General features: G+C 38.1%; 1 protein-coding gene across 2 annotated transcripts; it reads left to right on the forward strand.

The window, feature by feature from the left end:
• Positions 1-6841: 6841 nt before the first annotated feature.
• Positions 6842-49279, forward strand: LOC124286143 (protocadherin beta-17-like). Of its 2 annotated transcripts, XM_046722840.1 has the most exons (5): positions 6842-7103; positions 35239-35380; positions 43787-46560; positions 46716-46914; positions 47069-49279. In XM_046722840.1, the coding sequence occupies exons 3-5, from the start codon at positions 43861-43863 to the stop codon at positions 47662-47664; spliced, it is 3495 nt and encodes a 1164-aa protein (XP_046578796.1). In that variant the 5' UTR covers positions 6842-7103; positions 35239-35380; positions 43787-43860; the 3' UTR covers positions 47665-49279. The 2 variants fall into 2 exon arrangements, with proteins under 2 accessions (XP_046578796.1, XP_046579502.1); XM_046723546.1 differs by lacking the exons at positions 6842-7103; positions 35239-35380 and adding an exon at positions 41794-41946.
• The last annotated feature ends 22810 nt before the right edge of the window (positions 49280-72089 follow it).

Consider the following 72089-nt stretch of genomic DNA (forward strand, 5'->3'; position numbering starts at 1 on the left):
CACGACCGGGGACAACAGAAATGGGCTTCACACATTGCACCCATGTGGGAAATCGAACCCGGGTCTTTGGCATGACGAGCGAACGCTTTAACCACTAGGCCTTATGTGTGCAGAATTGAATGAACCCTTGCAACTATTTATAGTATAACTGGTATTTTTTTCTGATTTGAAATCATTTCAAAAACGGACTGAAATCTTCATGAAAACACTTGATACTGATTCACATAAATTAGATATATAACATATTTTTACTGAAAAACATCTTTTTCTTAAAATTGGAAAAATCATTAACTTAGGCTCCTTGTAGTGAGTGAGTTTAGTTTTACGCCGCACTCAGCAATATTCCAACTATGGCGGCGGTCTGTAAATAATCAAGTCTGGACCAGACAATCCAGTGATCAACAGCATGAGCATCGATCTACGCAAATGGGATACGATGACACGTGTCAACCAAGTCAGCGAGCCTGACCATCTGATTCCGTTAGTCGCCTCTTACGACAAGCATGGGTTGCTGAAGATCAATTCTAAACTGGATCTTCACGGGTGCTAGGCTACTTGATCAAAGTTCTAGGAAGGTTTTGAAAACACAACCAGTATTGTCCTTTTTACAGCTAGTGGGAAATGTAATAATATTGGTATTTTTGAAACTGAAATAACTAATTGACAAATACTTTAAGTATTTCAAATACATAAATAGTAGGTGGTGCATGCTTGTTTATCAACCATCTTTAAATTTTGCCCAGGAAACGAAAAGATCTCTGACTGACACAGGGATGACTATATATCCCATGGTATGACAGGTCGATGGGGGTAACTGTCATGAAATCTTGTACAATTTGATGTACCGGTAAGTGGAAAACTATTGCAAGCACCGTTGAACCAAATCACCCAACCACAAGTTAGCCTGAACACAACCCTTCAAATTATTGGACTTCCTTTACTCAGAATATCTTCTGTTACTGTTAAGTTTTGCTTGGATTTGGATTAGCATTGTCACCAAGCACGATACTCAAAATTAATTCAAATATACACACTATGAGACCAAGGGTATCTCTGTCAAGCCCTTGGTGTTCAGGGTCACCATCTCTATAGTTCAAGCCAACCGATGTGTTAATTAATATCTTGTTCATTATTACAACCTCTAGTTACAGAAGAAGGAGCTAAGTGCAACGCTTCCGAAAATGGGTGTACACAGGGTCAGTTCATTCAATTTGCAACAGATAATGTAGATCAATCTGAGAACATGGATTAACGCATACCGATGACGTTTTTACCAATTAGGTGACTGTTTGCCAAGAATGCTCAGATGTTGATGCGCTATAAGGGATGGGTTCATATGTCCTGAGTTCATATGTTACGGAGATGCTGAATCAAAATTGCTTGATGTCTTGAACAATTCGTGTAGAATATAAAATGAATCACTAGATTGTATTATTCTTCTGTATTGGGTTATGTCACTTTCGTGCCTATGATCAACCTGAATCCCAGACTCAAAGCTGTATTTGCTCAACTTACGTGTTTGTGAGTGGTCAAGACAAAGACGTACAATGTCGGTACACATTTCGACAAGCCACATATATTAGGTTAACCAGAGTCAAGTAATCTACACAGATTCACATTCACGTGGAAGTCAGCTGGTTGTAATCGACAGATACTATCTCACATAGGAAACTATAATGGATTTACTGTGAGAATTTGTCACCCATATGTTGACATGGAAGTTCCATCATGCATGATCTGGTCCCCTGTACTTCAATCGGTTCCATGGGGTTACAGCAGAAACATATTTATGTGGATTTCAGTCTTTAGCAATAAATACACTCTTCTTATAGTAAACCTAGTGTCATGGACAAATACCTGGAGAGCAAAGGCACCACTTAGTTTCTTAATTGAACTCATATTGGCTTTGGATATAGCTGTTGAAAGTATACTACCATGCACAAAGTCAAACGTATTGCCAAGGAAACAATAAATACACATTTCAACATCTTAAAATAGCACAGGGCTCAAGTTCATAATTGATCTCCCTCTCTGTTCAAAGTTTATGAATGAATATGTGTAAGTTTTAGAGATATAACAGCTTCTCCATATTGATAGAGGAGTTCCCTTTCAGATTAATCATAACTTTGATGAGGCAAAAAGAGGAACTAAATTGCATGTTCCTGAATTTGTGTTTAATTTACCCTTGAAAATACTGAGTCAAAAAAGAAACTTCACATTCTTTCTTCAGGGCACTATAAAAGAACAAGAGATGGTAAGGTGGTTAAATTGTTATTATTTCATTGCTGAGATCTGTGTGATGTACTCGATACACTGACAGTGCCATAATCAGTTCCATTAGGCTAAACCACCGTTCCAAAACATGGGTATACAGAATGTCAAGTCACAAGAATAAAAATGCGAAATTTCTCAGTTCAATATCGTGTATGGCCGCCCCGCGCATTCACCACTGCCAAATACCGTCTCCTCATCGACTGCCTAATGCTTGTGAACACATGGTTGGGGATTCTGCGCCATTGCTCTTGCAAGGCAGCGCCAAGTTCCTGCAAATTCTGAGGCTGGTTCCTAAGACCACGAAGCCTTCTCCCAAGTGCATCCCAAACGTGCTCTATTGGATTAAGGTCAGGGGACCTCGATGGCCAGTCCATGACGTTGATTCCAGCGTTTTGAAGGAAATTTCGTGTCAACATCGCGGTATGCGGCCGAGCATTATCATGCTGGAACTGTAGACCTAGGCCATGAAAGGAACGAGTTCAGGGGGTGAGCACCTGGTCGCGGTAAGCAGCAGCTGTGAGGTTTCCACGGATGACCAGAAGTCGGGAACGGTTGTTCCAACAGAAAGCACCCCACACCATGCAACTTCCGCCCCCGAATCTGTCGACTTCCTGTACACAACATTGGGCATACCGTTCACGACGTCGTCTCCAGACTCTATGCCTGCCGTCCGCGAATCTGAGGGTAAACCTGGATTCATCGCTAAAGACGACTCGATTCCAGTCTCTCTGGGTCCATCGGAGGTGACGTTGGGCCCACAGCAGACGTTGACGTTGATGAAACGGCGTCAATATTGACCCACGATATGAACGTCGAGAATGGAGATTGGCAGCCCGCAACCGATTTCGAATGGTCTGTGAGGACAGTCGACCTCTAAACATCTCAGCCCTGGTTCGTGTAGCCGGCAGAAATCTGTCACGTAGGTGACGTAGGACGATTTGACGATCTTCTGCTCGTGACGTCACACGTGGACGACCCGACCTTGGGCAATCAGTAGTGGTGCCAGTTTGTTGTAGTCGACCTCGCAAGTCATACACAGTACGACGGCTGCATCCCATTGCTCTTGCGACGTCAATAACTGATCTTCCCGCTTGCAACATGCCAACGGCACGTTCACGTTGCACATTTGACAATCGTGGCATTTCAAGTACCGTTAGAACTGTGGTTTAAAAGTGTTTTTTCAATTCTTGAGGCCAATGCAAACACGTGCATATGAAGAAAACTTCGATGCGAAGATCACGTGATCGACTGCACGTGCAAAACATGATTTGGCACTAACGTCATTTGCACGACGAATGGATGGGTTTGCGTGGGTTTTGCTAACGTTTTTCTAGAGTCGAAAGATAGGGATCCCATTTCGGATACATAGATGTATCATCAGATAAAAATTATTCATTATTTTTCAAATTACATTTTGTGAACATTCATTTTTGACTCAGTATATATGCTCTGAAAAGCCTTTTATCTATGGTTTTATTTAAATTACGACTTTTCCAGTCCATGTATTAGTAGTTCCATGTGTCCTCTTTGAAAATATGCATATAAAAGTAAACTTGGGTCTCAGTATGAGATTTTAAAAAATTATTCTCTGAAAATTTGAACTTTTTACCCCATAATAGGATTTAGCATACATCTATTTGACTTTTATAACCCATGTATTAGTAATACTTTGTGTTCTCTTTGAAAATATCCATAAAAAGTACATTTGTGTCTCAATATAAATTTTTTTAAATTATTCTCCAAAGATTTTAAGTTTTTTTTACCTTTTCACCCCAAAATAGGACTTCGGATAACATTTATTTGACTTTTCTAATTCAATTTTGGTAGTACCTTGTGTACTCTTTGAAAATATATATAAAAAGGTAAATCTGTGTCTCAATATGAGATTTTAAAATTTATTTACTGTAGATTTCAATTTTTTTAAACTTTTCACCCAAAAGAATAGGACTTAGCATCATATTTCAAGGGAGGACTTTTTAATACTCATTAGTTATAACTTAAACATGTTGAAAACACTCAAATAATTTCTGTACCAATTATTTGGAGGTTTCGTCACATTTTGACTGGACTGTACTATGGCAGTCGTGTTTGTGAAGCCATTCGAAATAGGAACGGAAGCCTGACTCGGTTTTGTGTTTTCATCACAACTCACTCACTCATCACAGGGGACACAGCTGCTTTCCATGGGGTGGCGCCATGATCAAGCCAAGAAAAGATTGCTTGAAATAACAACAGTTGAAGCTAGGCTTTGAAATAATCTAGTGGACAACCTTGTCTTGGGAAGACATACCATAGCATGTTTGTCCATTGAATTACACAGCAGTAAGTATGGTGCCATGTCGCTTTTAGCAATACTCCAGTAATATCACGACTGAGGGACACCAGAAATAGGCCCATGTGCAGAATCGAACCCGGGGCTTCGGGGTGACAAGTGAACCACTAGGCTACCCCTACCGTATCCACAACAGCGTCACAGTGGATGGCCATGTAGTGAAAGCGTTGACAGGCGATCCCAACATTTAGGTTCGATTCCCTACGTGGGTACAATGCTTAAAGTCCATTTGTGGTGTCCCTCGCCGACATTGCTGATACGTCCTGCAAAAGCGGCGTAAAACCATACTCACTCACTTACTAGAAGATTCTCACGTTGAATTATGATCATACTTGTGAGTGAGTGAGTTTGGTTTTATGCCACTTTTAGCAAGATTCCTGCAATATCACGGCAGGGGGACACCAGAAATGGGCTCCACAGATTGTACCCATGTGGGGAATCGAACCCGGGTCTTCAGCGTGACGCTTTAACCACTAGGCTACCCCGCCGCCCCGATCGTCCTTGTGATAAACACATGTCTGCAGATTTATTTTCATCAAGATAAGATACTGGTAACAATAAACTTTTACACTATACATTTGTACAGTAAGAGGCGACTAACGGGATCGGGGCAGTCAGGCTCGCTGACTTGGTTGACTGACTGACTGACTGAGTTTGGTTTTACGCCGCTTTTAGTAATATTCCAGCAACATCACGGCGGGGGACACCAGAAATGGGCTTCACACATTGTGCCCATGTGGGGATTCGAACCCGGGTCTTCGGCTTGACGAGCGGACGCTTTAACCATTAGGCTACCCCACCGCCCCCTTGGTTGACACATGTCATCGTATCCCAATTGCGTAGATCGATGCTCATGCTGTTGATCACTGGATTGTCTGGTCCAGGCTCGATTATTTACAGACCGCCGTCATATAGCTGGAATATTGCTGAGTGCGGCGTAAAACAACAAACAAACAACATGTACAGTACTTTTGAGGCCAGTGCATGTGTTTATGCGTCCGAAACAAGCAGTGATGAAAGACAAAGTTTGCGGTCGATTAATCGATTTATGGATATATAAAACAGGTATTGCGCTGTATAATTGTTTTGTCATATAATGTTAAGACAAATACTGAACTGGTTCAGGCTAGATTAACTTTAATGCTGTAGAGAGGTTCAAACATGAAAAAATAACCCACCAAACTTCTCGATCTGTAATGATTATGAAAATGAACTTTTAAATTAAGAGTGAGTGAATGAGTTAGCCTTTACGCCGCTTTTAGCAATATTCCAGCAATATCACGGTGGGGACACCAGAAATGGGCTTCACACATTGTACCCATGTGGGGAAACGAACTCGGGCCTTCAGCGTGACAAGCGAACGCTATAACCGTTAGGCTACCCCACCGCCCTGTTAAATTAAGTGAGTGAGTCTAGTTTTACGCCACACTCAGCAATATCCAAGCTATATAGCTGCAGACAATCCAGGGATCAACAGCATGAGCATTGATTTACGCAATTGGGATACGATGACATGTGTCAACCAAGTCAATGAGCCTGACCACCCGATCCCGTGAATCGCCTCTTACGACAAGCATGGTTTATCAATTCTAACCCGGATCTTCCATTTTGTCTTGCAACTTTCCAGAAATGTTTGATAGGTTGTTAAACATTTTTCATAAAATATCAACTCGTCATGTCACGTAATTGTTATTTATAACTGTGTCGACTAATTGTAAATGACTTGACATTCTAAACAGGAACCAGTGTCATGTCATTATACCCCTGACACTATCATATGACCAGGGATTTCCTTGTGACTGAAATAAAACTCCAAAGTAATGTTTAACATTAACCAATAACATTATACAAATGCACTTCACATAAGGACCGGGTTCCGTTTTGATGGGCAGGTGATATGTACACGGAACAATGTGTACTAGTTGAACAAGGAAATATTAGGTTTGTTACATCATTGTGACAAAGTTGCAATTGTTGAGTGAATCACAATAACATAAATAGTATTGTGCATATGACAGGTATACCGTACTATATTGAGACCAGTCGATAGCATTTGTCAGTCAAGGGAATCTATTTCTGTGCAGTTGGGTACATGGAGCACGGCGCTCTACCGCAAACCCACAAAGCTTGTAACGGAAAGCGGGAACGTGATTGGCTGAGGGGCGGAGCAACGACGGATGATTGACGTCCCAATGAGATAGGCGTGAGGTGGTCTTATCCCCAAACAGTCGGAAGCGGCGAGGACTGACTCTGCGTCAAATCCGATCAGCGTGGTACGGATACAGGATCGAACGTAGTGTAGTAGGATATTGTGCTGTGTCTCTTATGGGATTAGACTTTATCGAGGCTGGACGCTACGGAGTGACACTATCAGTGGAATACATTGCATAGTGACAGTGACAGTTGCACGTGTGGACAGTGTCGCCGACTTGTACATTTCAGCACTTGGGAGTACCTGCAGGACTTCCCAGTGACAGTTTGGTTGAGAGTGTGAACGGTAAGTTGATAGTGGCGACAAATTAGGATTAAATCCTACCGCGCTAATTGGAGTGCGGCGGTTGCATTTTGACACTTGATCGCTAATCAGGGTTTTGTTTTTATACTTAATTAACTAGATGATAAGATTAGTTAGATAACTTTAAGGAAACTATACTCAATTCGGATGTGAGAAATATCCGAAGGTTTTGATAGCCACTTTTCAAAACCCACCAGGAAAAGTTATCGATCCAGCGTCAATGAATGTACAAGGGGTTAGAATAAGACAATTTTGATAAAAGGGATCCATATAGATATATAATATGCAATTTCTTCGGAAGAATACATATGTAATCCATTTTAACCGTCGCTTGTGAGAGCCAAATACAAAGTACTTGTTTTCCTTATCCAAAGTTGTCGTATTCAACGCAACCGCTTTATCAACATAACGTTTATGTAACAACGGTTAATTGTTGATTTCAATCAGAAATCGTGGTTGTCGTTTTTACCACTTGTTTACTTTAAAAGATATGATCTGAACTTCGTTCTAAAGAAAGATATACCACTGGTATGGTAACTGAACTCTCAATGGATCCTTTGACTGGTGTCTTATCAGAGGCAACTTTCTACACAGAGCAGCAATTTACGCAAAAACACGATGTATATGAAATGTGAGACGTTGATCTGACAGGTCTTATACCCCTGAAAAATATTTAGAAATATAAACAGAGATGTTACTGTAAGATTATTGGTAAAACAAACAGCCCTGAATGCTAGGTCTGTGCTGGGGCCAAATGCTAGTCTGTACACCTCTACAAATAAGCTTGTGTGAAAGATGATAAGGATAAGTGGACCTTAAAGGTATTCAATGAAGGGATTATATAGTATATTCTTGAAGTTATGAATAAAAATATATGGTGCAAGTTGAGAGTTTGACTTTTTGGTCTTTAGGGGTGTATTCTTGTTTGTGTAGTGGTCAGAGATTCTGGGTTTGGGAAAGGGAGTGTCTTCAGAATTGGGCATTTTAAGGGAGGAGGGCAGTTGTACGATTAACTGGGTAGAAAGAAGAGAAAAAGTGAGGTTCTGTGACATACAAAGAGATGATGGTGGGTGGTGGGGTGGGGGAAAGGGTGGCAGTGTTAAGGCACAGGATACAGAGAACATGGTGGGGAAAGAGGTTTTGGAAGGATTGTAATGGGAAATGATCTTGGGATCATGGGAAAGTGGTGAGTGATGTCTATGCTCCAGGTTCTTCGACAGCATTATTTGTTGGAGGTTTGAAAGTTTTGGAGAAAGTCTTTTGGAAACTGTATAAGGAAAAGTGATTTGAGAAAGAAGACATCACTGTTGGAAGTGATAATGTTTTGCGAAGGTGGGGTAACAATGTTTTAGGACGACTGCACAGAATGTTGTGTCAAAGTATTGGATAGTGATTGAGGAAATGGTTGTAGGAAAGTGTTAAGAGAGACGACTCGGAATGTTATGTCAAAGTATTGGTAGAATAAGAAACAAAAGTGTCTTTCTGAGAATGTAGTAATGAAGTTAAACATATAGTGAGTGAGTGTGTGAATGTAGTTTTACTTCATATTCACCAATAGTCATCTCTGTCACAGCTTTACAAGGAAGGTGTGCGAGTGAATGTAGTTTTACTTCATATTCACCAATAGTGTGCAAGGAAAAGTGAATGTAGTTTTACTTCATATTCACCAATAGTCATCTCTGTCACAGCTTTACAAGGAAAGTGTGCAGTACAAGGAATGTAGTTTTACTTCATATTCACCAATTCACCACAGCTTTAGTCATCTCTGTCATCTCTGTCACAGCTTTACATGGAAAGTGTGCGAGTGAATGTAGTTTTACTTCATATTCACCAATAGTCATCTCTGTCACAGCTTTACAAGGAAAGTGTGCGAGTGAATGTAGTTTTACTTCATATTCACCAATAGTCATCTCTGTCACAGCTTTACAAGGAAAGTGTGCGAGTGAATGTAGTTTTACTTCATATTCACCAATAGTCATCTCTGTCACAGCTTTACAAGGAAAGTGTGCGAAAGTGAATGTAGTTTTACTTCATATTCACCAATAGTCATCTCTGTCACAGCTTTACGGTGAATGGAAAGTCATCTCTGTGCGAGTGAATGTAGTTTTACTTCATATCTGTCACCAATAGTCATCTCTGTCACAGCTTTACATGGAAAGTGTGTGAGAGTGAATGTAGTTTTACTTCATATTCACCAATAGTCATCTCTGTCACAGCTTTACATGGAAAGTGTGCGAGTGAATGTAGTTTTACTTCATATTCACCAATAGTCATCTCTGTCACAGCTTTACATGAAAGTGTGCGAGTGAATGTAGTTTTACTTCATATTCACCAATAGTCATCTCTGTCACAGCTTTACAAGGAAAGTGTGCGAGTGAATGTAGTTTTACTTCATATTCACCAATAGTCATCTCTGTCACAGCTTTACAAGGAAAGTGTCACAGCTTTACAAGGAAAGTGTGCGAGTGAATGTAGTTTTACTTCATATTCACCAATAGTCATCTCTGTCACAGCTTTACAAGGAAAGTGTGCAAGTGAATGTAGTTTTACTTCATATTCACCAATAGTCATCTCTGTCACAGCTTTACATGTAAAGTGAGCGAGTTTATGTAATTTTACTTCACATTCAGCAATATTCTCTCTCTATCACAGCTTTACATGGAAAGTGAGCAAGTGAATATTGTTTTCCCCACGTTCTGCAATTATTTTTCACAGGTTTACATGTTTTTTGAGTGAGTTTTTGTTATATATACCCTGTGACGATCCGAGTTAGGACTGCCGCTGTACAGCAGGAATATCGCTGAGTGTGGCGTTAAACAACAACCAAACAAGCATTACTCCATATTCAGCAATATTCTAACTCTAACACAGCTTTACATGGAAAATGAGTGAGTTGATGTAACTTTACTTACACATTCAGCAATATTTGAGCTTATTTCATAATGGTATCAGGACAAGATTATGGTGATCAATATTTTTCAATAATTGCTTCCAAGCTTCTTATGGCAGTCTTCCTCTGGGGTTTGGGGTTAATACGCTCTTCTGGGTAGTGGGCCCATGCGGTAGGAAATCTTTAACATGTAACAATAACATATAACTTGGTGTAACCCAATCTCACTTTAATCCATATCATATGCTTAAGTACTTTGAGTTAACATTAATCATGTTACGGAAGTATAGAGTTGTGTTATCAAATTGGGCTTTAACCTGTATTTGATCTAGGCACTGTGTTAAAGACATTTGTGTTTGATTACCTCTATTACCGTGATGACTGACTGACTGACTGAGTTTGGTTTTACGCCGCTTTTAGCAATATTCCAGCAACATCACGGCGGGGGACACCAGAAATGGGCTTCACACATTGTACCCATGTGGGGATTCGAACCCGGGTCTTCAGCGTGACGCGCCAACGCTTTAACCACTAGGCTACCCCACCGTGAAGAACCAGAGACCATATAATAGATCTATTTTATGGTCTCTGGTTGGACTCAAATATGCGAACAATTTCTCAAAGCATGGTTTGGAAACGCCATTTAATGTATCTTCATATTTAATGTTTCATGCCAACAACAGTCCATGTACATGTATACATTTTATTTGTTGATGAACAAATTCTTTAAAGGATAATTAAACTAATTCCCACAATTTCATTATGCAGATTAGTATAACTTCCGAATAAGTTTAGTTCTAAACTTTTTAAAACATATCACAACACTTTCACCATCAGCACATCTGAAATTTAAATCTTCACTTTTATAACCATATTGGTCTTCTGAAAACTTCACATTTCCAACACTTCAAATCTCATATTTGTAATATTCCCATGTTTGTTCTTTTCTTTCAAATCCTCAAAGTCATTCTGTAACAATGAAAAGTTCATAACAAACACATTTCGAAGGCCATCGATTGCTTCAACAATGTCAGATATTGATTTCCAATGCTCAGAGAACAAAGATTTACATTTTAATGTCTTCATATATGTATATTTCACAAGGAAGCCAATGTGTCTATTGCATGAGTGTAGGAACGGGGCAAGCAAGAGCAAGGAAAGTATACTTAGTCATGCTATGGTGCTGTGTCATGCATCACTGACAGCATGTGTGGGAAGTGAAATGTACACTCAGATACGTGATGTTATTGGTTTCACGGCTCCTCTGATTGATATGTTTTGAATCACTGAAATAACTTCTATGTTTGTTTTCCTGGAAAAACAGTGTAGCTTTTGAAATATGCTTCAACAGATATGCTGTATCTGATTTTTTTTCGGAAAAGTAAAAGAATCGTTAAATCAGGACTAGCTTCCTTGACATTTTCTCTGCATCAGTGAAATGAACATCAATTTGCAAGACTGCTGTAAACATGAAATAATTTGCATAATAAAAATTCTTTTCAAACCATCAAGATAATCCAACACATGAGCTTCCATTTAAATAACAAAAATTTCAAATGATTTGAAATTTTAAGATTATATGTTCCATAGAGGACTCAAGTTCATGCACATAAATCACTAGAATGAATGAACGTGAAATGCATTCCAAAGTGTATGTAGGTTTAATTAGAAATGTCACAATTTTGAAAGCTATGTACGAATATTTAGTGTGTATGCTTTACACAAGTTAGCGCCACAGGAACGCCACAGGAACGTAATTTGTAGCACTGGGAACAAGCCATTTCAGGTGTTTGTATTTGGGTTTGACATATGTTTCAGTTTACTCTGAAATGTTTGGATGAAGCTTTACATCAATAACAGATGTTTTTTTTCTTTCAATCTTAGTTTTCTTATTTTCAAAAGCCATCAAGAAATGTCTTTACCTTTCCTGAAATTGAACATTCAAGTAAACATGATTGGGTAAAATAAATTTTGTAATATGAGTGAAAATTATTTAAATTTTCAAACTTTTTTCAGTTTGGGTAAAGTAAATTTTGTAATATGAGTGAAAATTATTTAAATTTTCAAACTTTTTTCAGTTGTAATTCATACATTTGTTAAAGTTAATCTAAAGAATAAAGTGTTTGCAAGTCAAACATTCATTCATAAATCCTTTATTATCTTATAGTTCTCTTTTCATTAGTCAGCAGGAATGCCCAAAGTTAACAATAATACATGTACTGTATCAAATATCCAGGCCCTATAAAGCGATGATCTAAGCTTGTGTTAATGTTGCTATAAAACTTTTAAAAATTAGCTTTAATTTCATTTGTTGCAATCCTCAAACACTAATTTTTCAACAGATTCAATTTGATCTGTAATTTCATCCATGTGGCATACAGCAAATTCTAACAAATTTGTCCTGTAATATCCCATGTGTAACAATTATCTCTTAATAACACAAAAACATTCCGATTTCCATTTGAACATTACAATTCCACATTTTGTATCTCCACTCAAAGAACTCATTAAGATCACCTAGAAAATGGATTTTTAGCCGAAGCACCAAGAAGGTTTAATTATTGATAATTATGTGTAATGTTACTTTGAGGATCAGTGAAGCAGGAACCTTTCTTCTGGCAGAAACCCAGGAGATTCCAACGCATACAAGCTTCAAGGATACTGGACGAGGCAGGATAAAACCTTGGCAAATTGATGTGGTAGACTTAAGGGATTTCACACACAGACAAAGGAATTTAGGAATATTTGTTTAGGAATTTATTAAGGAGTTCCAACAACAGGTGAAGAACCTATTTCAATATTGTTGCTTTTATTCTGTCATGGGTATTTTTTTCTCATATTAAGAAACTGTGTTAAAGCAATTACTGGTTACAGGAATATGTTTCGTGGTAGGTAATCTTTGTTCATTACAACTTCTATTGAATTGGAGACTGGCAATTGCATCTTTTTACTGGATGAAGATTGAATTTGCTTAAAAGATGGATTCATGTAATTAAATTTAGTTTGTGTTTATTTTTGTAGGAAATTTGACAGCTGAGGTAAATTTATGATGGAATGAAAATTTATTGTATTCCCATGTGGTAGAGTTGTCAGAGCTTTCTGGTTTAAGTTATATCACAAAAACCTGAAGAGCATTAGCATTAATAACCTACGAAGCATAGGTCTTCGTTCAAAGTAAATGTCTGTTTGATGGTTTTTTGATGGGAAGAGCCACCTTTCAGCATAATGTCCCTCCAACTACCATCAGTTTGTTAAGAATTACAGGTAGTTGCTGGTCAGTTATTGGTCAATAAAAATCTTCAGATCTGGGAAGTCATAAACTTCAGAGGTCAGCCGGTTCTATCACCTCTCCCCAAAGTCATCAGCCCTCTTTGAGACCTGTGGTCATTCATTGTACAGCTGTAATTGACAAGCACCTGTGTGGCGGAAATCAACGAACATGTCAAATTGTAACAAAACTTATTCTAATGGTGTTTTGTGTTTGGCACGTGAGAACCATCCAAGTGTGAAAATGTCTAAGGTCAAGAGCAGTCTTCTGGAAAACGTTGTCTCTTGTAAGAAACAAAACTTTGAAATTGTTTCTTTACTTGCTTTGACATGTCATAATTTGATATGCACACAATAGTCATCTGAACACTGATGAAATATATTGCAGTTTCTGTAAATGACAGCTTAAGGCATATGTATACCGAAAAATGACAGGTGACCTTTTCACCTGTCATTTTCTTGTCAGTGTTTGAAATGGACAAGACGCTACAGCCGTGTTTAATTGGCTTTTGTACCCTCCAAGGAATTCTGTCATTTGTCTTGAAATTCTTCAAATTGAGTCAAGCAGAAAAGTTTCAAAGTGAGGAGAGGAGGACAAATCTATGATCAGTGACCTCTAGGAAATCTTGCAATTTTTGATGAATATTAGTTTATTTTGAATTTGACTTGCAGTATGGAATGAATGCATTAATTTTAATATAAATGACAAAACTATAACCATGTACATAATCATAAAAAATAAATTATGCTACTATTTCGGGAGCATGTGTTTTGAATCACTTTTAAATAGTGATCACACCTGATGTTTCTGTAAAGATAAGCATATCACTCCCAACAGTGACATGCATCACAAGTAGGGGGTAGGGGTGGGGGGTGTTGTTGTTGTTGTTGTTGTTGTTGTTGTTGTTGTTCACCTGAGCAACATGGGAAAATATGATACAAGTCATCTGACTCAGTGTTTGCCCTTAACCCTGAAAAGCTGCAGGCCCTAAGGACCCAGTACCATATAAAGTTGTGGGTCCTGATCAGAATGTGTAGTCCCTATATTTAATATGGAAATACTAGTAATACTCTTTGTTATTGGGGATGAAAAAGCTGTCGGTCATAAAAACCTGCAGAAAACAAAAGCTGTGGGTCCAAGTGGTTTTCAGTCAACTTCAGGCCTCAGGTCCGATGTTAATTTCGATTGCTGATCTGACTGCATTTTGTTATTTATAATCCAGAAATGACCCCCATGCACAGACCACAAGATCTTCCAAAAGCATCTTCATGGCCCTGAACTTACTGCAATCCCCAAACAAAACCTAAGGTGCATGATGTTTACTGAAACCTGAAGAACATACTTGATGGTCCCCGGATTCGTCTGTGTGGTGCAGAAAAGGATAATTATGTCCCTTTGAAGATCCTGGCTTAACTAAGGGAGGTGACTCTGTGAGTGTAGCTGCATCACTTTGCTGTCACTTTTTTAAAAATGTTTTTTTACTTAGACACAGCTATGAATACCAAAAGGATTAAAGTCCTGAACAAAAAGTGTTTTCCCAAGCAAAATAGTAAAAAGTTCTATTTGACATTAAAAAGCAGCATCAGGCTTCACAAACTTCATTATTGTTTTACCTAAAATATTCCAACATGATAATTAAGTTGGACTAACCATGTCTATGAAATTTCTGGTGTTCCCCCGCCGTGATATTGCTGGAATATTGCTAAAAGCAGCGTAAAACCAAACTCAGTCAATCAGTCCAGACCGGCTGACTAACTTCGGATTCCCTCCCCCTCCCCTCCCCCAGGTCATGGTGCTGGACAAGCATAGGTGCATATGTAAACAGATAGCTAGAACACTAAAATAAGTTCCTGGGATTCCTCCTGGTCAGCGGAACATGATCCCCTGGAAGCCATACATCCATCTCTGATCTCCTTTCCCTCCTCCAACAAGTCTTCAGCCTCTTTATACCCCTGACATCCAAGCATCTTACAGACTGGTCAAGTTACAAGTCTAGATCCGTCTTGAGTCCACTTGAAAAAAATTAAAACAGCAAATGCTTCCTCAGAATATTATTCTAGCGTGGCGGCAACAAAACAATCATTATCTTAAACCTGCTGATACACTAATGGTAATTAACCGTGCAATACAATCAAAGCCCAAAACGACTTAGCTGGAATGGTTGGGAAAGGCAGACTTTGGCACCAAGACAGGAATGTTTGCGTTGCAATATGTATTTTTGGAAGGCTATATCCTCTTGGAACATCTTGGGATAAATGGATAGAGAGGAAGCTTTGAAGTCTTTTCAAATACGCCATCTGCCTGGGTTCAAGATGTTCTAATAGCTTTGTAACGCCTACAATAATAATAAGCATGTTTTGGCTCTAAAGTAAATAGGAAATTCTGAAATGCCATTTGGTATACATTTTGGATGTAATCAAAGAATTGGTATCTTGATGTTTCTGCTGGGTATTGAAATGAATACATTTCTGTATTGAGCAAGTTTCAAAAGGATATACAGTTTTGTTTTTTGGGTTCTTTATGTTTGTTTATGATTGTTACAGTTGGGAAGACCTACCCTCAGGGGATTCTGTGGTCCCAATGTTTAGAGTCTCATGGACTGGTGTTCGGAACTATAGTTTGGGATTCTTTGAACATCTCAAGGCTTACAACATAAATACTAGGCAACAGAATCAAATTTCACTCCAGTTGTTAGACAAGAAACATTATTCTATATTTTCTATGCTTCTACAAGAAACACTGCCCACGACATTTTAAAAATCCTGTTTCATTAAAAATTAATATTTCAACACAAATTACATCCACAAAATTAAGCTCACATTAATCAAGATATGTTGATTTTCATAATTACACTGCAAGATGATGAATTACGTTTTACGCTACATTTACCAACATTTCATCCTTCTCATGATGGGTAATGCCATGAATATGCTTCTTTATACATATTGTACACATTTGAACCCAGATCTTCTTACCATTAAGTGAATGCTTTATCCAGTCTTCTACTCCACTCTGCTACTATAATGATAAACTTGAACTGGTATGGCACAAATATGGTAAACAGAATTAAGCACAAGCCTTTAATTTATGTATTTTAAATAACAAACCTACAGTAAAACTATTTATATAAGAAATTAAGATTCTTCACCTCAGTACCTTTTCTGATGTTCAACATAGTCAGTTTTATCCTTTAAGTACAAAAATCTTGAAACTGATCCTGTGAAGTCATGTCTGAAATAGACACCACATGGTAGGGATATTTTTAAGTGTTACTGCTGTATTAATGAGAAATTGATCATATCTGATGTTCATAGCCACTTTGAGAACATTAGGAAACCCTAGGGTGTGTTTTGCCAGTGATTTCTCCCAAATTACCTCTTGTCCATTTCAAGTCTGTTTTTCATGGTCACCACTGATCGGTTATAAAAGTGGAGGACATTTCACAGCTGTCGGTCAAATCAAAAGCTACTTTTCATTTTTATATATAGCAAACTTTCTGAACCATAAACTAGTCCTAGTGTGAGGCAGTACTTATCATAAAAACCTGCTGTGAATATTCGCCAGCATGATAGCTCATTTTCATTCCATCAATTCACGGTTCAATGTCTCCATAGGTGAAATTGACAATGGTTCATATCACGTCCATAGCATGTGTCACGGAGTAAGGGTGACAGGGTCTGATTTCACCTGTGTCAAGCTTTTCGAATTTAATGTAGACATCACAAGATGTAAAGCTTATCGTCAGGTGTTTCCGCATGACAGGATAATGTGATACATCATCATAGAAGATGTTTACTATAAACGTTAATACTTTCTTGCTTAAAGTAATATGAGGTATTTGTGGCATACAATCGAAATATTATTCCACATCTTTAACCATGCTTTGATTACTTGAGAAATTGAGATAATATCTTAATATGCTGTAAAGACTGTTCATGACATCAGCATTTCTGGAACCAAGCATTAGTTCAGGTTACAGAAAATCGCTCACATAACATTCTATACAAGAGACACAATTGCCAGAATAAGAAATAATTGTGCATATTAATCCTTAGGGTATTCATCAAAAGCCAAATTTCAAACGAAGTGGAGGAAAATTGATGTAGTTACACTCACATTTTACTGAAAAGTCAAAGTATAAAAAATTCTCAGCCTTCACCTTCACAAAGAAGAGTGACAGTTTTCAAATCGTTTATCATTTATCAGATTTTTCTCAAATGAAAACAGAATTTCCTCATTTTTGCCAAATGCCAGGAATGTTGTTTGTTGTTTGTTGTTCAAAACAACTACTAGATGTGACCAAAACTCTGTGTTCCCTGTATAATGAAAACGCACAAGATCCCAGTTGCCAAACAACAGAATTCAAAGGAAAACTTCCATTTCCAGCTAAGATGAGGAGAGTGAGTGAGTGAGTTTAGTTTTACTCCACTTTTAGCAATATTCCAGCAACATGATGGCGGGGGACACCAGAAATGGGCTTCACATGTTGTACCCTTGTAGGGAATCAAACCCAGGTGTTCGGCATGACAATCGAACGCTTTAACCACAAGGCTATCCCACTGCCCCAGATGAGTAGATATGATACTGAGAGGTTTAAAACAAGTACAAGTAAACTGGTTCAGATTAACAATCCATTATATGGTTGACCGATATCGGAACAGTGCATGACCCCTTTTCATGAACAGTCAGACAGTAGGTGCATGAAACCAATCATCCATGTTGTTCGACTCTTTCTGCCATAAACAGAATGTTAAGAGACAGTAATACATGACTTCAAAAGCTTCAATGAACCAGATTTCAGCCAGCTGAGCCACTCCAAACCACACTGGAACACTGCCAACCACAACATTGCTGCATTAATTATGTCTTCCTTGCTACCTACAATGCTCCAAGACAAATATTTTGGAACTGTTTCATGACATTGTTGGTCAAACCCTCCAAGTGTTGGTGTTATAATTTGACCAATTTTATGACTGGAACAATATTTGTTGAAGTTTATGGCCATCGTAAATTACTGGGAAAGTTTCATCTATGATGGAGACAAACCTTTAAGACCACCATGGAAGCCTGTCCTCTTCCATTCCAACAACCCCATTGGTTAGAGGTGTGGAAATATGTTGTGTGGACTTACTTCCCTTAGTCTTTTCAGGATCCACTGATCTTTTCATTGGAATCTTATATTTTTATGTTGTATGATTTATCTAGGTCAGCTCACAGGCTAATTTTTTCAATTGTTTTCAGCAATTGTAAGTGAAAATGGGAATGGAATTAAAAGATTTTTATTTCATAAAAGAATAGTTATCAGATAGGATTGATTTGTGAAGTTGACTTGCATTCTACTGATAACAGGACCAAAGAAGGTGAGTCAGTCAGTGAGTTAACCTATAAAGTCACCCAAAGAAGGTGAGTCAGTCAGTGAATTAACCTATAAAGTCACCCAAAGAAGGTGAGTCAGTCAGTGAGTTAACCTATAAAGTCACCCAAAGAAGGGGAAAGAGACCGAATTGACATTATAGAATTGAATGCAATGTTACAATGCAATGTTATAATTCCTCTGAAAATATGAATCCCAGTTTTGAACAAAATACATAGTTTTCCAAACTTTGCCAGCCGGGGTACTTAGCCTGGAAACCTGGATAAATCTCTGACTGATGTCTACACTAAATGATTCTTTGTGATTGCACCGAAATGGATTCCACCAAAATTAAGATGGCAAACTGTGTTAAAATACAACTCACTCACACAAGCTTGATACTGTGTACCTGTGGGAATCGAGATGAATCATTCTGCATGATTTTATACACTGAGCCACTGTAGGGATACATTATTAGTTTATGATGAATACAACATACTACACACCTTCAAAATGATAATATTTTTTATCACCAATTACCACATGTTCACAGACACAAACAAACCTGGGTTTATGAATTCCATTATATCAGCAAATGTAATACAAAATTGTAGTCATTATTGCCATGAGCTTATATAAAACTGTTTTTGAATTTATCATCAGAACATGATGTCAGAGAGAGAATGCGTGCTTCGACAGAGCCTTTTGTGAGATATATCTGTGAGGGGATACAGTGCGGAGTGCTGCTGCTGTTAACAGTTATGATGGGTGGAGAATGTGACACATAGAACTGGCACCCACTGAGTTTGGGCCATATGTGAACAAGCCCACTCAACCATATACCCTCCTGCTTTCACACCAGCAGTTCAACTAGTAAGGAATAAGGGGATATGACCATATTTAAGGTCTTCCTGTTTCGGATTAACAGTAGCACATATCAATCATTATGTGAGCTTATCAAACAAAGACTGACCCCGAGCCTTCGCCTCCAATATTTGGCCATATTGCATATAGGGAATAGGAGGTCACCAAGGAAGATGTCTTGGTCCTATTCTATTCTTTATGATGTTCCTTTTATTCTGTGCTCAGCATCAGTGGACTGTATCTCTTAATGTTTGGTCTGCTGTATTGTGAAGTATTTAATGGACAAGAGTCGTGCCTGTATTTAGCATCTGTTTGGCTCACAGTGTGTTGTCAGTTTCAACAAAAGAGGTTTTTGACAGTTTCTGTGGGTCATTGTTACGCTGACACACCACATGTTGTGCAACATTTCCTTCAAACTGTGACGGTATTTAGTAAAAATCATCTCACGAGGGGTACCTGCACTTGAAGTGTGCTTTTCGTGTTCTCGAAGTGTGACGCTCACGCTTTACACCTGTCACGGCAGTACCTACCTACCGGCACTGTTTACCTATATTTCACTGTATCCCATCTGCTTTTTTTTCTTCCTCACAATTATTGGAGTTCAGGGTTGAATGCACTGCACTAAATTGAAAAATAGTGCTTCATTATTTAATAAATTTGTACACATTTTAATCAATAACCTGCATCCATATAAGTTTCATATACTAGTAGTTTGAAATTAATGTTCTAATTATAACCCTTTGTACTACAATTGGACCGAATTGGAAAATAGTGATTCATGATTAATTATATTTGTACATATTTTAATCAATAACCTCCATCCATTTAACTGTCATGAATTTTTTTCCACAGAATTATTATTATAGATAACATTTTAAAAATTCATTATATATTTTTTGAATTTCAAATTTATACTGTGTAGTAGACCTAAATGAAGACTTGAAAGGTATTCAACAGTCATTATTCATTTACAAGGGTTCCATTTGATAGACCTTGTGTGTATAATTCCAGTGGTTGATCAAACATAACAGTTTTAATAAATCTAGAAATCAGAACTTTTCATCGAGGCAGTTCCTGTAACATTTGTTGAAATGGAAATATGATATAATTCTGAATTTGTCCCAAATATTGTCATGATGGCGATAAACTCATTGTGAGCATATTGCTACAGAACATATATTGTAAACAATAATAATTATGTATCGATGTTCGATTAACATACCAACAAGATTTCTTGTAGAAATGTGTAAATATTTTTAACCAGCTTACTTGTGGTGATCGAAGAAAATATAAAAAAAAATGTGAATTTCTCTATTTACACTTTTTCACCTACCACCAGGTGCAAAAATAACATAAAGCAAGTAAAATATTTAGTTGTGGCCTCAGGTGAACCATCTCTGAACTGATCCATTTTTGTGTCAATGGTATAACATTTACTGAACCCATTCCTAACATAGTAACATTCATCTGTATCCTTGTCTACCTTCTATCATTCAGCCATGACAGATTACAATAGACATATGCAACACTGCCCTCATGTTAACTCCTTAAATCTCTTTGTGATTCTCAGATTTAAATGGACATCATCATGCCAAGAAGTTAGAGAATAATTCTGAAAGGCAGTAATCCTTAACATATTAGGATAAGTATGCTGAGACATCCACTGAAATAAGTTGAAGGTTACCGAGTCCTAACATATTGGAAATGAACACGATATCAACGCCCTGACAAACAACATGTGTTTATGTTTGATCCCTGTCACCGCCTTGACTGACAGCTATGAACATCTACAAAGATGGGAACATAGCATTGTTAGGGTCTCCCAACTGTCCTTTATTGGTCGATAACATTCCTGTATGCTCTGGTGGCCAGAGCCTTTGAATACAGATATCTTTCATCTCTGGACCGGCAATATAGAAATTATAAGGAGGAATTGATAATCTGATATCATCCACTTAGTATTTTTCACATCCTTGTAATAACATCTGTTATATGTTCTTGAAGTGGTGTGTTATTATCATAGAAATGTGTCTTCTTTGTTATAGTTTATGGTGATGAGTATCATGCTATTGTGACTATCTTAGCAGTTTAAGTTCAGGCTTGATAGCAAGATGCTATCAATAAACTGAATTATGTTTAACATAAACATAACATTCAACAGAAAATAACACCGATCAGTTCCTGTATTTGCTCTGTTCATTAGTGACAAACTTTTGTTGAAATTCTTTTTCCCTGACTTGACAAAAAACATCTACCGTTCATTATATCTTTTTAAAATATATTTTGTCAGCAAAGTATTAAGAAAGCTGTTTCTGAAATATTGTTATCTATGTTTCACTAATCAATGTGGTTGTGCTTTTCTCCCTGTCCGGTCCCAGGGGGTTTCAATTTTCATTTGGCCAAGAAAGTTAAGGTTGTCATAAAAGTCAACTAAAGCGGATTTGGTGGTAATTAACTGACTGTGGAGATAGTTGCTCAGAATTTTAGTTGCTTGTTTCTTTGGTGAGGGTTTCATTGTTTACAAGTAACCATGATGTACAACCTGGTGCTTGCTGCAGTCTTTATGGATGGATAATGCTATTTCTCGGGGCATAACTGTACACAGAAGTCAGAGGTCTGGCATTAACTCCTTGACGAAGGAGGGCAGAATAACAAGCTGAGATACTTCACCTTAAAGTGAAACATGTTAATCACTCACTCACCAAACGTAACAATAAAGAAAATAGGGACATGATGAAATACCGTGAATCATCAATCCAAGAATTGTGTATTTTAACAGTTACCCTTGAAGTTGGACATGGAATTTCACTGTAAATCACATCAACCCTTGAACAGCACCTTGAACTATGTACAATTTCCTGTTCATCTTTTGAAAAAAACATCACTTTTTCTGAAATTTACCTGCAGATTTTTTTTTTTTGAATGACATATCTGATAGCCAGGGCGTTTTCCTTTGGCAGAAACAAACAAGCTTTCACTCCCGATTTAATTGAGAAAAACTATCCGGCTAATCATTCCAGAGTCTTAGTGCTATGTACAAGCTGTAGATATCAGTGTTTATACAACAGGCAGGTTAGGAACATATTTCACGATGGGAACCGTGACAGGGTTATGATTGGCAATTACAAGAATGACAGGTCACAGACATTGATTGATGATGTTATTTACGAGGTATCCTGCTACCAGTGATATAGGTAGGGTGGGATGAAATATATGTTGGGTGAAATTGACAATGGTTGATATAGAGTGATATACACCAGTGGCTGGTGCCTTGTTGATTTCACGTGGGAGGTGCAGGGTATACACAAATATTTTCTTTGGAGAACAAGTATACATTTTCAAATATCAACAATCTATTTTTGGCAGAATGATTTATGAGTGTTACCTTTTGACCCCATAATGAAAAGAACTGATTTAAAAATCAGAAATAGAACATGAACGAAGAATTGCAAAAATATATTAATCTATTTTACATTTCTCTTTTCAAAACATTGTAGCTGCCTGTTTGATCTGTTTTTATGGCATGTGTCATTAACAGACATACACTATTACAATTAACATGATATTGACATCATCTGGATCATTAAAACAGCATAGGGGTTTAAAGTTTAATCAAACAGACTTTCAAAGAAGAAATGTGTGCTTGAAAAACTTTCACATGGGTGTCAATGTGTTGAGTTACAAGCCAAACCAAATTCAATTTACAAGGTAAACTGAACCTTGCAAAGATACATTAACTAAATATTGTGCTTTCTAAAACACACAAGTCTTGCAAAGAAATTTAAAACTTTTTTCAATTTGTGTAAATAGCTAACGCTTTTCCCTTCTTGTGTAATAAAAGGACATACCTCTTTCGCTTATCATTAACATCTTTTCCAGAGAAGCAGAAAAAACAATCAATCTTTTTAAATTACATTTCACCATTCGAAAATTGAAAATTTGCTCAAGCAAAGCAAGATGTTTAGCTAAGAACCTGAGTTAAGCATCGCCACTTGAACTCAGCTGTATCCATTACCGGCTGAAAAGCATATTTAGTTAATACAAGCCTAACATATGTTTTAGATGCTATTTTGACCCCTTGGCTGGTATGATATTCAGTGCTTGTGAAAGTCATTCAAGCGGAACTGTCTCGTCCACGTCACTTTCAACTGTAGATGATAAATTACTGTGTACAAACAAGAGTGGAGGGATGTTGGAAGTTTACGAACATGAAATGAGGATAGATTCGGCAGGGATCTTGTGAAGGGATCAGATTGCAAAGAAAGCGGCAAGTGCACATGAGATCTTGGAGATAGTAGTTGGTTCATTACTTGCAAAGTTGTCCGGATGTTTGAATTTCGTTTAAGACACATGGGAGTGTTTTTTACCATTAAAATAATCCTCCAAGTGTTGACAGGGAGGTGGAAAAAGTCTTGGACCACCTGGCTGATGTAGCTTGACGAGACTAAATAATGAAACAGATTACTTTGTGAGAGAGGGGGATGATTTACATTGTTTTAGGTGTCATGTTACAGTATAGAACTCTACTGGATTTCAGTTGCTGTGGTCAGTGGCATCTGGCTTTGTGGTCAATGCCACTGATAGGGTTTTAAATAGGACTGTTTGTTTGTTATTGCCAAAGAGAGGAGAGTGATGATGATGATGATGATGATGATGATGATGATGATGATGATGATGATGATGATGATGATGATGGTAGTGTGAAAGGATGATGATGATGATGATGATGATGATGATGATGATGATGATGATGATGATGATGATGATGATTGTGGTGGTGGCTGTGGGGGTGATTTCTTAGTTATACCAATGTAGTTAACTGATAGTACAAATATTTAAAGACACATTTACTAGTATGCACTGTATAATTTCGGAACCCACTGAACTCCCTACTATAATCAACTTCATATCACATGAAAACTACATGGTCAAGTCAAGCACACTGTAGACAAACAGGCCCATGCTTCTTGACTATCCCCTCCTCAGATGATGCTCATGATGCCAATCACTGGATTGTCGGGTCCAGATTCGATTATTTACGGACCACTGGAATTTTTACTTAAAGCTGGAATTATTGATGCTTGCAGCATTAAACAACATGCAAACAGACATACCTCAACCTGATTCTGTTTGAAAGTCTGTGCAACAGAATCGTGGGATTCGAGAGTCAGGTGACCAGGAGCAGCTTCAATTAGCAGCATGTACAGTGTACATTACAGAACAAAGTGAAATAGACATCAGGCCTACCAAAGAAAACTTTCCCACTGTGCTGAAAAACGCAGTAAATCCCACATTAATCTTGGAAATAGCAACATAAACATAATACCTCGCTACTGAAACAGTAAAAACGGCAACTTTAATTCGCTAAAACTGCATAAAAAAACGAAGAGCCTGCAACTTCGATTTTGCGCATGCGCACATGGAAGAGGAAGTTTCGATTGCATGTTGACATTTTCCAGCTTGGACAAAAGTTACATTCCCTTTTTAAGTATTTCTGTTGTGTTATTTGGCATTTATCATCATGATACTTGTGTACACACTTGTTTAGTTTACTTTCCATTCGTATGAAATGACTGACAGCAATTTTTTCGACATGTTTAATACTTTTTCTACGCGAGGCGATTCACGGTTGCTCGGAAATTGGAAAGAAGCACGGATCGTAATGCGCATGTGCAGTAGAGGTCAAAGTTTGCTGATATAAAAATGTTGCAGTTTCATAGTTTTACGTTGCCGTTTTTACTGTTTCAGTAGCGAGGTATTATGTTTATGTTGCTATTATCACGATTAATATGGGCTTTCTGCGTTTTTCTGCACAGTGGGAAAGTTTTCTTTGGTAGGCCTGGACATGCAGATGTCTATTTCAAGTTTACTGCTAATATTACCATATGCACTCACCAGACTGCCTCCCACAGCATGCATTCCACGTCATCAAAACCTAGTGATGACGTTAATTTCTAGCAAGATGGATATTTCTTGAAAAGTGTGCACTGTGCAGTTTTTTTAATTACTGTATGTAATATCCCTTATCTCTAGAATGACTTGTTTAACCTTTAGATATATTATCTCACATGTAGCAAACTTCATTAATTAGTCATCGTGACATTTCATGATTTGGTTACAACTGGCGAGAGCTGAAGGTATTACAATACTGACTAGCTGTGAACTCTAATTATCTTGTAAGACACTGCATCATTTTTTACACTGACAAGAGCATAATTATTATTTGATGTGCTGTATAAGTATCAGTTGATATGTTACCATGGTTATGGTCAATATGTACCAAATAACCATCATCCTGGCGCCAGGAATATTGAAGAACTAAAACAATGCCTGTGAAAGTATTTCTTACAGATATGTCACATTCAAACTTATGCTTTTATAGAAAGTATGAAAGAAATTGAAAACATTCTCCTGGAAAGACATCACACTGACATGACAGACTGCCAGTATTTTTGACAGCGCATGCAGCTTCTACTCCTTTGAGATTATACTGGGAAAACGTTTTTAATGAGCGACTGTTATTTTCGATATTTTTTTCAGGGGTTGAAAGTGATGTGGTAGCTAGATTGAGTTGGAGTGGTTGATATACACACAGGGAGAAATCAGAAAAAATAGCAGCAATAAGCAGATCGATAAAAATCTTGCCCTTGCAATATCTCAGTGGAAATGAGAACACCTGACATGTGCTGTGTTCATTTCTACAGCTGTTATGCTGAAGATTTTAACAAAGTTCATCCGTAAGGGACATCTATTCGTCTGTATCAAAAGTATTTAACTTTTTTCCTTTAGAGGTGTTGACAGAATCCTGAGAGTTGCAAAGTAGGAAGTTGTTTTAAAAAAGTCATTATTTCTCTATTTTGGGAATTCTCGAATTTACACATGCTGGAATGAATGCAGACATATAGATCTTGAAAACTGGAGGGTTCTGGTTGTCAAGCACAGAAAAAACAAGCTGTATTTGTGACTATTTGATTTTTTTACTGTGTTTTTGCTTTATCATTATCAGGGATTTATCAAATTTGGGACCATTCATAATTTATGGCTTTGTGGGAGGGGTATGTGTGATGATGATGATGATGATGATGATGATGATGATGATGATGATGATGATGATGATGATGATGATTCTAAGGGGGAAGGTCACCCATTTTGTTCTTGGAGGTGGGAGGGATCATCAATTTTGTACATAAATATATTACAAAATTATGGGGGAGGGGGGGGAGTCATTGACTTTTGTACATGACATGCAGCGGGGTCACTTACTTTGTACATAAAGTCCATTCACATTGTACATGCTTCTCCATAAAAATCAGCATCATCCACCCAAGCCATAATTTATGAACGGTCCCTTAGAATATCTTGTTACCGCAACACCACATTAATTTGGCTGTATCAAGCATAACATTATTGAAACTGAACCTAATAATTATGTCTACTTGCACCAAGTGCATGTAAACAAATTTCAGATGTCTTACTCACCCTTGCTTCTCAACACAACAATGATCTGTGAACTCATTCTAAGCATCACAAATTATGCGGAACACCATCCTACATCGCTTAGTCACTGTGTTCCGCATAATTTGTCAGGATTTCGCTTCATCCAACAGTGGGTACCTCGATGTTCCTTTTACATTTACAGAAAAGTATCATTAATTTATGTGAAATATTGAAGCATATCAATACATATAAATATAAATATACTGAGAGAAACAAATAAGGGAACGCCACTTCATGGCAGTGTTCCTATTTTTGTTTCTCACATTTTCTCCCACAGCGCTATTCAAAGCTAGTGATGAAAACTGGAAAATATTAATTTCAGGAACACTTGAATTTTCATGTGACCCTTTTTGTGTTTCACTGAGTATATATATATATATCCTTGTGTTATGGGTTTTCAGATGCTTAAGTAATCATATCAATATGTCAGTACATATATCCTTGTGTTATTGGTTTTGAGATGCTTCAGTTATTGCATGAACAACTGTAAAACATGTCCAAAGATACTAAAGACAACCTTATCTTTAACACAAGCCATCATCCATGTATTTACAACGTCTTTATGACTCAGCCCTCCTCGTTATAGCGAGAGTCAACATTGCAGTCTGAAAACATATGATGCCGAAAACATGTAATCGGATTAAATATATAAATTTATGAATTTATGGAACCAGGGTGCAGACTGGTTTGTTTGGTTTAACCAGGTTATAATATCAACAGGCATTCAGTAAGTTCCTTAGATTGAACCCTGCACCAGAAGACTGGCCAAGTGATAGACAAGCTGAAAGTGACACTGTAGGCTCTACACACTTGGTAACTCCAAGAGCATGGATATAGTGCTGACAGGGCAAGGATTCAAATGTGGTAATGTTTTTAATCCATGAAACCTATGAAGGTCTGGGTAAGATTTGATCTTCAGTAACCCATGGTTGTCGTAAGAGGCGACTAACAAGATCGGATGGTCAGGCTCGCTGGCTTAGTTGACTCATTTCATTGCTTCCCAATTGCGCAGATCAATGCTCATGCTGTTAATCACTGGATTGTCTGGTCCAGACTCGATTATTTACAGACTGCCGCCATATAGCTTGAATATTGCTGAGTGTAGGGTAACTAAACTCACTCACTTTTAACCCATGATCAGTGAATCCTCCATGACTAAGGGGTGCAACTCTAAATTGCAAATTGCAGGACCTTAGACCATGTCCTATTATTTCCTATAACACAGAGGGCAGTGGGGTAGCCTAGTGGTTAAAGCGTTGACTCGTCACGCCGAAGACCGGGGTTCGATTCCCCACATGGGCACAATGTGTTAAGCCCATTTCTGGTGTCCCCGCTGCCGTGATATTGCTGGAATATTGCTAAAAGCGGCGTAAAACTAAACTCAGTCAGTCAGTCCTATAACACAGGCTGTCATTATATTTATAATATATACTGTCAGGAAAAGGAAAATATGCATGGGTATTTCATGGTGGCTAGAAATGACACAAACTAGAAAATGAGTGAGTGAGTGAGTTTTTATTTAACGTCACATCGGCAATATCTCAGCCATATCGTGACGAAAACAATTTATACAAACAAGAAATGATTATTCAGTGGTGGTTTATTGACGTAGGTGTATAGCTATGTTTGGGACTGTATACTTGCAGCGTTTTGGCAACTTCACCTTAGGAAGGTTTTGATGATGTTGGAATTTTTTATCAAATCTATTTCAAGTTATACTTGCTTTTTCAGGCAGTTTATGAAATTGACAAGTTTAATGTGTCAATAATTTAACACTACAATAATAGTATGAGTTCGAGTGAAACAGTTAAAATTGTCAGTCGCTTGCAGAACATGCTTGTATGGACTGAGCAGCGATAAAGGTAGGGATTTTGGGAAGCCTTTAGCTATGATAATATAAAGCATAGTAGAAGAGGAGCTGGGCTTGAGACTCTGCTGAAGATCCATGTAAGCCCTCTAGTTTCAGGTGTCTCCAGGAGAGGTTGATTTATGGCTGTATAAGCAAGCCTACACATCAGTCAGCTGTTTGTGAAATGTGATCAGTCTAGTGTCTATTTCACATGAATGCACCGTTCACCTAATCATCACAGGCTGAATTTATACATGTAGATTATTCTTGATCTATATCATTTGGTTAAATATAGTTTAATACCCTGGCATGATCCGTAGCTGTAGCATGGATCAGTGTGTGTACCCCTCCTGGTAACGTGAGACATGAAATTGACAAGTGTTATGAGTGACGAGTTCGAAATCAACAAAGTTTTTAGTAATGGTTGGTTTGATTTTCTGAAGCACAGGAACAACGTCTTAATCTACAGGGGATTCCTTTTGGAAGATATAATTCTATGGAATTTTAGGTTTTTGAAACTGATCCATATGGAGTTGAGATACGATTATGATAATTTAGTTGTTATATTCCTTGGTGACGGTTGCTTAGTTTCACAGGTGCCAGTTCAGGATAAAGGCTGAGTCAGTCATATGTCATTTGATATACCGCCACAGACTGAACTAAGATAGGAAGAGGAGTGAGGAGATGTGTGGGTACAATCTCCATCCATGACTGATTTCTTACTCATTCTCTAACTGATATGCTTGATCAGAATTGATCACAGTCAGATATCATATGTTCGTTTGTATATCAATGGTATTTGTATCTGTTTAATATCAGAATCTAAGGTAATAATTCTATTTTATTGATAAAGTATTAGGAAGGAGAACCGGTCAGTATCAAAGTCTTTGAGTGTGGTTTTGGTTTCATGATGCTTTGGTCACCCATGAGGTTAAAGGGGGCTATGCCTGGTGCCAATATGCCGTCTATGTCTCATGAAAGTGTCTTGTTTGAAACTGAGACATTATTTTTGTTTTAATGATGATGATGATGATTAGGACGACAATATGGAAGTGATCATCATCAGGGGCAGGGGATAGCTTAATGGTTAAAGCATCCGCTTGTCACGCTGAAGACCCGGGTTCGATTCCCCACATGTGTACGATGTGTGAAGCCCATTTCTGGTGTTCCCTGCCATAATATTCCTGGAATATTGCTAAAAGAGGCATAAAACCATATACTCACTCATCTTAATCTTATTTGACAGATAATGTAGTCTTGAATAAAATTTTCTGGGACTCCACTGTTTGCCTGAGCCTAAGATATGGCTTGTGAGTGAGTGAGTGAGTGATTGAGTTTAGTTTTACGCCGCACTCAGCAATATTCCAGCTGTATGGCGGTGGTCTGTAAATAATCAAGTCATATAGCTTGTGTGTCAGTCACAGGGATGAAAACCTTTATGCAGTATGTAGACATATACCACTACCTACAACACCAGCATCAGTATGATGCTGACATTGAGGATACTCACGATGAAATGGGAATTGTCATTTAATAATGAATCCTGGCATAGATAAGGGAGGCAACTTTTAGAGTTAGTTGTTGATCTCGCCTTGGATCATTAAACTAAGTGTACTTAAAGAATGTAGTTTTGTCAACGAAAAAGCATGTAGATGAGTATCACAACAACCATGTACTTAATGTGCTAAGTCAGCAGTTTACTGAGTCATCAGTGAAGTATGGCGATATATCTTTTTGGCTGTGAAAGATCAGAGATGCTGGACACATTTTTGTAAGAGTCTTAGAACCCAAAGTGTCATTAAAACATATCTGTATCAACATGATGATAATGAAACACTGGAGGTTGTCAGTAACGGAGGTCGACTATGCACATTATTGTAGGTATCCCATATACACAGCATGTCCCACGGAGTCGGCCATGCAGAATGAAATTAACGTTTAATGACCCATTAGGCATCATCCGACATTGTCATGTCTCAAAACATGTCTATTTCATTTGAAGATATGTGTGCTATTTGTCATAGTTCATGAAGATGTGTATAGCATTAGTCCTGGGATAGCAAGACTTGAAAAGTGTCGTGAGAAATTGATCTCGAGGTCAGGTGTAACACAAGAAGGATCGCTGTGGCATAAAAGTTTAACACAGTATTATCCCTAGTTTATGGAGTTAGTGACAACTGGTTTTTTTAATGTGCAAGATTGGACGTTTTCTTTAACACTTGGCTGTTTGAGGTTTGTATTGATAAACAGAGTTTGCATGTTGACAAATTGGATGTTTTGTTGATGTGACTGAACAGGGACCTGCACATCCACGTCGTATTCATTTGTCAGTTAACTGGATGTATGATATAGAGGTACCTACTGCATGATAGATACAAACATACACAGAATAGGTTTTGACTTTCCTTTTACATTTCTAATGAAGTTTTACCAATAAAACAATTAAAAAAATTAAGAAACAGTTAAATTGATGATGAAAGGGATGGTGGTGATGTGAGTAAATATTTTAAACAAACTGTAGGCACTGTCTGACCAGCAATATGGGGTTGAAGAGCTCTTTTCTCCAATCTCCTCCTCTCAGATGATTGGAAAGTTCTGTACTGTAATCTCTTTGTTTGACATGTCATTTTGAATCCTCAATCTGTTAACGGGTGCATAGCAAGCCAATTTTTATGTGTAAGCCGATATTTTGCAAAGCTTTTTATTCAGATAGTATTGAGAGCTTGCCCAACTTTCATGGCGATCTTTAGCAAAAATCATGTGTAAGCCTGGGCTTTTTTTTAATAATGGTAGCAACGCCCCTGGTTAACACTTTCATATGCACAAATAATTTCTGTGGGTTATACAGTATGATGATGATGATGATGATGATGATGATGATGATGATGATGATGTCCTAAGATCAAAACCTCATCAGTACCAATAACACTTATAATGTTGATGAAGACACACAAAAGGATGTTCGTAGACCATGATATATATACTATTACAAGTCAACAGATCAGAATGCATTCATATCACATTTTCACCTCCCTGGGGAATGTACATCTTACCCTTTATAGATTCAGTGAATTAGATAATGGTTTCCTTACACTAAAAAATCGTTGAATAGAAAGTCATTTCAGAAATTCCAAGAAATAAATTCCTTTCATCTCACTATGACTATTTCATATACAATCATTATCCATAATTTTTCCCAAACCCTCTTTGATCATATCTTTTCATAATACATGTAGCTTGAGATAAAGATGTTATCTGCCTAACCACTAAAGAGTCACAGTTGCAGTCACTGACTCGGAAAACTACAACATGAGATGATTATGAAAAGTGCCTGCAGTCACTTGGGATATCCTAACTGGTATCTCGTATACATTCAAAATGGGGCTTATTTATCTTTTGTAAAACAGAACAAATACTAACATTCCTAGCTAAAGGAAATCCAGTAATTAGTTCCTGTATCTCAGAAAACTGCATTGGGTTTTATTATTGTGATGTAGAGATGGGATGTATAATTCATAGGACAATATCTATGTATTGTATCGACCCAGGATGCTATAATTGCCTGGCTATTGTACTGTGTTGACAGATGGGCTCAGTGATACAAGGCATAAAGAGATAAATGGAAGGGGATGTATCTCTTTACAAAGGACTTACCTGGATTAATTAATACAGGTGTGCAGGATTAATCTACACCTGAGGATATTTACATTAGATGCTCACACTTTGGTCACAGGTTTACAGAATCAGAAAATATATTTTTGTGAAAATACTAATTTGCATTTTATATTTTGTCGAATTTGCAAGATGGTTTTGAAATTAAAACAATTGATTCTCTGTGATGCTGATTGCGATGATGATATTGCTTTTGAGCAGCCTATAAATATATAATTTATATTAAAAGAGACTTTTATGTGAGAATAAAACTAATTAGATTCGCAAACTTTGATCTATAGTTTTAATTGCATTAAGTAATACAGTATGTTTGACTTCTAAATCAAGCGTGCATCATTAGATTCAGTCATCCTCTTAATCAATATTAAATATATACTCATGCCAATAATAGTTGTCACCCCCTTCAATATTTTTAATTGGAGAGGGGTGTAGGGTGGGGTGTGTGGGGTTGGGGTGGGGAGGGGATGACAACCATTATTGGCATGAGTATATATTCCCATCATCTGGAGTCTGGAGCTGCTTTCAGACTTCCGACTTTGTGACGGTTACGCTTGTTTCTCAAAGGAAAAGGTTAATATATTCTGTATGGTTCCATGTGTGTTATCTAACACATATCTGTGTCACTTGTCTGTGTTTTACAGACATGATCGTAATCTGCGAGGTGTAGTTCTCATATTGTCCGTGTTACACCCATTTCCTCTGTTACTCAACATCTTCCATGTGTGTAGCTAACTCTTTCTGTCTCCCCACATCATAAGCATGTCCTGTGTGGCCGTCACTGACAGGGTTAGATTTCAGTGTTAAGTGCATTGATCTTCCCTAGGACCCCTCATCCCCAACTCCACATACAAAATCTTAACACCCCAACATACAACTTTGTATCTCCACCTTTGATATCTCCACCCTCAGACCCTCACCCCACATTCATATCTCCACTCTCTACCCTTCATATCTCCACCCTCAGAACCCCCACCCTTCACAGCTCACCCTCAGACCCTCTCCCTCAGAGGCCCCAGCCTTCATACCTCACCCTGACCACTACCCTGAGATATCTTACCCTCAAACCCTTCACCCTTCATATCTCCACCCTCAGAACCCCCACCCTTCACATTTCACCTTCAAACCCTCAGCCCTCAGACCATGCAATGTTCATATCTCCACCTCAGACCCATAACCCTTCATATCTCCACACTCAGGACCCCCCTCCCCCTTAATATCTCACCCTCAGACCATCCACCCCACATTATTCACCGTCAGATCAGTCAGATCCTTCACCCCTTCCTATCTCACCACTCAGACCCTCCCCCCACAGACCTTCACCCCTTTATGTCTCACACTCAGACCATCAGTCCTTCATATTTCACCCTCACCCCTCCATATCTCAGCCCACCTCCATGTCTCCACCCTCAGAACCATACCCTGGTTTCTTATCCTCACCCATAGGAAAGGCTAATGTTCACCTTGTCCCACCCATCTTCACCCCCAGAACTCTCTAACTGCATCCTTCCATTGCAAACCCCACGTCTTCACATTCCATCATTTTCTTTGAAAAACATTCCCACCTAGTCCAGGTACCCTCTGAACCCCCACCCCACCCATTTCTCTTCCATCAATACCCCTCACCACCCATTTCTCCTTCATCAATACCCACACTCCACCCATCTCTCTTCTACAAAGTCCAACCCCACCCACAATTATCCCCACCCCCAGTTTCCAACCCCCACCATTGTCCCTTGATTAAACAAGTCAGATTACCAGGATCAAGAGGATTAAGGGAGTAATTATTCTGAACATGTTTACATACAATGACTGCTCCCTCAGAAGCATCCCCCTTGTTTTTTTTGCCCTAGACTTTAATTGCCTCACTGAGTTTTAACAATAGGCCCAAACCCAAACTTCACCCCAGGTAAATGTAAAATGAGACGAGCGGCTGACCAGTGTCCGAAGGTGAAACTCTGCTCAGGGCTGCATGTGAAGATATCGATGCCTGAGGCTTCCGGTCATCTTGTCAAAAGAGGAGGGATTAAGTTGTTTGATCTGAGTACAAGACAATGGATTAATACCTGGGTAGTGTTTTTGATGCTACAGGTGTTAGGAAGGATGTACGTTCATTGTCGTTGTAGAATGTCTTCTCATATAAATTGGACCAGCAATCACTTGATGAGTGGTCACTGAAGGATCAGCTTGTGCTCAGGATAATCTTATGTTAGAAGTGTACTGAAATTGTGAACAAGTCTATCTAATGGTAGGTCTGCTTATCCATATTTACGTTCCATGTCAGTTTAAAAACTAAAACTTTGAATCATTATGTATTGAATTTCAATTAAGCAACTTTTTAATTTTATCAACTTTGTCACAAATTTCATTTTAAATACGCAAACTCAGGCTACTAAAAGTATTTAGCATATGTAAGTAAAACTGTACAAAATGTGAAAAGTTGATATGTCTTCAATACATGTGTAAAAATATAATTGTTATGCTACTCTTTTACGTCACAAGCATTTAAATTTCATAATTTCCTTGATTAAAAAAATCAAATATCTGATACTTAAACACCAATTGCCATTAAATACAAATTTATCTGTACTCAACAAATGAAATAAACATGTTAAAACATGATTGACAAGATTAGATCAATTTCGTAAACATAGTAATCAATTTCATCCCTTGACAGGCTTGGGCAAGGAGTAGTATTTTTATTTATTCTGTTTTCTTGTCTTCCAGGCCTTGGTGAGCAATGTCTGACCACTGAGTGGCCAGTGTCCAAGCAGAGCTGACTTCATCACGACAGCATCAAATGCTGACACCTGCCTTAACGAGTAAAAGTTACCTGGAGTATTACTCTTCATCGACAGTAACTGCTAAGGTAAGATAGATTTTGCATATAAAGCTGTGCAGGGTAGGTTTAACAGTCATTGCATGGGAAGGGTAGTCAGGGTTTGACAAACGTGTGGATCAGGATCTGTAAGCTGTTTGAAATATGAAGGTAGGACTTCCTCTTATCATTCTGCTTTCAGGTAATCTGATTTCAGCCAATATTTCATGCATGTTTGCTTCTTAATGCAGTGTGATGTTTTTTGGTTAATTTAATTTAGGAGATTTTTCTTTTCGTCGATCACATTTAGAGAGTATTGTGATATGATATTCCATTTGTCTGATACAGTTAGCAATGAGATGGTTGTAGTTTTATTGAAACAGAAGCCTGCAAAATGAATCAGACAAATTCACAATGGCAGGCATATTTTTTCAACAACCCAGGATGGATTTAATTGAATTGTTTCCTATATTTGCATCTGTAATATACAGAAGCTATTAATTTACGTCAGTTCTATTTGACAATTGATATGGAAAACTTCCCAGATATTAGATTTACCTAAATATGATAAAGATCCTTCAGATATATGTTGGATGTTTATGACGTTAGGGTCTGCAAATCATCAAATCCATTACATTTAAATTGTATACAAGTCATTCTGCTTCCTTTATGGCTGAAATGAAAGTGTGGGGTGTTTTTGTTGTTTTTTTAGTAGTAGTTTAAGTCTCTTAATACAATATACAAACACTGCTTTAATCAGTTCTCTTTTCTACGTGAAGCTCAGCATGGGATTTCACGAATATTAACGTTCCCACTGAATCATGGAGTCTATAAAAGTAACATCTCAATGAAATCTTTATAATCTTTTTGTCCAAGTTAAATGTTCCAGACATTTACCCCTGGGGGTGAAGGCACCCCTCTCATGCGTCAACAGATTTTCTACCTTTGCATTGTTTCTACCTGCAAATCTACAAAGATTTTCATACCTGTTTTTAACACTCTTCTACTTACACCCGCCATGTTCAGGGCCCCATACTAAGATCATGGTTCCTTAACATGGACAATAAAAAGCAATTGATTCTGTAATCTGTAGTGAAAACATGTTCCCTGATCAAATGAGTATGAATTACTTACCTTGAACGACCCCACTTGTCTTGATTGGCTATTTAAGAAGATCAAAGGGATGACAAAGCTGTTACCTTTGAGGCTGTGTTTTACACAGAAGGGACTTGTTAGATGATTTCAGAGACAAAGCCTGATTGATTGGGGACTGACTGATTTCAAAGGCATGAACAGATATATTTACATTGTAGATTTGCATTAGTAGTAGTCTCTACCTATCTGTTTGAATAGACAGTGGGCACTTGTGAAAATAGTACTTAAATTAAACAATGTAAGGATATGCAAATATTTTATCCAGAGACCAAATACATGTCTAGTTCAAAGCCTATCTCAAAGAAAGACAAAAATCAATGTTTATTTTGCTTTTCTTTTCACCTTTAACATTATATTTCTAAATATTTCCAGTTGGCCTTTATGGTAAAATGGTTGTCTGTTTGATTAGTGATTTATCACATGTGTTGTACATTTCAGTCAAATTCACATGAATAAACAATTCCCAATGAAATTATACACAGAATATAAAGGGTTACAGAACATGGGATAAAATATTGATGCAAGAGAAACTTCACTTTTAATTTGTCAATACAATTTTCAAAGAATATGGTTAGGTTGTCTCAAGTGATGATGTATTACTGAATATGATCAGTTTGCGCTGTCGCACATAACATGAAAGAGGTTGACGTTGCGTATTGAACTCGGCTATCATTGATTAACTGTTGTCTAGAACTGAATGTGAAATATCAATTAGTTGATAACGTACTTAATCATACGTTACATCCCACATCAAAATCTTCCAGACAGTGTCAATCAATATTCCTAAAGAATCCCAAACAATTGATCTGTCATTGTTAGCAACACATGAGAGGTAAAAAGTCATCTTCACCAGAGCCTATTATGTAAATGCATGTCGATAGCGCTATTCATTCGACATACACTATTGTTTATTACTAACGTCAATGTTTTAACTGATGTCATGAGATCCCACTTGCTTTGGATGACATATTGATTTCGTTACAGGCGTACAAAAAGTTTCAGTGCTTTAACAGTTTCAAGTAAAATACCACAGTAAACTTAAGTAGTTCATGACTTCCACTTTCCATGTCCCTTATATAAACATACAGCATTCTCATGCAGGGTTATCTATCTTAGCAACAGCAGTAACTTGTCAATTTCATTTTGAAGAATGTTGATTTCAGATATGTCGTGCAAAGTGCTTGTCTCTTTTGGGTTGGTTGTTTAAGCTTGAGGAGGATATAAGCGTCTTGTCACACGGCATTAACCCCTGTTGGTGCTGAGAGTTGTCAATAACCTGAATTAACGTGTAATCCTGATGCCTACGACTAAAGGTGTGTTTCTCAGCTACCTGAAATTGACGTGTTACCTGACTCAAAGAGGTTTGAAAACAGCTGAAGTGCTCTATGACTTTTTCAAGTAATCTCCTGTATAAGGACATAGTGTAACTGACATACAAGTATGTAGTCATTAGTAAATTCCTCCCATAAATGATTCTTTCCTTTAAAAGGCTAATGTATCTGATGAAGTTATTATAGAATCATTACTGTACAAGAATTGAAATTCTTGTGAATAAATAATTTAAAAAGAATTCTTAGATGATCCATTGCACATGAGAACATTGTAATGGAAAATATAATGGTTAACAAATTATTTATGGTAACAGATTATTTATTCTTCACCGTGTTAAGAGACAAAAAGAAATGTTTTGGTATTAAGAAATGCCTTTATATTATTATGGTTTAAACATATTTTTATTCATGAAAGAATGTGGTTTGGTAAACAAACAAAGCTTTGCTTTGGTGAATACCTCACCAGTACAAATATAACACAAATAGAACACACAGGAACTAGACAAAAGAGACGGAATGAAATAGACAAATGAAATAAAATAAAATCGTAACATGGTATGGGCATTGAGAATTCTAATTAACAACCCGCTTGCAGTTATGTTTCATTATTTTGTTATGGTAATTGTTATTTATTGTTTGGTTTAGACTGTTTTATCAAATCGTTTAGTCTTGAAAATGAATTTGTGGAGGGACTCTACAATATGCTTATTTTCACTATTGGTAGTTGGCGATGTTCCGTATAACACAGTTTGGAGGCTGTGACCATTTACATAAAAGTATGGATTATTTCTAATGGCAGTGTACAATTTACATGTAAAGAGATAATGAATAACACTTTCATTGTGGTATGATTTTCAATTTTATGTTATTATTATCTTGAAAAACACACTGAAATTGACACAACTATATTTCAGATTTCTCCCTCCAATCATAGGCTGTTTATGCAATATAATCATGTATATTGCAGACAGACCAGCTAATGCCATCTTCACAGGGTCCAAGACACGACTGATAGCACTGCCAGAATCTTACACCAAACAAAACACCATGGATAAGAGTCAAGTAATCTTATAACACTGCAACATGATTAGATAAAAATTACAGGATGCCGATATAAATGAAATTGACACTTAGATTAACATGTTGATAGCAGTCTTGTTAGTAGCAAGGTAAAGATAAGGCTGACTTTTCAGGTCTCAGTGTTCCATTATGATGGATTATGATAAACATGTTTAAGTAATGTTGACTCAGTTAGATGATAATTAATTTTCATGGGGATTAGGAGTCAGTGAAGTCTGGCATATGGTTGGGATATGGGTAATCCCCTGGTATCCATGAAATGTACGTGACACCCACAGTCAAGTCCATGAAATTGATTTGAATGGGTTGCATTCTGTGAGAAGGGATGTGGGAATTTTGCTGATGTTGTTCTCAGCTGAAATAGTGATAAATGGTCGTGCTCTTAAACATATGTTGTGCCTTGTATCTTGCCATATGTTGTTAAAGTAAATACTTTTATTTGTGGAATGTAAATATTATCTTTAATGGCCTAGTCCTCATTCTATGAAAATATGTTTTGAACAATAATATAAAAAGTTCTGTCAGTAGAGTGCAAAATGGCTTCTTTTGGTGGAATATATTTTAAACAAAAACACATTTCCTTTAAAGCACATGTATGATTTATTTGAGAATAAATCTAATTAAGAATCAAGATAAATGAAAATCAATAGGATGGCAAGCCTAAATAATTCATTCAGATTAAATTAATACTAACTTTATCCCATCCTTGGAGTTGTCCTAATTAACCCTGACATGATAAATCAGTGGTCATAGCCGCCATGTGGTGATACGAATGTTATCAACAGTGAAATACATCCCACTTAAGACAATGACACTGTTCATTTCATCATGCCAGTGAGGTGATTAAAAACTCCTTATGGTTGCACACAGTGATTCAACACTGTGGCAGGGCTGGACAGGCCCAGCACACCACATTTGCTGCACCTGACATGAAATATATCACATATCACAGCATGTATTACACACCTGTATCACATGCCATGTACATTTCAAACTGCAATGGATCACAGTGTCGATGAAATGTATGTGACATTTCATGCAACTGTTTGAAATGATCATGTTTAATAGTGACATTTTGAATCAAATCTTTGCATTGATTTTACTATTGTAAATCTTCTTGTTTATCTTGAAACTAACTTGTATTGGAATATTTATGAGACTTTTAATGTCAACATTACATACTAAATTATGTTTTTTGTAATCATATCATGAAAGAAACAAATATGGAACAACTCATGTAGATAATTATCTGACACAAGATTAGTTTGGAATGGCAAAGTTAGAAGATTTTGTGTAACATCTTCTATGCTTTGGGAAAACTGGTTAACTTTAATTACTTTAATCAAGAAATGATAAGACCCTGATACTATTGTGTACATTGTATTACATGGATGGAACATTTCCTAGTTAATAAAAATGTCATGAACGCAAATTTAACCTCATTAGGTAAGATATACAATTGAACTATTTAACACAATATAAGAAACAGAATGTGCGATCATGGATGTGATCAAATTTGTTCTATGTAATTAGCACAAATCAAACTTAGTTCTAATGGCTTGTAAATATCAGGGCTCTTTTCACTTACACGAAATGTACATGATGTTATGAAATGGAATGTGTCAGAGTTTATTGTGACAGGCCATTGTGGGGGTTTATTGCTGTTTCTAAGTACAGGGTAGGCTGGTGGGGGTGAAGGTAGGCCAATTGTGGGGTGCTAGTACAAGGCTGGGGTAGTGTATAGTTGATCTGTAACTGTCTTTTAATGGTTTTCTTGGTGATCGAGATTGGTCAACAATGTTACATTAACAGAGGTTGTATAGGTAAATGAGGCCATTGGAAAGAAGGGGGAGAGAGGGAGGGGGAAATGGAAGATTTTGAAAGATACAGGGGTGGGGAATTGCTCATAAAAGATGGCCATGGAGGATGTATTTCTGAACTAGCATTCATTACAGAGATATCCAAAACTACTCTTTCAGTTTACTTTAAACAATTATTTGATTATTCAAATAATAATTACAGTGATTACTGTACATTTTGTCTGTGTTTTGGAATTATGCTTTTAGATTTTAATACATGTTGTGAAATTGTTATTTAATATCAGTATTTTGTATCCGTTTGGTTTTTCATATGATTCTCTTCTTTTCACTCTTCAGTGAATTAACATTCAAAGGGGAACAATTGCCTACAAAGATGTAACAGAACAGAATATAAGTATCATGTTTCTTTTGTTCATCTGAATTATAGTCATATGAAAGAATCAGGGGCTTTTAACTTCTACTGAGTAGTGCATAATGGTGATAGGAAGCTGAAAAAAAGAGAAAAATGTTTTTATCTCTACGTATACATAAAGAATAATGTTGTATTGAATTCTTGTCAAGTATGAAGTATTTTTGAAAAATACCCTTTTGATAAAAGGTTTTATATATAAAGTTTTTTATGTTAACGTTTTGATAAAAGGAATTTAAAAGAAAATTTAAAAGAATATATGACAGGTGCCTACTGGCCATAAGCTTGTCCCACCCTGAAAGGCCTCTGTCCAGTGATTGGCTGAAGGCACACAAACAAGTTAATGATCCCAGGTGATTGGTTACCTAATGGTCACTTAATGTCCACTCAGGCTATTGATAGTGGTCAGCTCTGATAGGCCCAGGCATTCTCAGTGGGAGGTCAGGGGTCACGCAACTGTGATGCAAGACTAATTGCAGGTTAGCTTAGCACTGTGCAGCCACTTGCCAATAGCAGGGTGATTCTTAGCTGTCAATCAAATGCTACTGAAAGGCAGGCATGACAGAGGCAGCAATTAACATGTGATATCCTAGTCAGAGAGCTGGGTGAAACGGGAAGAGGTCAAGCCTGTCAGTATTACTCCTGGTGTCAGGGAGTGGGGACATGCTTGTAGAGAGCTGAGACATGAGGAAGGTGTTTGATATAGACAACAGTGTGGAGATACTTTCTTGTGAGGATATACTGGATTACACTGATATTGAAGTGTGTGGATTTCATTGATTATAGGAATATATGGTGCATGTTTCCATTTTGTTATAAGAGGTAAGCATGTTTTTCACTTTAGATTGAGTTTATAAAATATAACTTTCACTGACTTTGTGATTAATATTTTTCAAGAAAACATGTTTTTACTTTAAACTTGATATTTTAAAATGTTGACAGTTATGTAAATCAGGGAATTTTGAGTGTGAAACTTTAATATAAAGTAAAAGCAGTTTGATAGTAGATGTCTGTTAACTTATTACTTCAAATTAATGTCATTTGTTCAGTACTCTTACTTATGTATATCGCTGGATCCGAGCTTGATAACAGTCTTAGCTTTTACACCAAAATATCACTTATATTGTTATAAAGAAGTTGTATATCCATAGAACTATCAGTTGATAATAGTTGGAAACTGAATGTGTATCTCATTCTGTTAATGTTATGTATATTTTAGATTTCTTAAACAGCTTCAAAATGTCCATAGAACTATCAGTTGATAATAGTTGGAAACTGAATGTGTATCTCATTCTGTTAATGTTATGTATATTTTAGATTTCTTAAACAGCTTCAAAATGTCCATAGAACTATCAGTTGATAATAGTTTGAATGTATCTCATTCTGTTAATGTTATGTATATTTTAGATTTCTTAAACAGCTTCAAAATGTCCATAGAACTATCAGTTGATAATAGTTGGAAACTGAATGTGTATCTCATTCTGTTAATGTTATGTATATTTTAGATTTCTTAAACAGCTTCAAAATGTCCATAGAACTATCAGTTGATAATAGTTGGAAACTGAATGTGTATCTCATTCTGTTAATGTTATGTATATTTTAGATTTCTTAAACAGCTTCAAAATGTGTAGTCATTCAGTGATACCTTGTGAAGTCAATCAACCACTTGTTTCAAGCAAGTGTTAAGATCCTAAAGTTGCCACAAGTAGCTTAGAATCACATCCCAACATCTGCTTCGTGGGAAGACTCATTGGGCGATCACTTAACATCATTCCACCCAATCATTGTACCTTACACATAATGCAGGCAGCTTAATGCAGTGGAACAATGGGTCCTCGGGTGTTACTTATGTACCTACAGATTTAATCCATCGTCAACTCCTAATCCTCGTTAATCCTCTGTAACTAATCCCCAGCACAGGTGTAGATTTCGCAGGCCATGTGAGACTTGTATTCCCAGACAGCCTGGGGATGGTCAGTAGCTGATCCACCAGCCATCTAGTTAGTCGGTCAGCCAGCTGGTCAGCCAGTCAGTCACCCGGTTATGATCATAGAGCTATGGAAATAACACTGTTTTAACATAGGTAGACACAAGTTGATTATGATAGGCTTTGTCTGATTTTGTGTTTTACTTTCTTAATGTTTTCGCTTAGATCTTTAGGCTTATAGATCTTGTGTATGTATTTCTTATTAACTTCAAAGGTTAGGGATTTAAATCAACTGCAGGATTTAAAAGTTTTTGTAAAAACTCTGTGGGTATATATATGGTCCATCCCTTTACACTGACATTATGCAGCTGTTCTCCTTGTGCTCATGTTCCTTGCTAGATTGGGTGAATAGAACACTTCAGACGTTCTTCTCTTACCATCTCTAATGTACAACACTCTCCATCTATCTGTTGATATTATGCTGTGCTTAACACACAGTGGTTGGATGTGCCAGTGTTAATTCTGTTTAAAAAATATACCTTTTTCTAAATCATAAACATTATTATTTTTATTTTAAATGAAAAAGGTCATGATTACAATATGGACATAACCATATGATTTAATATGTTTATGGAGAGGGTCTTTATTGCTTATGTTTATGTGAATGTTGTTTTATTTTGATGGTGAAGATGTCAGTTGACATATTGTTAATATTTCTTTCTTCTTTTTTTTCAGAATTCACTTTGAAAGATCCCTGTACATGAAGCTATAACGTTAACAACACTGCAAGTTCTGACCATCCATCCAAGATGTCGAACACTATCATCCGAGGAGTTCTTCTGTTGACCAGCTTTCAACTTACACTCTGCATTACCCTCACTTACACCATAGATGAACAACAACCAGCTGGAAGTTTCCTGGGGAACATCGCCGACGACGCAAACCTCCGAGACTACGTTAGTGAGGAGGAGTTTCATCGACTCCGATACAGCTTCTTGACCCAAGGCAATCCACACACCTCGAACTTCTCCATCGACAGCACATCTGGAGACTTTACAACAGCTCGAGAACTTGATAGAGAGACTTTATGCAATTTCCTCAACACTTGTAAACTCTCCTTCGAAGCTGTTGCTCAATCAAATCTTGGCTCCTTCTTCAAGAAGATCCAGCTGGAAATTAACGTGAAGGACATTAATGACAATGCACCTGAGTTTACAATGTCAACTTATGTTCTGCAGATTTCTGAAGGAGCCAATTCTGGTTCCAACTTCCCATTGGTCAGCGCAGTGGACAGAGATACAGGTATTAATAACTCTGTGAAGAGCTATGATCTTCAACCAAAGGACACACCTTTTATTCTCATCACTACTGCTGGAGTAACAGGAATCATGTCTATTTCATTGGAGCTTGTACAGAAACTTGACAGGGAAACAACAGGTTTTTACGAACTCTTTGTGTTTGCTCGTGATGGTGGATCTCCTCAGAGAACTGGAACCCTTACCCTTCACATCAACGTCGCAGATGTAAATGACAACCCACCTGTGTTTGACAATGTAAAATACACCTTGAACATTTCTGAGACAACTGCAGCTGGCAGTGTCATCATTCGTCTGTTAGCCTCTGACAAAGATCTTGGAAACAATGCCAACATCAGTTACCACTTCATGCCTCGACAACCTGAGAGTGTCCTCAACCTCTTCAAGCTTGATCACGTCACTGGAGAACTTCGAACAGCAGGATCCTTGGAATATGAAGCAGGAAAGATGCACCAGGTTATTGTGGAAGCTCATGACCATGGAGTTCCATCCAAGACTGCCCAAGCTGTAGTAATCATCACTATTATTGACACTCACAATGATGCTCCAGAGATGTACATCAATGTGTTTCATGACAGTGGCATTGCAGAGATATCTGAATTTTCTGAAATTGGTCGTGTTGTTGCACATATTGCTGTGGAAGATCCAGACTCAGGTTCTAATGGAAATGTTCAGTGCTCTATGCCAAACTCCTCCTTTGAGCTCCGTGGCCTTGACAAGAATGAGTTCAAAGTCATCCTTGTGAATGCTCTTGATCGTGAAACTGTGCCCTTTCACAATGTGTCTGTTATCTGCCATGATGGAGGCTCCCCTGCCCTCTCCGTCCAGGAAAACTTCCTAGTAAGAGTAATTGATGAAAATGACAATGCACCTGAATTTCCAGAAGATGTTTACTATGCAAATATTGTTGAGAACAAGAAAATTGGAACTTCTATCATGACATTCACTGCTACAGATGCCGATAATGGTACAAATGCTGAACTCATTTACAAAGTTCAGGATGATCATGGCCACAGGTTCAACATCTTCAGGAATGGAACTCTGGTGACAGCGATGGAGTTTGACCGAGAAGAATACCCTGAAGTGGTAGCCAAGATTCTAGCTGTTGACCAAGGCAACCCTGCCATGACTGCTACCACCACAGTGATCATCACCATTGATGATGTCAATGATCAAGCCCCAGTCTTTGACATGAATAAATTCCAACTCTCTGTGCCTGAAGAATCAAAAAGTTACACCAGCGTTGGGCAGATCACTGCATCAGACTCTGATTTGGATGAAAATGCAATCATCATGTACCAGCTCCATAGTTCTACAAGAAGCAACTTTCCCTTCATCGTCTATGCTGATGGTGTAATCAAGACAAACCGTATCCTGGACAGGGAGACGAGAGATCATTATGAATTTGTTGTGGTTGCAACTGACCTTGGGCAACCACCACTGAGCAGTACAGCCAGAGTAGTGGTGACCTTGGATGACATCAATGACCACACCCCAGTCATCATCTTCCCAACCCAGGCTAACAACACCGTGACGATGCCACACACCCAGCGAATTGAGTCCCCTGTCATTGAAATTACTGCTGTTGATATGGATGTGGAACGTAATGCTGAAGTTTCCTACTTCATTGAAGGTGGCAATGGGAGTGCTGTGTTTATCATTGACCACAAAACGGGCATTGTTCGCCTGAGGAAACAACTTGAGTCCAAACATATCACCACTGTGTACAGCCTGATGGTGGTTGCTCAGGACCATGGCTCTCCCCAGAGGTCCACTCAGTCGGAGCTCTTCATCGAGGTTATTTTAGGAAATGCAACTTTAACCACCTCCAACCAAGGCTCCATCAACATCATCACTGCCATGGTTCTGGTTGGTGTCACCATCCTTCTTGCAGTCATCGTCGTGGCAACCATTTGCCTTCTCCGAAGCTCAGATAAGAAGAAGAGGCTGTATCGTGCTAAGGCAGAGGAAGAAAAGGTCATCTCAAGCATGAGGAGACAGGGAAGTAGTATCTCCTCCTCATCAAAAAACTCCACAACTCCTCTAGCTGAGAAGGATGGAGAGAAGAAGGAGAAGGAGGTCAGCTTCTCACTGGATGAAGAAAACAATGTTTCCCTGTCATCTGGATCTGTTGGGTTCAACGCTCGCAACAACGAATGCCTCTTCACTATCCCAGAAGACACAGAGAATGATGTAAGTGTGGAAACTGTTATTGAAGTAATATTCTTGCTTTGATAGACACCCAAACATTAAACATGATATACTGTCTTAATAACTATTCATTGATAATTCTTTCATTGTTTTTGGATGGTATTTCCATATTAACAATTGTATGTTCATTGTTACAGAACAAGAAACATCACTTGTCAAAACAGCAGAAGTTTTCCACTTTCAAGGATGACAGTGAGAAGAACCATACACATATCCGTTTCCATGACGACAGTGGCAGCGATCTGTCTGGTGATGTCAGTATCAGTGACAGTGGGAGAGGAGGCAGCGACATTGAATTACAGAGTCACGGAGGATCCTCGAATGTTTTGGAATCAGGTAAGAAAAAAACACTTTCAGGTATCACACAAAAATAATTGAAATGTTGAAATATTTTTAACTTTGATATTTTTAGTACCGTCTTTTCTATGATCATTTTTTACTATATCTATTATTGTAAGTATTGTAATGTTTTCATGATTTATGATTGCAGATATGTCTTTTTCTGGCCATCCTCGTCATCCAAAGAATCTTGTTGACCACCAATCAGCTTCACCAGCAGCAAGTTTCTCCACATTCTATGGAAGTGATGCACAAGGCACAAGCTACGACAATTCCTCACTGTCCGGTTCTGTTCAGTCCAAACAGATTCCTGATAATCATCTTCACAATGGTGCTGTCCCCTACCGGGCAAGGACAAATAACTCTGCACCTGCTACCCAAAGACTCTCGATACCTCCGAGAATGAAAAACAATTCCCATACAAATCATGGTGTACCTCCCCGAGGTAATTATAGTGCTTCTTATGGACAGCTATCTCAGAATGGAGGAAGACACAAAGGACCACAGGATTCTGGGGCATATGTGCATTTAAAACATCCCATGATTGAAGGAGAGTATATGGACATGAATGGACATAAGATGTCACGCATGCATCATGTTGATGACTCTGTGAGTGAAATGAACACTTCCGCATGGGATAATGACACGACAACCTCCGGCAGCTATACTGTCGATCCAGAAGAACTTTGTGATGAAATTGATCGATTGTTTTTCAAACAAAACATCAACAAGGATATTATTGTGTGAAACATGGGAGCAGTACTTTTCGACATGCAGCGTGAGAAATGTGTCTTTGCTTGAGATATGTTCGTTTTCATTTTATTTGAAATACGTTGTCTCAGCCTTGTGAGAACTTTCTTGCACTTGACATTTTTGCGGCATATCAGTATTCGGACATCCTTTCCAGTATTGAAAGTCTGTGTTCCCATTGTGGTGTTTGCCATACACGTGTGTGATAGAGACATGCATGAACGTGACATGCGGCAGCTTCATGTCAATGTTAAGACTTGTTATTGTTGTTATGTTGAAGTGTTAAATGAACTGATTTCAAAGACATGAGCTTTCTCGAACATTTTATGGAACACAGAGATCAAATCTCACGAAGACTTCATAGAGAATTTGTCATGCTTTATGATTAAATCAACGCAAAATTATGTCAAATTATGCAAAAATGGTGCTACTTATGTGTGATGTCTGTACGTCAATCAAAACTTCCAGCATGAAATAGACATTGATTTTATGTCAATCAAAACATTTTTAGTCTGAAGGATAAAAAAACAATTTTTGGTTCTTAGGCAACTTTTGAGCAAAATGTATTTTTATGCTTTTCTTAAAAAAAGGAATAAAATATCTTCAAATGCGCTATTTTTATGTGCTTGAAAACTAAGAATTTTTTAGCCTTATAGTGTTTGTCTGTTTCATGTCAAGTTTTGTGTTAAATTCATTCCAAAACATAAAACAACAGTACAAATTCATGATGAACATCTAGTCATTTTCAAAGCTTTACTGTCAAGATTCCGATTGATTATCAACATAATTCCATTCCACTTTCCTATGAAACTTGTCCATTATGATAAAAGTAGAACAAAATAGACAAAAATAAAGAAATCTATTCTAAATAAGACACATTTCATGACTATCCTGACATGAATCATTTGCCTGTTTATTTGCCAGTCCCATATCCATGTTTCATTGCTGTCATATTCTTGTCAATGTCACTCAGTGTCTGATGTTCATTTCATGTTATTCCTCTGACCCAGGAAATGTTTGCCCTTTGATAGACATATTAGACTATGTGTCATAGACATGATCGAGTCATAATTAAGTGCCTCAGGTAAATGGTTAGAAGAATAGCAATGGGCAGTCTGTCACAAAAGAAATTGTCGTTTAAAATGAATGCTTAAGTAAAATACACCATTCGGCATATGCCTCTTGTTATAAGTGTCTGAATTTGACACAAAGAAGGTCTCGTCAAATCACATGATATTAAAAGAAAATTTCAAGTTATTTTATATGAATTGTTTTATCCTAACTCTCAATGTGTTTTTCATATTTTTGTTAAACTTAAAGTTGGCTTATTATTATAATGACAAATCTAACTCCGAATCTGCTGTTTGCTCTGTTCTTATGGTATATAATTATTAGAAGTATGCGCTTTTTATACAACGATCAGATGAATGTTTTCTGAAATGGACACCTTTGACTTGAAAAACATGTTGACGTCTTTGACTTGTTTGTCAGGCCACATTGTTAGTTGCTATGTGTATTGTGTTTGATTACATTGCAAAAATGTATGTTTTGTACATTGTGTAAATATATATTTTTTACTATTTTCCAAATAAATGCTAAATTATTATAAACAGATTTGAGATTTTGTTTTATTTTATGTGGATTCTTTGATACAGTCACGACATAAATCAGTTTTTAAAAATATATATTGAAGTTTACATCTTGTCAGTTGTTACAACTGAGTTGAACTACATTGGTGTGTGTTTGGGAAGGGGTTGTTGGTGGGAGTAATGTAGGCTACTGCATCATGACCATATTGTTGAATCAGACAATATAGTAGTTCCCTTGTAGAATCAACAACTCAACATGCAAAGGATGTCAAAAATGTTTTTTATTTTTGTTATCATTATTACCCAGTTAATGAATCAGGGTCCAGTCTGTTTTCATTCTCTACTCCCTGGGAAGTAGACAAGGCGCCTACATTTGAATGATGAAGTACAGTTAGACCAAACCCGTTGTTTACCATCCTCGATTATCCTTACTATTTTATTTTACTTCTACTTGTATAAATGCCTTGGGTGCGTAGCTTTGTTTAGATATAATGCCCAAGCCCTCTTATAAATAGAAGCGGGAAAAAACTTTCCACATCCATAAGAAATATTGGCTAAAAGCAAAATTCTCAAAAGATTTTCTGGCATTCATGAAAGTATTTAGATTTGGTAGCTTCTTCTATTTATCTTGCTTAAAATGAAGTTACACATGCCAATGTCTATGGTATTTGTCCTGACAGAGTGTAGATATTATACACTTAATTTTGGAGAAGGACTGTTATTACTTTAACTGATTGTCCTGGGCCAACGTGGAACACAAATAAATATTTATGGGGGTATTTTTATTTTAAGAACATACCGTGAAGTTTTAATTCCAATATTTACATAACAGATCATCTTCGAGATATATTCGCTAATTGTGTTAGTTTTGTAAAGAGGAGGCGAACTTTAACCTTTGAAAAAGATGCAGTTGCAGTAAGGCTTGTGTATGCTACAGCAGAGCAGGTGATACATTTGATGGTAAAAGTGATGTTAAAATCCGCAAGCTTAGTTGGTCTGTTGTTTAGCGCCGCACACAGCAATATTACAGCTATTTGCCGGGAATTTGTAAATAATCGAGTCTTGATCAGATAATCCGGTCACTGACATGATGACGATCGATCCATGCAATAAGGACACCACGACATGCATCAACCAAGTCGGAGACCGCCGATCCCGTTAGTCGCATCTTACGACAAGCATGTGAGATATATCCCGGACCTTCAAAGGTTCATCCACACTCGTATACAGGACTACTGAATCGGGAACACAGCTACGTAACAGATAAATGCCATACGCAATGTAAATGAATCTTTATAAACAGACATTTGCTAAAACACCATCGTGGCACCGTCGCACCAGACAGTGTAGTAGAAGTCTTCCTTGTCTAAACAGCTGATGCGCAAGGCCACCTCACATCCATGTTGCTCTGTTTGGAAACGGAACCAGCTTTTGTCTGGTATTAGGATTGAATGGAAACTTACAGATTATTTCCCAGACGTACACAGCCCGACCTACATTCGTCTGTCATACAGACCCTGAAACAAATATATCCAGGAAAGCCCATGCAAGTCTAGAATATGTGGCAAGTCTAGGTTTCCACAGAAAAAGAAGAAGTGTCGGGGCTGCTTTTCATTATATATTATTATTATTTTTTATGGACAGTTTAATTTCTGTGAAATATGTTCATTTCAGAAAATAAATCTTAGTCTAACATCCGCATTGCGGCACATTTTTGTCACATAACCAAGCTTAAGTCTACCCTGTATATGTATATTCTGAGGGTTTGTCAATAACGACTTTCGTACATATGTACTAAGGAAATAGGTTTGTGTCGTGAGGATGGCACCACAGATATTGCAAAATTGGTTATAAAACTTATTTCCGTTTGCTTAATTTCCCGAATAAATAGTTAATGCTGTAGTTTCCTGGCAAATAGCAATAATTATCTAAGAAAATCGGTTTTATGTTTGAAGCTGTTCCCGTTCTGTGTTTCTGTACAGCAATAATGCTTGTACTGCTTATGATTCTAAATGTCATCATTTATTAGTTATGAATGTGCAGCTTGGCAAGTGCGTAGTAGCATGTCTTATAACATCATCACCATGTACGTTATTACTCAGATTATCCCACTACGCGCAATGCATGACTACAAATAGCCTATTCTAATACTAGTATTCAATATGTTATGCAAGATGAGCAAAAGGTCACAAACGTCAGTTACTTTATACATCAGTGCCTTTTTGTGTGTAAAGTCCGCAATGAACAATTTCGGTTTGCCTCGTTTGACTTGATGGTGAATCAGCGTAATATGGGACCAGTATTGATGGGTGTCCGCATTAGTCAGTGTCCTGTGTACGTGGCATATGTAGATATTACAATGAATTTTTGTAAATATTTATTACGTGTATATTAATGTAACATTGATTTCATATTTACAACAGACGCATATTCAGGTAGTATTTGTAACAGAGGGCTGCCAGTTAAGTAAATGTTATTTTAGATGGCGATTTGTTTTACGTATAAAACAATATAATATGTTCACATGCTAGGCAAGCAAACAACAGTTTAACTTCTTGTGTTTTGTTGGTTTGGCATTTACAAACAGATTATGAAATTCGTCTTCACATACGTGTCATTAGACAAACATCCTGTCTTTATGATGAACATATGAAAAAGCCCAAACTATTCCTAAATTATAATCATAAAATAGAATGAAAAGGAGCCCAGTGGCGTTCATCATTTTCAGAATGAAACTTGTAATCTAGACTTGCCACATATTCTAGACGTTCATCATTTTCAGAATGAAACTGGTAATCTAGACTTGCCACATATTCTCGACGTTCATTATTTTCAGAATGAAACTGGTAATCTAGACTTGCCACATATTCTCGACGTTCATCATTTTCAGAATGAAACTGGTAATCTAGACTTGCCACATATTCTCGACGATCATCATTTTCAGAATGAAACTGGTAATCTAGACTTGCCACATATTCTAGACGTTCATCATTTTCAGAATGAAACTGGTAATCTAGACTTGCCACATATTCTCGACGTTCATCATTTTCAGAATGAAACTGGTAATCTAGACTTGCCACATATTCTAGACGTTCATCATTTTCAGAAGAATGGAAGACTGGTAATCTAGACGTTCTTGCCACATATTCTCGACGTTCATCATTTTCAGAATGAAACTGGTAATCTAGACTTGCCACATATTCTCGACGTTCATCATTTTCAGAATGAAACTGGTAATCTAGACTTGCCACATATTCTCGACGACGTTCATCATTTTCAGAATGAAACTGGTAATCTAGACTTGCCACATATTCTCGACGTTCATCATTTTCAGAATGAAACTGGTAATCTAGACTTGCCACATATTCTAGACGTTCATCATTTTCAGAATGAAACTGGTAATCAAGACTTGCCACATATTCTATACATACATATGCTTTCTTGGATATAATTGTTTCAGGGTCTGTATGACACACTAACGTGTCATTAGAAAGTCTCATATGCTCGACGTTCGATTGATCTCCATGTTAATTATAATTTCTATTTAATAGACTGTCCGTGAATGTTCATAACTGTAACAAATAGCGCTATCACCGCACATCACATCAAGGCGAATGTCGATGTCTTGATTATAATTGTATTTTACAACTCCCTTGATGGCGATATGTACATGACAGACTCACGTGGTGGACAGTGATGTATGTTTCTTTGTCAACAACACCACCTTCGTTGTGATAACCTTTCAAACGGATGCCTGTCACACAATTGATGTATGATGTCATTAGGGTGACGTCATTGAAGGATGACGTAATCACCATGGCGTATCAAAGCTTATCAACCTTATTCCTTTGTGTTTATCAACTGGAGCCATTATGGAGGAGGGAGAGATTGACCGGTGTAAGTTTCACGTCCTCATTTGTCAATTTCATTGTGGGAAATGCCCAGTGATGCTAGTAAACTGAGATAACGGCAATTAGAGGGAATGGTCTAACGTGTAAACTTTGTAACGGCTGGGGTAGGTGTTTGGCCGTTACCTTTCAGAAATCGACAAACATCTGCACATTGGATTCAAATTCCTTTGCCTCAAAGGTTTGAGGGGCAGACTGTGAATTTAATGGAAGGACATATTGCCTATTGCTATCAACTGGCACAAATATTTGATAAAGGTTATTGCCTTTGTCTCTGGAGGAGTACTTGAACGGGGCTTCATCACCCCCATGTTATCAATACTCCCTTGAAACGTATTGTCGCGATATGGTTCGCAAATACTTGACTTCAGTGCACGATCAAAAGAGGGTCTTATTAAATCACATTTTGAAATGGATTGCAGCTGTAAAACCTACAGGAATGACCATTATCAGCTGTAGAAGGTCTAGAAAGTGTTGTTTACGAGAGAGACCTTGACGTGAGATGCTCGATTGGTTTGTACTGTACATCTATACTGATTGTCACAATGTTCGACATTAGAGTACACTGAGAAAACGTTTACAAATGGGTTTTTAGTTTTTGTTTTAACGCAAGTATGGAGATTCTGAAATCACACGTCAAATTCTGAACAGGCAATTCCTGTTACAGAGGCGTTTGAGAAGAAAATGTATTTCTCTGAAATAAAATAGATTAAGAATAAATTGAATATAGAACTCGACAGACATACAAAAATACAACACTACACTAAATTAATGCCTTTTTGAAATCATCCACGGGCAATGGAAATGTCTTTAACAAACTTAACTTAAATTGCCCCTCTGTGGATTCAGTGGCAATATTCTTTGTAGACCTAGAGGTCACAATGACCTAACGGTGGTGAAATAGACGTGTATGCGTATAGCATGTCAGTGTGGGAATATGGGTGTGCGTGTGTGTGTGTGTGTGTTAGAGAGAGAGAGAGAGAGAGAGAGAGAGAGAGAGAGAGAGAGAGAGAGAGAGAGAGAGAGAGAGAGAGAGAGAGAGAGAGAGAGAGAGAGAGAGAGAGAGAGAGAGAGAGAGAGAGAGAGGGAGAGAGAGAGAGAGAGAGAGAGAGAGAGAGAGAGAGAGAGAGAGAGAGAGAGAGAGAGAGAGAGAGAGAGAGAGAGAGACTGCTGCGAGACGGATCAGTGATGGTAATATGTGTTTATATTGTAGTCATAAAAGATGAAATAAGTAGAATAATATACATAAAAAATACGTGATTGTAGTGTTTTACGTTTTCGTTAATGTGACAAAGATATTGGAGGTGAGATATTCCCCAGTACTTAGATCCCAAGTGTGTAGTAAATTTGAATGTCAATTGAAAAATGTCTCGAATCTGCCATAGAGAGAAAAGTGTGATGTACAGTTATAGAAAGGTGGAACGTTTGAAAACACCACGACAATCAGATTGTGAATCAACACTGCATTAACCTTTGTGTAAATGCTTAAGTGGAAACATATGCTCGCGTCCTATATTATAAATAGTCGTTATTTTAGCAGATACCATATAATAAAGGTTTTATTACATGGACTCTGATTTCAGTACATTTCGGAAAAAAACCCAAAGTAAATATCTCTACTATGAATACTTCTCTACAGCGAATACCAAACATTGATGGTCAATTGTTATAAACTTTAATCCTCACTGTCATACAAACCACCAAAATCACTTCTATGGTTCAAGATGGTTGCAGATTTCGTGAAAAGGTTTGTTTGAAAATGTTAATCCGTCAAAGCTGCTCGGATAAAGTTTGTCAACTTAAGGAAAATACCTGCACCTGCGATACGTTGTACAAGATTAACAAATAAATTTTAACACGCAGTGATATAAGAGCCACAGAGACTTAGGATCAATCTCTGACCACAAGATTAAAAGTCACCCGAAACAATTCATCATCAATTTCATGAAATGTACACGCGTCACCCTGAAATTGACAAACAAAGGAGTTCATTACCGTTCCACGTGCACACGGGGTTTAAACAGTTTGATTTAATTCGAGCGTTGTGGGTTTTCAGATTCGCTACAATAGGTAATTTGTGTCACGGTCGTGTCAAACTATTTACAACCCGATCAGAGCAATACTTCAGCATGTCCTTACCATGGTATTCCGTATTTCATTAGCTGCTCTGGAGATTTATGTCCAGATCATAAGGTTATATCACGTTCAAATACAGAAAAGTTTGACACTAATCTCGATATGTTTAAATATACAACCTCACCCTATTACAAATGTCGAGACGAGTTCATTTGTCCCATTTGAGGGATATTTATTGCAGCTGTACATAGCTTTAGAAAGATTAACGGAATTTGGAAAGATTAATATTTTACATCTTGTCCCCCCTGACATATGTGATTAAACTGTTGTAATGTGAAAACAATAACAATATTGGACCAGTTATTTGAACATGACGATCGTCTGATGGTACTTGTTCTGATTGTGACAAAAATAATAAAGATAATTACTTGTTTATGATTAATGGATGGTAGTATATACGTATCAGTCCTTCATGCCATATTTTTCATGTTCCATTTAGACGCGAATAGCTTCAAATTGTGGATGGGGCGAAAAGCAATACTCACTCACTCATTCTCTACTTTAACTGCGGGTCACCTCTTGTCCGAGTCTAATATCGGTCACTCTAATCACTTTCTCCACCCAACTGAGTAACCGACGTGAAAAAAGTCTCCCGATTTGAGAGATGAAAGATTACGTCCAGTATGTAACTGACCTGTCGTTTTTGACGAATTCCTTTAGACCCTTTTCTTGAAACAATATGTAATATTGGCAAAATGCGTCTTAAATTCTTGAAGACGACAAATCTTAAGTATATTCATTTGGAATTGTGAAGAATTTAAACCACTGAGTTTAAAACGCTTAGAAAGGAAACGATTAATGCAAAAATACAGAAAATGTCTGTCCCGTCGGCTTAAATTAAACCGTATATGTGTTCTATTACATATATCCGTACACTTGAGTTCATTGGAATCTGTCGATTTGAGGTGCGTTGATGTATATTCTGGATTCAACAGATTTCAGTGAATTCTGCAGTACTTACCATCTGTACTACTGTAGAATTCACTGGAATCTGTTTAATCCGGAACAAGTACCAACGCACCTCGAACCAAGAGATTCCAGTGAATTCTTTGAATGTACAGGTCATCTAAAATTTTGCAAAATGGACTTTAGTCGCGTCGCGTGTAAATCTTTATACTGTACGTTCAGAATGACTCGTGGATTTCTGGCTCAGAAACAGCAGGAAGAACAATAGCAAGACGTCATCATAAACATCCGAGAAATGGAGACGATGAATCTGAAGACATTTTTTGTCTTGCTTGGTGTGCATGTTTTAGTACAACAAACAAGACAGATGCTGGTACCATTGTTAAGACAACAAATATGAATTCCATAGTTTGCAAATTAAAAATACCTACACTCTGAGGGTAATTTTTTTTACCGATTTGTAAAGATGACAGCAATGCTACATATCCCTGTCAGAGACGGGTGTAGTGAGTTGCTTGCTGAGTCTATGTTTATGTTACAGCCGGCTCCACTGAGATGTTTGTTTGGTCACATCGTACATGAATATGCTTCTGTGTGTCTGCAGAATACATCCTCTTCTTCTTCTCACACAGCATCTCCCTATGACGCTGAAAGATGAAACGATAACAGTTCCCCTTCCGTAACTGTCTTTAGTTGTAACTCACGACTGGGAGAGTTTCGGGATGTCAATCATTACTTAACCGACATGTTAATGAACCAATACATAATAGATAGTTATTCTAGTTCAGCGAATTTAGAGCAGGAATGGAGTCATGTTTTGGTAAGGTAAACTAAGCACGTTGTACATTTCAACGAAGATTAAGTCAATATGTAATATATATAAGACAACCGGAACCTGTTTCAAGATGTCAATATGACCATGTGCAATGTCGCCGGTGTCACATGGGTGAAATGCACATCGGAAATACGTTATCATCTTGCACAGATACCACCAGTGTAAATATCCGACTTATCCGGAAATGAAGTCACAATTAGTTTACATGTGTCATTTACAGAGAAGAGAAATGAAAATTATCTCTTTAAACAATTTCTAAATTGATGCAAATTTCACCATCCGTTAAATTGATTCAGATTCATCGATTTCTTAAGTTATTCAAATTTCAAGGAGAAGTCTTGAGACGAATCTCATATTCTTCACAGGCGCCTCTCATCAAGCGATCGATTGTCCATCAGCGATGAAACACATTCTTGAAATGTACATTTGAAAGCAACACTATTACTTTACTTGAACTGGAACCCATTGAATTCATATCAACCCATTAACCCTTTAATGTACACATGTGTATCGTTCTGAAGATTGTTCAAAGATGTAACACATTTGATGATCCTTGCATGGTCGAGTGTCCAAATTAGAAATGACTGACTTAGATATTAGAGCGGACAGTTAGCCATAGCGTGACCACGCCCCATTAACAAGACTGCGGGTTACGTTTGATGTAGCCAAAGTACACAGGGCTAATTTGTAGTTTCACATACGTTCACACATACATATCCTTGAGGCTAGACAAGCTAGAACTGCAGTGGCACATGCACAGCTGAAATTATACCACAGTGACCCCTCACAGAGCGATTGGATTACACAGAAGTTTTCACCGAAGTACGTCGGTTGACATGAAAGAGAAAAGGAGAATAGTTGCCTTTTGTTACCAAACACAAAACTATCAAGGATTAAGATCAATTTTGAGGATTATCGATGTTAAGTGATGTTATTTTCATGCGGTACAATAGATTGGCGTGAAAATAAACAAGGCGTCCGTGCAATAAGTGCCCATCAGTTTCACGCCATTGTCTATCACCTGTGTATTTTGGTTTCGGTTTGGGAACGGTTGGGGCTTTTAAACTAGGAAACGTGTAAACTGACGAGGCGTTTGATTGTTCGCTAACTTTTATTTGTATTTCTGATGGGCTGTTTGGTAAGTATATACTTTCAAAGAAACCGACAACTTTCGTTGACAGATAATGGCTATTTTTCTATCAGATTATGACCCCATCAAATTGCGAGATTGTAAACCACCCATTGCCTCCAGTGGTTCTTGAACATCTGTTGAACGTTTACCCTTGGAGTTGACTCGGGACAATTCAGACTATGAATAGATATTTGTGAAATCGAAAAGAAAAGCGTTAAAACTGGTCTTTACGTATCTGACATGCGTTTCCTGTTATCAAAAACAAAGTGTATAAAAGAAAGTTGTTTGGTACGATTCTTCCGAAATACAATAGCGATAGAACAACGTAATCACAAGTTCCCCAGACAGATAGTTTATTTAAGTCTCACCTAATATACAGCCATATTCTAAACAAATAAAACATATACATATGTACACAAGCCACTCTTGTAGAGTTATGGGAGCCTATGGTAAATATATTTAAAATAATACCTTTCTTCCCAAGAATCTTTAGATATACATTGTATATGTCTAAAATATGCACGTTTAAAAACGCCAGGTAACGCACAGTGTATATAAAATTCCATCACTGCTACAATAAAACAAGACGTCGGCATAAAACTGTTTTGACAACATTAAAACACATGTTTTCATTCGCCATTAAAAAGGAGAATTTCTGTATATCAGGTAAAAATAAAACGTGGATATTTGTAAAACATTCAAGTCAATGTTGTATTTTTGTTGAATTCAAATATCTTTGGTTTTGTTACTCTACGTCCAAATATGCCTTCTATATCACGATCCCCTGTACACAATCGAGTAAGGATATCACATCTAGTCATTTCTCGTAATTGTCACGCTGCTGTTATTACTACTACTACTACTACTACTACTACTACTACAACTACTACTACTACTACTACTACTACTACTATATTTATGCTTCTACTGTGAGTGATTACGGTTTCCCGCCGCATTTAGAAATAGTCCAGCGATTGGGTTTGTGTCGAGTTGTCTGTTAACAACCATAAACACATATAATGTGTTGAATATCTGCTATATATTGTTAACGCCGTTACCTCCAAATATAGACAAATTCTACAAAAATCCCCATTATCCCCCAAAACATGAGAAATGTTATATTGGAACTGCTTTAAAAAATCTGATAACATTTTCTCAGTTTTACTTTATCACATGATCTGTTTTTTAAGTCAAGATATCGCGGAGACATGATAAGTCACGGTTTCGACCCTTGTGGAGCTTATCATCTCCTTGACCAAGGAAATTGAAACCTCTGGTCATCGCATGACTATCGGCAAGACCAAACGGATGACTCAACGTGTTCAAGATCATGTCCACTTCGTCACGGACACCTCTCCTTGACCACAGTTGTTATAACAAAGTAAACAAACATGCCCACTTGTTTATCCGGGGACTGACCAACAACAAACCATTAAGATTCTGCTTCAACATTGACACAGAGGCTTTCAATGCCGGCTCCTTCACGACAATCCGATAGCAAACGTCACGACTTGTGGCCCGTCGTCTCGTCGACTCACCTGATCCAATCAGAAGCCGATTAAATCCTTTGATCTCAAGTTTTAAAGTCTGGGCTAATCTTTTTAAATTTAAACAATCCTGATTTCTATTGTTTCAGTGTCGATTGCAAGCATCGGTTATTGTTACAATTGTGTTGTTGTGCTACAGGTTGTTGGAGATAAACATTTGTTTGTTTACGTACCGAATTCCATAGTGAACAATGTTGTTTTGGTGGTGATCGATGACACGGTTTGTTGGGATCATGTAACTTTTGTCAAACGGTATAATAACACATTTCCGGAATTTATTAAAGTGTCTTTATTGGCCGTGGATGTACTCCATACGTGACAAGACATGGAGAAAACTCTCCGATAACGAAAAGCGAGGGACTGCGATCCCAATGATAATCAAATGAGGATTTAAAGCCACAGCTGACTAGTATAGTGTGGTGTGAGCGAATATTTTTACTAGGGGTGGGTATTGCAGAGAATTTTCATTTTGCGATATATTGCGATGCGAAAGCATATATTGCGATATTTATTGCAATATATTGCCAGAATTGTTCTAACAAACAATATTTACAATCGATTTAATGCTTGATTTAAATAGCAAAAACACAACAAAATCACTATGCTTGATTAAGCTTTAATAAAAACTTTTAATCATGACAAAATATATAATATTTGGTACAATGAAACATGAAAAGAACAATTTAACATCAACACAGTGGTTACTAGTTTCAACTAGTTTCTCCACTCTTAAAAAAATAGACCTGAGATTTTAGACAGCAACTTGACCTGGTCAGGACATATCAGAGATCACTGGTCATTAATGAGTAAATATTTAAAACATTCACATCCAAAACATTGAGAAACACTTGAGCAAAAATTGAGAACACAACTTCAAACCGAACTTAACTTGACTTCCGGTGTGAAAAACGGAAATATCCGTAGATTTCCGAGTGTTACGAAGTTTTCCGAATGCATGTCGAAATACCGGTTTTCGATCAGCGTATCGCAATATGGATCGATTTCATGTCTGAACGGGTAAATTCCGGTAAACCAGTTATATTCCGCAGCCATAATTTTTTCGACATTTATTGTAACAGGACGGAAGGACACCTTGTACAAAATCGAACACATAATTTATTTCAGCGTGACTTTCCAATAGTTCAACTTCGAGGCTACCCTACCGCGCCTTTAGTGTTGTGTGGTGTACCAGTTAACTTGATGTTGTTGTTCAATGACGCTCTCAGCGATATTTAAGTTCTGTGATATCTTCTATGTGAATTATCGAGACCGGACAGTCAATCCAGTGATTGAACACAAAGAACCCGGCAGATGATCCTTATATTCGTCGTAGCTACTTTGTCAGTATGGCTGGTTTAATACCACTATGAACAGTATTCCACTTGTTTAATGACACAGTCGACTAAAGTGAGTGAGTGAGTGAGTGAGTGAGTGAGTGAGTGAGTGAGTGAGTGAGTGAGTGAGTGAGTGAGTGAGTGAGTGAGTGAGTGAGTGAGTGAGTGAGTGAGTGAGTGAGTGAGTGAGTGAGTGAGTGAGTGAGTGAGTGAGTGAGTGAGTGAGTGAGTGAGTGAGTGAGTGAGTGAGTGAGTGAGTGAGTGAGTGAGTGAGTGAGTGAGTGAGTGAGTGAGAATTTACACCGTTTCAACAAACTTCAAGCTATTGTACAAGAAGGAACTCGAGAAATGGATCCCACATGTTACAGCCCAATTGATGTGACGAGCCAACGCCTTAACCAGCAGGTTAAGAAAGATTGCGAGAAGGAGAGGCAAATTAAAAAAACAGAAGCAGTATTAAATTTGAAAAAAATATATTTCAAATCCCCCTTCATCGTATTTCAATATGGACTTACTGAAATATGCATTGGTGTGCCCCGCGTGGCTGACATGCAATGTTAAACTTGAGGGGGGTACACGAGACTGCATGTCTCCAGCTAACGTTGTAATTATGTTTCGTACAATTCTTATTCAGAGGATGATTTCCCCACAGAACGGTTAACTGAATTGTCACAACATTTACTGTTCGTACACTCAAATCGAACTGGAAAAGGTTAACTTTAAAGTGTTAAAGAACACCTCGTGGGAAATAGTTCATCTCATTTATATCTGATACGTTATTCAACTAGTAAGTTAGATTATTGATGTGTTATTCGGAGGTGTTCGTTTTACTTGAAATGAGTTCTTTGCATAATGCAGTACCTACTCCTTAAATTGCCCCTCTGTGGATTCAGTGGCAATATTCTTTGTAGACCTAGAGGTCACAATGACCTAACGGTGGTGAAATAGACGTGTATGCGTATAGCATGTCAGTGTGGGAATATATGGGTGTACACGTGTGTGTGTGTGTAAGAGAGAGAGAAAGAGAGAGAGAGAGAGAGAGAGAGAGAGAGAGAGAGAGAGAGAGAGAGAGAGAGAGAGAGAGAGAGAGAGAGAGAGAGAGAGAGAGAGAGAGAGAGAGGAGAGGGAGACCAGCAATGGGCTTCACACATTGCACCCGTGTGGGGGGGAATCGAACGTGGGTTTTCAGCGCGATGAGCAGACGCTTTAAGCACTATTATTTTCAGACACCACATACATTTACGGGACATTGATCTAGGTGTATAATACATATTCTTTCTTTCACATGTTGCCTAGTTATTCTAATCACAGCAACTCGGATTTGGCACCGATCATTGTGATAAATACAGCGTTATTGCATTGAGCAGTGTGGCACCGTGCTTAAAGACAACAATTTCCAGAGTTGGTTCGAATCTCATACTATGTTCCTTGGTCTGTCAACAAATGTAAACATCAAGGAGAATGAGTGAGTACGGTTTTTCGCTGCTTTTAGCAATATTCTGTCTGGAGATTCAATGGATTTTACCTGCTATAAATGTTAACGTACTTTGTCTAGGTGAGGTGAGGTGAAATTGGGTTTATCGTCGTGCTTGAGACTATTTCGCTCACATGACGACGTGCATGCGTGTGTATGTGTATGTGCGGCTGCTTGTACTAGCCCTGACTGAAGCTGGTTTTATAGTGCTAGCTCACTGAGATACCATGCCGCAGTGAAGCATGAATACCCCACTCAGACACATTATACTGACTCCGAGCCGACCAGTCCTTGTTGTACCCAATAATGCCGAGCGCCAGGCAGGGACCAACAAGTACCATATTTTAACGTCTTTTGGTATGACGCGGTCGGGGATCGAACACTTTAATTATCTAGACATTATAGACAGCAGTAGGAGAAATTCCCACAGTGTGAAGAGAGAGTCACATGAAATCGACAGACCATCTCTGATGATTTGTCTCATAATTATGGAAACCCCAATAAAAAGGTTCTTTAACAAACGATCATTATTTTGTTGACACTTTTCTTCTTACGAGGGAGGACCACTTGCTGGTAGAACAGCCAGGTGTGCGACTTGTGCGTGTGAAATTGAAATTTTACTGCACACGCTTGTTGATTAGCTGGCTGTTCTACCAACAAGTGGTCCTCCCTCGTAAGAAATAGCGAAAAGTGAAATTTTTATTCGGGTGTCCAAAATTATGAGACAAATGATCAGAGTTGGTCTGTCGATTTCACGTGACTGTGCAAAATTTGGTTTTGTTGCAAGTATTACATTTTGAGTTAGCGAGCAATTCGTCCGTCTCAAATGAAATCAAACGGACTGCATGTAGTAGTATTATCTCGACTAAATATCTTATTTGATGGTAAACCTTTACGATAAGGCAGTTTTCCCAGTTACAACAGTTTCACCGAGTCTATTACTAGGTCATCACTTAAATAAAACTTATCATGTTCACTTTTCTCTGACTTCCATTTCTTGCTCCTCTTATAAAAAACATATGTACACCACGGAAAAGAGAACATCATTTAAATACTTCCGTGACGTTTTAGGGGTACAACTGAAGCACACAAATGAGACCGCATTTACTTCAACCACAAACAGCGACTTTCACTGATAGCACGCGCCTTGTATTTTCCCATTGGGGCGGCCTTTAGCTGCTAAAGAATAAACCCATTTACTGTTATCAGCAAACATACAGAGTTCTGGCACTTAGATAGTAAAATACTTCTTCTTTATCTCAATCAGTTGAGTTCACTTTCCAAGTCTGTCAGTGTATGTACTGACGAGGAATCCCGCCACCTGCATTGACGGGCGGTCTTTGTTCTCCATCGTGTTTCACAAACAGCGCTGCCTCGCCAGCGTCAGAGAAACTATAGCTATTTCTGTAACATGGGTTACTTTTCTAAGCTATCGCATGCATAATATACGATATTTCGCAAGGAGAGAACTATTTCACATTTAAAGGTTTCATGCATAATGGGTTTGATAAGCATAATCTATTATATGCATTTTGGTTTGATAAACACATATACTCTCCCAAAAAGGAAACGCATCATGAAAATAGCCATTTCATCTAGCAATGAATTAAAACGTGATTTCTTTTACAAAAGGTTTTGCTCTGTTTATCAGTCCTATGGTGTTTATGTTTTGAAACATCACAACAAAACGCACAATCCGTAAAATACCAGCATTTAACAGCATGATTTTCAATTTCGGCGTGTAGTGTCACAGAATACACAATTCACATGTAATGCACGTGAAAGTTGGGGATCAGATAGTCTCAATGATGGGTATAAAAGGTTGATCGCTGTCTGTCGATTATTCACTGTATTTGGAATGTTGTTGACGAACGCAAAATGCCACGTCAAAGTGAAGCCAACCGTCATATCGCCATTGGTTTGCTTGAAGCTGGCCAGTCTCAACGTGCAGTTGCCCGACGCATGAACGTTCACCAAAGCACCATTTCACGGCTCTGGGAGAGATGTCGCCGGCAGAATTCGGTAGCAGATGCCCCTCGTAGTGGGCGACCTCGAGCGACCACTGCGGTGAAGGATCGCTACATCCAGGTACATCACCTGCGTCATCGAACAGCTACGGCGACCAGTACCGCTCGACAAATACCCGGGTTGAGGAGGCTTTCTGCACAGACCGTCAGGAACAAGTTGAGAGAGACTGGTTTACGTGCCAGAAGACCTTATTTTTGCCCTGTGCTTCGACAACAACATCGTCGACATCGAGTTCAATGGTGCACCAACGTTCAGGACTGGAACCTACAGAATTGGCGTAGAATCTGGTTCAGTGATGAAGAATGGAAGAATGCGGGTGTACAGACGTCGACGTGAACGTTTCGCCGAGGCTTGCGTTCCCCAGGTGGACAGTTCCGCCGGGGAAGTGTTATGATGTGGGGAGCGATCACCTGCCGTAGGAGGAGTGATTTGGTGTTGATCCAGGGCAACCTGACAGCTCAACCGTACTCTGACGAAATCCTACGCCCACACCTCCTTCCAATCATTGATCGCCAGAGGGAGTTGTTTCAACTGGACAATGCCAGGCCCCACACAGCATGTCACACTAGAGACTTCCTCCAGAACCACAACATCAATGTGCTCCCCTGGCCCTCAAGATCACCGGACTTAAACCCGATCGAACATCTGTGGAATGCCCTGGACAGATGGGTGCGACGCCGTAACCCTCAGCCCCAGACACTTCAGCAACTCGCACAGGCACTACAGGCAGAGTGGGCTGCGATTGGGCAACACGGAATTCTGAGACTTATTCGTTCGATGCCGAGGCGATGCAGTGCAATTCTGGATGCCCACGGTGGTCACACGAATTGACTTCAGCGCCACCACACGTCTCCATGTGACACTCAAACTGACCTTCCTCGAGTTGGTGCCAAAGACGGATAAGTCTGCATTCCCAGTGTGCAATTTCGGGATGCGTTTCTTTTTTGGGAGAGTATATTATTTCTATATCAAAATATGAAACATGAATTTCCTTGTGTCTGAGATGCCCACATCTACATGCTCTTTTCCTTTGGTTATAATGCCAAGTGCCTTAATGTCTTATTTTGTTATGTTCATTTTCCATCGTGATTTTTTTTATTCGCTGTTCAGCTATCCATCCCATGGGATGATAAAGTTTTACCTTATCGATTTAATATTTTTGTTGAGTGAATTAATCACACAATAAAATGATGCTCCAAAAACCTTTAAATGTTCACAGGAAATCTCTTCCAGAAGAATGGTTAGAATGCTATCGTGCCAAAGTACATTTAAAGATTATTCTGTACAGGGTTTCGTTGGCAATGTCTTTTATTGGAAAACATATTAGTGTCAGGTTAGAAAAAGTCCTCAAAATGACGATAAAGCCCCTGACATTTGAGAGGCTGACGAGTTATGAATACAAGAAAATGAAAACTATAATCTCTCCCTCAGACGTGAAAGCTCAATTTACCACCGATCTGGTGAATATAGGAAAGAAAATCGCAGGAAAAAAGTCACGGATAAAAAGTCATGGAAAAAATGTAAAACCGGACAGCGTCGATAAGAGTGAAGTCCAGATTAACACATTTCTGAACGAAAGAATCAGGTTTTGGAGTATTGTTTATTGTGCGTTCATACAGATATTTTCAACAGTAATGTCTCGTACAGCGGGTGTACACATTCAAAGGGTCCGGAATAACGAGATTGCTTTGTAATTCCATTGTACATCTCTGCACTGACGTTTGGACTAAACTGACCATTATACCATTGTAAGTAATGTCTTAAGCCCGTCACTAAATCTAGGGCATATCGTTACTGACACCCCCCTGTAAGTTACATGCCATACATGACAACGTAAACTCTATTGTATACAGATAGTTATCACCCATCGTGCTTAGACCTATTTTTCTGTGCCACTTAGCTAATGACATTGACATTGATGTATTCCGAGATAAACACATCAGACAGCTGATAGGTCCGTTGAAATACCTCACTCATCCTGCTATCTATCACTGAGCGAATGCTGTAGATTACAATCATGTATATATCATTACGTCACGGGCAATTAACACGTCTAGGAAGGAGTCGTCTCGCACTTATACGCATCTTAACAGGGAACGGCGAGACTATGACGTCATTTCTTGTGTTACATTACGTCACTTCCGGAAATGGCATCGATGAAATTTGATTATTGTGATACCGAAAGGTTACAACCAGATTAAGACGAGATTCAATTCCGCCCTTGCGGAATACCAGACGGTCAAGGTGTCTAGCGAGTTCTAATTATGTTTCTAGACGAGATTGAAATATACAAGATCACTGTTCTTTCGACAAGCACAGATAAAACCAGGTTTCGTCAAGTCAGCACATAATGCATACCGCCGCCTGTGATGCTAAACAGGAATCTACCGGTAAATAAGTGTGCTCCGGTGTAAATATGCAGCACATTCTGTTATGCTATGTACCCGTCACTATACGACATTTGGCAGGTCTGCAAATTTGACTGCAAACTCGTAAATTCTAAGCGCTGAAACAAGACACCCGTTCATAGTTTGACGCTACTGTAGGTACAACAACTCTTGATATATCGGAACATCAAACGTCTTTTAGCCATAGGTTACCCGTGAAGATCCGGGTTAGAATGAACCATCAGTAACCCATTCTTGTCGTAAGAGGCGACTAACGGGATCGGGTGGTCAGGCTCGCTGACTTGGTTGACACATGCCATCGGTTCCCAATTGTGCAGATCGATGCTCATGCTGTTGATCACTGGATTGTCTAGTCCAGACTCGATTATTTACAGACCGCCGCCATATAGCTGGAATATTGCTGAGTGCGGCGTAAAAATAAACTCACTCACTCAACCATAGGTTGATGCTTAGGCTTGCACAAGTCTTTAATGTGATAATAAATAGTTTAAATGATGATTTCTAAAACAAATATAAATAACAGACTTGGTTACTGTCCGCTTATCTAGTCTTGCCTCTTTAAAGGATATCCCGCTATATTGCTGGAATATTGCTGAGCGCGGCATTAAATTTAACTCACTCACTCTTTAAAAGATAGAATTACTATACATCCATGGATTTAGAACTCAGTACAGCCTTGAAGCAAGTCTAGTTGATGCTTGACACACTGTCCAGGGTCTTGTACTTTTATGGAAGGGTCCACGAACTCCGAGTGACTGAGGGGTTTGGGGGAGGTGGGAGGGATGGAGAATTGGAAATGTACTTGATCTTGTTCACTTTTAAAAATAGCATAGACTGACCAGTGTCAGGTATATATGTTGTGATAAACACCGTGGTTTTCGGTTCACCCCAAGCGACTCACCTGTTTCTGTTCCACAAAACCATTTTGGCTCTTCTGGAACCGAAATGTAAGGAATCTCTAAAATATGCGGTCACTTCCGGTATATCCATTATATCAGTACTCTGGTCAGTTGCATGGTCAGCTTCGTTCTACAATATAGACACGAAAGGGGTAAAGATGAAGCAACGAAATAACCGTTACTTAAAAACGACGAAAATAGGAGCGAACTATGAAAACCCATCTGAATGACACCATAACGTGAATTTCAATGTATGCTTTAACTGTATATACGGCTATTGTGATTTTCAACTGATCAAATTAAACAATACTAATTTTGAGATATTTTGACTGCACAACATAAACATCAATATTTTCTGGAACACTGACATTGAAACTGAAAGTTATTTATGATACTCATTCTAGGGTGAGTTGTTTACAACTGGGATACCTAAACCGACAAGCTATTGATCACTTTTGGCTCTTTGATGGGTTCTAAATCATGTGGATCAGCGTCATGTTTTGAAGCGATATGTCACTGACAAGTGTAAAAGTCCGTTTCTGCACATGTACTTGTCCGAAAACGCCGTTAATATTTGTGTGTTTTTGCTAGTTCATTTCCACAGCGATGCTATCTACATTTGTACATTTCCTTCAACGCGTTGTACATTTCGCGCGAACCCAGATAAACGATGGGCAAAAACACCGTGCGTCGACAGGCAATCTGCTCGCGAAAGAAAACTCATTTCAGAAATAATTTACATCCTCTGTCACTGAAATACAAAACTCTCAGCTCGACTGATACAGGTGCAGTGCTATCCATGTTCAGGGCTCAATAAGTTTATCGCTGTTTGTTTAATGTGGATATTTCAATTGCATCTCCTTCATTACTACGTTGATTGACAGGTTCGGGGTCTCAAGCGTTTAATTTCTCCATCTTTCAATACCTGGCGAGTTCAGTTGTGTATTTCTTGCGAGTTTAGATGTGTATGTTTTTGCGAGTTTCGTTGTGTATTTTTTGTGAAAGGGGTCCACATTCCTTTGTTAAAGATTTCTTTAAACATTTTCATACATGTTTTGTATATTTATGCACATGTGTATTATGTGAAACTATTTGTTGATACCCATATCGGAATGTTTGAGCATGTTCCATTTCAAAAGTTCCTACAATTCTTTTCAAGAAAACAACAGATCTAACAATGCTGATTTGTTTATCACATTGTCCCTTATATATGTAGCTCTACACAATCGCCTTGTCTCTGAAAATATATAATTTTGACAGAAACAAACTGAAAAGAAGTCCCAGTGTAAACCTATGGAAGATCTATACATTCTTGATGTAAGGCTATTACATTGCAGCAAGGCGATGGGCGACTGAGAAATGATGGGATTCAGGGACTTGTGAGACAGACTTATGTAGTTCAACTTGTTTTCAAGTAAATCTGTATCTGCATGTTCGGGGTATCAACGGGGTGTGGCGGGCCAGCGTTTGCGGTCTTCGCACTGTGATTCGCAAGAGTCCCTATATTCCTGAAACGTTTCGTCACATGGTATTGTGTTCCTCGGTCACCTGTGGAACTGGCCGTTACGATCCGGAATAGAGAAGAAGAAGAATATTTTATTCATGAAATATACAGATACCTGTATACACAGGTCACGAAGAGATAGTTGGCGTACAATGTACAGGCATCAGCCTAAGGTGAGGTGAGGTGAGGTGAGGTGAAATTGGGTTTATCGTCGTGCTTGAGAATATTTCGCTCATATGACGACGTGCATGCGTGTGTATGTGTATGTGCGGCTGCTTGTACTAGCCCAGACTGAAGCTGGTTTTATAGTGCTAGCCCTATGAGATACCATGCCGCAGTGAAGCATGAATACCCCACTCAGACACATTATACTGACTCCGAGCCGACCAGTCCTTGTTGTACCCATTAATGCCGAGCGCCAGGCAGGGACCAACAAGTACCATATTTTAACGTCTTTTGGTATGACGCGGTCGGGGATCGAACCCGCGACCTTCCGCTCTCCGGGCGGACGCTCTAACAACTACACCACGGAGGCGGTTTCACCAGCCTAAAGGCATATGAGACATCAAAAGACAAAGTAAAACATTTAAATAGGTAAAGTTACACAAGACATACATAAAGACAAAAGATAAGATCACATACATAAAACATCACACTACCCACACCCGGAAAACATACATAACGGTATTACAGACAAGAACTTTGTTCTTTTCTTTGCCTAAACATTAGTAATGGCTTAGGGTTTAACAAACTTCTCATTTTGGCAACCAAGCATGTCGTTCGTACGAAATCGGGTGGTCACTGATATCGTTGATGCATGGCATCGTAACCCATCTGTGTTGATCGATGGTCATGATGTCGATAGTTTGATTATTTACAGACGCAAAACAACAATCCAATAAACAAACAAGACGTGCTTCACTGTTCCCATCGCTACATTAGGTTACGTCTCCTCACTCACATGTCCACGATAAACAAAATTACACAAATTTCAATTTCAACAACACGATATTCAAAATGTGCTCCGTTTCTTTGGTATGCGTGTATGCATGACAGGATTTTGAAGTTGAAACGGTAAAAATAATAAATTATTATCTTTTCATACAAAATTGCAAGATTGAACATAATAACAAAGTTCTTAAAAAACTCATTTCAGTTATGAATAATACATATATTTTAAACGTCCCAGGAGTCATATTTAAAGAAATAATCATTTCTACATACTCCCTTCTCTGTCTACAAATCATTGAAATGACTTATTTTCTTAACCGCTCACGAGTCTGTCCAGGGTATGAGTCGTGCAGAGGCTGGATCCACGAAAGGTAACTACCGAACTCATATTTTATGCTCTGCTTTTTACACACGACAACAACATATTTTAGTTTTTAGCACCTAGATTTTTTCATAACTGACATTTATATCATCTGAGTCATGTGCAGAAAGAGGCGTGTTGAAGCCACGTGTTCTTTAGCCCTCTCCTTCAAAGTATCCTGGAAGACGCGAAAGCATGACTGACATTCCAATGAATTGTATCTATTTTTTAACGCATCACTACGCAATATCCCACCTGAGTAATTGTGGTGTACGAATCGAGTCTGAATCAGAAAAACCAAATTAATTCACCGTAAGCCTTCGAGGTGCGATGACAAGTCACCCAGTTACTCGCCAGCAATGTCGAACTGTTCTGCTGTCATGTAGAATCTACCAGGGTAGAGGAAGAACGATTAACAGGTTTAGGGCTGCGCGGTAGCCTAATGGTTAAAGCGTTCGCTCGTCACGCCGAAGACCCGGGTTCGAATCCCCACATGGGTACAATTTGTGAAGCCCATTTCTGGTGTCCCCCGCCGTGATGTTGCTGGAATATTGCTAAAAGCGGCGTAAAACCAAACTCAGTCAGTCAGTCATAAGGGCACAATTTGTGAGGCCCATTTCTGGTCTCCCCCGCCGTGATATTGCAGGAATATTGCAAAAAGCGGCGTAAAAACATACTCGCTCACCACTCACACGCCAGGTTTATGATAAATATACTTTGTACGTCAAGACCAGTAGCCCAAAATGATAATAATAATAATAATAATAATAATAATAAATAGACACAATTCGACTTGAAAATTGAACCTATACGAAGCAGCGTCCCGATCCACAAAGCATTCTTAACGTTACGACCTGTCGTAATTCTATAGTTTATTGTAGGCTTACGAATGTCGTTGGGCTACGAACGCTTTGTGTATTGGAACCCAGGGGACCCAGGGGCCCTTTCGTAGAACTACGTCATTCGCCGGCGAGTTACGACAGCTCGTAACATTTCGAATGCTTCATGGACGGGGATCCTGATCTTGTAATGCTAGCATTCTGTGATTCTTTAAGCCTGTCTCCTGATTACAGGTTTCACAAAACACATTTTCATATTTTTAAAAGAACAACCCCCACACCAAGTGACATTTAAGGGAAATGTAGACGGTTTGTCTTTTTATTATTAAAAAACGAAGCATTTCAGTGACACTATTCCAAGTCTTTAAACAGACATAAAATGAATTAACATTTCAACACCATCCAATGTGCATTTGCCCAAATGTGCATAAACCTATAACCCGTTACCCTTTAGCTAATTCCTCGCTTGATACCGAGATAACTTGCAGAGATTTTACCGGTTATAAATGATTTGATGAAAACTGTGTTTACTTTTCTTTTAAACGTTTTTCAACATGAGACGAGGTCACAG

This window comes from Haliotis rubra, unplaced genomic scaffold (genome assembly GCF_003918875.1).
Source record: "Haliotis rubra isolate DU_JTF1 unplaced genomic scaffold, ASM391887v1 Scf1, whole genome shotgun sequence".
Lineage (NCBI taxonomy): Eukaryota > Metazoa > Mollusca > Gastropoda > Lepetellida > Haliotidae > Haliotis > Haliotis rubra.

Excerpts from the sequence above, each read along its gene's own strand:
- LOC124286143 (XM_046722840.1), top strand. The coding sequence starts at position 43,861 with ATGTCGAACACTATCATCCGAGGAGTTCTTCTGTTGACCAGCTTTCAA. Across the intron at positions 46,561-46,715 it reads CAGAAGACACAGAGAATGAT|AACAAGAAACATCACTTGTC; the intron begins GTAAGTGTGGAA and ends TCATTGTTACAG. Across the intron at positions 46,915-47,068 it reads CTCGAATGTTTTGGAATCAG|ATATGTCTTTTTCTGGCCAT; the intron begins GTAAGAAAAAAA and ends TTATGATTGCAG.